Consider the following 72089-nt stretch of genomic DNA (forward strand, 5'->3'; position numbering starts at 1 on the left):
CTCAATTACCAAGCCACGCTGGGCTCTCCGGGCTCTTAGGAGCCATCTGCAGCTTCAAAGCATCACCAACCACCACTGCAGCACTGATCCTGTCCAAATGCATGCATAACGAACGTCGGGAAAACCCACCGGCATGCAGTAACGCAACACAAGCGTCTGAGAGTAGCGTGGTACTGGCAGAGGAAGAACTACAGATTGGGGCAGCAGCTCTGTGTTAGCACCTCAGACGGATGACCAAGTCCAGATGGAGACCTCATGCCCATTTTGAGAATCATGTGTACATAAGATCAAACAAACATACACTAGCAGCTCTCCCTCTTTCTCTGTCTGTCTTTTTCTCCCTCTGCCTCTGCACTATGTCATTTGTCCCCTCCATTTCTATGTTTGCTCATATGGTTTGTCACTTTGTGTCACATTCTCCCTCTCTCTAACACACACACACACACACATAGAGACCAACCCACACTCAGCCACAGCCACATACAAACCAGACCGAATGACCTCCTGATCTCCTGGTTGTCCATGCACGATTGTTGCTGTGTGTAATCTGAGTCATGTTGTGTTTAAGTGTCAGGGCAGAGCCCTGCAGATCTTGTTGGATGTAGTGTTGCTGAACAAACCTACCCAGGACTTCTGTGGGGTCTCTCGTACCACATTGGGTCCTTCTCCCACCCTCATCGACTTTCTAATCTGAATCTGGGGTTGATTATTATTTTGGTGGTGGGATATGTCAAATATTAAAGATGATTTATTATTTACGCTTGTTATGGATAATGATGATGATTATTATAGCCTACTGATGATGATAATGATGAAGATGATGATGATTGTGTCGTTGACAGCCGCTTTGCACCCATCATTGCATAAACACTCTCTAGTTGGTGTCTGCCGGCTAGAGATTTCATGAGAAATGTGTTAATGTATGAATAAATGATGATGAAACCAACACACCTCACATGTCTTCTGATCATTTTGAAACTTCCAAAAAAGAAAACTGAAACTCATAACTTCAATCGTGGCATTGAACAAGTGATGTGTGTATGAAAACAAAGAAATGTGTGCATACAGAGAATATTTCCATGTATCTCCCTCAAAGACTTTTTAGTTCCCAGTGTAGTTAACCATTAGCCTGGGAATACCCATACGACCTTTCGGCAAATTTGGGATTTGCTCTGCACTTCCGTCTGGCCCAGGGACCGTTTCCAATGTCCATAAAGCACGGGCACGCAAATACTATTGCTAATCCGGCATGGACGTGTATTTCTTTGGAATTGAGTACATAACAGCATTTAAATCCTTGGTTTAATGTACCAATTTAAGTTTAATTTCACTGCTACGCCCCTGCTGGAAGTCGTAAGTTAATTAAGCTTTTCCAGACCCACTCGCAATTGTGTAGTTGTGGTCTCTGGGTGTTCCCAGGTTAACCAGCAGGAAAAGATTGAATCAAGTCAAAAGAATAAATCCAGGGTTGATGGACAAGCCACTTTGGCCACTGCTATGTCCTCTCTAAGAATGGACATAGCAGGATGCTGTATAAGTCTCACCTCTCTAAACCTTGACGAGTGCTTTCGATATGAGGCGCATAATCATTAGTCTTGCATTTTTAATTGCAATATTCCATCGTCTTCTTCAAAGGCCGCACCGCTCAAGATTTGTGACAGGCTTTTTGGGCACTTATCGGGCATCTATTTCGGCAGAAATGCGCGTGCGCAAGGCTTCACGACACAATCTTGCTCTAGCTATGGAGGATTCTATGGAGGATTTTTGAGTACTGTGTCTCCTAATTAAAAAAAATGTCAGTGCCAGACTGCCAGTTCACTTTAAAATCAAATCGTATTCATGTCCCCTTAATTAATGGATGGTTAAATCCCGAATCGATCCTTAAATTACGTCCCTCATTACACGCGTTTCACCTCCATCCCGTGGCAAGCATTTGACACGCCGCCCCAGAGGCCCCGTTATCTAACCTCCCTGCCGCCCGTCTATTGCACGCGCACTTGATTGGTTTCTTTCTGCGTCGCGTAGGGTAATGGAGCTAACTGCTCCCCGGGAGAGCGAGGAGCCGCTCGGACGGATCTGATTCCTAAGGCTCGACGTGTCCTTTTGAAATGAAATCCCAGCACAGTGCTATCACGGGCCGCACCTGGCTCGGGTTGCTTGGGTGAAGCGAGGAGGCGTTTTGCCTGGTAGCAGCTCTCTGTCTCTCGGCAGACAGTGATGTGACAAGGATTGTGACGGTTGCATTCTTGCTCTCCCCCCCCCTCCGCTCACTTTTCTCTTTCTGTAAATTTCGTACAACTCTTGCAGTGCTGCCAACTAGACTGTGCTTTCAACGCCTGCAGTTTGCCTCCTATAGTCATGTCCTTCCATGACACTCTCTAGCCAGCTTGAAAACAAACCAGTCAAGTAAGCCTCACTTGGTCTGAATCAACCTTACCGATTCTGTACATTGTACAGGATTTACATTGATCTCCTGTGGCTCAGTTGGTAAAGAACAGAGCCAGGCACGTCAAGGTCATGGTTTCATTGTGGGTGTGATGATCACAGATGTGTTGTGTTGCTTTGATGAAGCTGATGAAGGAGTGCGGTGAGTGATGAAATGGAATGTAAAAGATTCCCTCAGCCATGATGGCAGGCAGCCGTGTGTCACCTTGGAGGGGTGGTGGAGGTGCAATAGCATAGGCCTGGCCATGCACACATGAAGAAATCAGCGCTCTCTCTCTCTCTCATACACACAACACATGCTCTCACACACACTCAGACACTCTCTCTCATACACACACACATGCTCTCTGTCTCTCCTCTCTCTCTCTCTTACACACACACACACACTTTCTCATTCCCTCTCTCTCACACAAACACTCACACTCATTCCAACAAAGACACACAGTATCTTCTCCATAAAAGCACACCCCAAAGGGCATTCTCTCTTGTGGTGATGTTTTTTTCCCTCTCTTTTATGGTTACTTTCTCCTCCCTGACAGGGGACATCCCTGCAGGACTGCTAGTATACACAAGCATGTCGCACAGAAAGCAAATACCACAAGCAGATGCGCTCTGCACAAACATCCCTGGGCTCTGGATGGCATTCCCACATTCACAATGTTAGAGAGGGCACCCTTGGAGGCCAAATATAAGTCCCAAACTCGCTCATTTTAGCGTATCCTCATTACATAAGAGTCTACCATCTGGACTTGGGTTCTTTTTGTTGCTTGTTGAGATGTGCTGGGAATATGATGAATAGGCCCTATTGTTTTCTGGACATTCCGATGCTCTTTCTTGTCGTGCCTTCCTGTCAACCCTGTCTATTTTTAACGTGGAGATGTGCTGATGTTCTGATGAAGGACACTTTTCCCCAGCTGCTGTTGAAGCATAACACAGAGTAGGCTGAATAGAGTGAGTTGTTGGGGGGGGGGACGGGGGGGCTGTACTTTAATGCTTTTTACTGAACTTTTTTAATTCACTGGGATAACGAGTCTACAAAAGCCAGTTACTAAAAAAGAGCACGTTCATCGTTCATTCAAGTCAGGACAGGGGGAATACAAATTACTTTATTGTATCCTTTTTCTCCTTACTTGGTGACCTGCCTATTTGTCATTTTGGCAGGTGGATTCAGCCAAATGTTGCAGTCTTCCGTTGACACGCCTCATTTGCATCACCTGAACTCACTGATTTGGCAACCACAGTGCATGTTCTCTGGGTTGCTTGTCCTAGATTTACTATTAGTAAGTCACTAGACTTTTGCTGATGCATGAGCCAGAACAAGTCTGAGCACTCAGTTGGTGAAGAATCCATCTCCTGTCATTTCAATGCCCTCTGGCAGTCTTCAACAATTCCAAGGAATCTGAGCTGTGAGGAGGCTTATAGGTCACACACACACACACACACATACACACACACGCATCACAGAAACCCTCCCAGCCAGTTTGAATCCATTATCTAAAATAGCCCCTTTCGTTTGCCTCCCCAGCTCTTGTTTCAATGTATGTGAAACACCATATTCTTAGAGGTCCCAGAATCATTTGCTATTGTGTGTGTCAGGGCTGAGTAGCTAGAGGCTGCCCTCCGGTGGTGAAATGCGTCTCTGCCGTTCAACCCACATCAAATACCAACCTGTGGTGTTGGAGGAGTTTAAACATGCTCACATAACTTAGAGCAACTATTTTGTTAACTTGTGAGAACATGACTGCATGTTTTCCCCATTTTGTCTTAAGGCCTTTGAAGGTTTCGCTGCTTTGGTTATGAAACCCTGTGACACTATTCGCAGCACCTACTTCTCTGTCCTGCTCGGATCAGAACTAACGTTAGTATCTTCTCTTCTTTCCTCCTTCTCTTCCCCCCTTTGGCCATCATGAATGCCAGCACTCATCCCTCTGCTATGCAGCCACGTCGAGATGTCCCCTCTGGCACATACACTGAAAAGGGAACTTTAGCCGGTCATGGTTAAAACTACCTCAGCTATTCCATCTCAAGGTGGACTAAGTTGGCTGCTGAGTTGCTTTCTCAGTGATGAGACATCTTTGATAACTTTGACTCGAACTTTATGTTTCGTGAACATAAAAAAATTTGCAATGCATGTACGACACTGAGAAGATTTGAAAAGGGTTAAGGAGAGATGGGTACAAATAACATGCAACTAAAACTTTTCAGTTTTATTTCCAAAATCAACAAAGCTGCATGAATGCTGCTCTGCAGTCATGAAGTCAAACATTTCACATAGATCATGGTTTAACAGAAAACATAAACTGGATGTAAACAACTGATCGCTAATATCATGGTGATGCTTATTCAAAACATCTTTTATTGGCTTCAACCATAAACCCTTATCTCTGTTACTCCCAACACCACATGTATGAGAGGCATATTTACTCCCCAGTAGTGGGGACAGACCAGCTGTATTCATTCACACATTCATTTCAAATCACACACAGACACACACACACTACTCTGTTTGACATTCACACACACACACACACACACTGCTCTCTCTAACATGAACAAACACATAGACAAACTTCTGTTGACATTAAGGGGCAGTCACTGCTGTCTCTTACATACATACTCAATCAATACATAGCTCTTTTTTTACATCAGCACACAAACACACACACTCATGACCCCGTACACTCTGTCCTTGTTGACTCGGTGTGTTTGTCATGTGGCGGGGTCTGCCCAAGGACTTTCAGCCCAAACAAAACCAGAGTCTCTGTGTGTCGTATGATTAAGACACTGAAGCCCAGAGCCATGGGGAAGAAGCAGATAAAGATCCCCCACACTAGCGCCGCTATCAGCAGGCCTCTCGGGCTGGGGGATCCCCCCTGGAAAGCCCTTGTCTGGCAGCAGCGTCGGGGGCACCACTGCAGCTGCAACTGCTGAGGGTCAGTCCTTGTCCTGCCACTGTCTGACTGTGCCGCTGTACACGTGAAGCACATATTCTCTGCCGTGGCTCTGCTTTGACGCAGTGGGTGCTGTCCGTGCGTCGGCAGTTGTTTGTCTTGCATTTGCCTAACCACCTTCTCGGCTTCAGTTGGAGACCCGCAACTGTCAGGTACTGACACAAAGCCCGGAGATGAAAGGTGGCACTTTCCATGAGGATAGGGCGGTTGCCGTCGCTCAGTGCTGAGAACACGGCACCTGTCGATTGTTGTTTCTGTGTCAACAGTGAGGCGATTTGTCCAGCCGCCACCTGAGGGATTAACGGGCGCACGGGAAACATGTCGTGTTTGCATTTGCACTCGGACATCCGCGTTCGTCGTGGGCTCCCGCTCCCTCTTCCACTCCAGAGAAAGCTCTGCGCTCATTGGGCCCATTCTGGCTGTTTGCGCTTGCTCCAGGACATCCGTGTTTGAGTGTTTTCTTTCGTCCTTTTCGTCCACTGGTGAACCCTCAGCCCTCTCTGGGCAAACGCATTCAGCGTCCGGCCTTAGGCTGAGGAGACTTAGGGTCCAATAGAGCCCCAGGAGGACCACAGCTGCAAGAAGGCCCCAGAAGGGCTCACTGACATCTGGCCAGGCCACAGAGAGCAGGCTGGGGAGACAGCGCCAGAGAGAGCTGATGCCGCCGCCACCACCACCACCAGTGTCTCCCATCAGGCAGAGCTTGACGGCGTGTATGTCCAGGTTCCAGCGGCGCTCGGCGCGGAGCCCAGAGATGCACCACGCCAATAGGCAGCTCAAGACACAGGCGATGTGGGCCAGAACAGCCGCAGAGGAACTGTCCCCCTCTGACCGCTCTGCTCTCTCTGGGGCGGCCTGACTGACCGCCTTTCCGTTGTCCATCTCCCCTCGCTCAGAATACAGAGGAGTGCGCCACTCTTCTCCCCTTGTCTGTAAATCCTTCCCTCCATCCCCCTCTCCCTCCATCCCTCTGAGGTGGGGCCAGCGGAGATGGAAGGCCATCTCCATGGCGACCAGAGGGGTGGAGAGCAGCATCACGCCCCAGTAGGTGTGAGTGAGGAAGAGGAGAAAGCGGAGAGCAATGATGTCGGCAGAAACAGGAAAGGCCACCAGCCAGGGGTGAGCTAGCCGAAGGAACGCCAGGAACACTGTAACAGCAACAACACAAGGAGAATCACAACCCGGTCAAATGCTCTACACCAACACATCACTTAGCCCACAACCATGGAGGAAGGAGACATTCACTAGCAGTAAAGATACTGATCAGATATTGATTACTGATACAGGAGATTCCTGTTTGAAAACACACTTAAAACCAAATGTGAATGGATGATGGCACACATTAATACACAGTTCACACTCAACCTTTCGCTACCTTAAAGACACCACACTTAAAAGAAACATCTAAGGGGCCGTGCACACAACGCCGGTTTTTGTGAAACCGGTGAAGTTTTGTTAACGGTTACGCCTTGCATGTACACAACGCCGGCAGTTTAGGAGACTGAAACCGATTGGCCAGCTTTTGAAACCGGCTTCCGAAGTGGGAACTTTTGAAACCGCCGGCTAACTTTCGCCGTGTAGACGCCTGTACACCCTTTCATCAATAAAAACAAAAACAATGCTTGAATGTTCTATTTGGGCCCCAATCTACTTCCTCTGCATTAAGATAACATATGGAATGTTAAAAAGGAAGTCTTGTGGGGCCAACTATGATGCTGATAATGGAACTCTCTTGAAAGGCTCCATAGGTGCGAAGCCGGCAACTTTATGACGACATAGCCCCACCTCTCAACTCAGCCACGGCACTCGACCTGACATGTTGCTTGTCAAAACAAAACAAACCATTTATTTATCATATTAAAATGTTTTTCTTTCCCCTGTCATGATTTATGTGCACAATGTAGCCTATCAGCCTTTAGTGGCTAAGTTAGAAGCACACGTTAGCTTAACTTAGTTAAACATTAGCTTACTGCATGTTAGTGTTTTCTCCAGTGGTGCTCAGACCTAATGCAATGCGTAGGCTAAGCATTTGAAATTTCACATAGCAGTCACATACCTTGAAAATGAACTTTATTAGTTTAACAGTTGAATTGAAACCCGAATTGTCTGTAGTCTCCTTATTTCATGTGACTGCTTAACCAGAGCACTTATTAGACATTCTCTGGCTTAACAAACTGTTTCAACAATGTTTTTCTTCTACGCCGATTCACGCTAAATTATCGTGGAAGCTTCTGCACAGCGGCCCATCGACTGGTCTGGCATATGCACTACAGCACATTTAGCCGGTTACACCTCTGTGTGTACACGCGAGGTTTTTTCTTGCCGGAGTCGTTAAAGGTGTGAAAGCGGTAAGAGAAAATCCACCCGGCGGTGTCGTGTAAACGGCCTCTAAAATGCTAGCTGCTATTGAGCAGGACCCTCCCAGTGGGAGAGCTGCAGCTCATTTCTACAGTATTTAGAGTCTGCATTTCACTGGTTACTTTATGAGTCCTATAGCAGACTTCATCTGCAGAGAAACCTTTTATTTATTTATTTACTTTTTGACTGGCACATTCTGTGTTTTTTTTTTTTTTTGGTTCCGAGAACGTGCACACAACCCTATTCCTAACCCTAACCCACATACACACACACACACACACACACACACACACACACACACACACAACCAGAGAAGCCTGCCTGCCTGCCTGCCTGTGAGTGTGTGTGAGCTAAGAATAGCAGGAGACTGGTAGCCAAGGCCGGTTGAGCTGAGCTCTGAGATACGCAAGTGGAGATAAGACTGAGAGGCAGAGGGCTGCTCACGCGTGATAGCGAGGTCGGTGAGGAGCAGGAGGCAGCCGCAGCACAGCCCCACCGAGCTCAGGGATCCTCCTCGGACCATGCGGAGCCAGAGGATGCTAAGGCCCACTTTGCACAGGCACGCTGCGAGGGCAGCCTCCAGCAGTCCCGCCATCGCTCCACCTGTGAACCAGAAGTGGCACAACACAACTTAGTCAAGTATTAGTGTCACCAAATATGAATGTGTAGGTGTGCCTGTAGGGCAACAAGCTGCACTATGTGCACAGAGTGGAAGGTTGGTGCAAGCAAATATAAACATATCTGTGTAATAGCAGATAGCAGGTGAACAAGGTGTTCATTCAAACAGCTGATTCATAAGAAAGATAAATTACTTTGGTATTGTGTTTGCTTGAAAATAAATGCTAAGCATTTTAGAAATGTGCTCACTGCACTGCATATTCTGTGAAAACAACAGTAATTGTGTTAATGGTATGGTCCACAATAGATGAATGTTTTGATAACTTTGATAAGAGTTTGGGAAATGTCACTATAGAATATTAATTTGGAAAAAGTTACATTTTTGTTAATAACTAACATTTTAACGTTTTATAACTGTCTATGTGATTTCAAAAAAAGTCAAATAGGATATATTCCACAGATGTTACAGGAACAAATTGTAGGTTATAAATATGCAGCAGAAAAGCCAGGCTTCATGTGCCTCTAACATCTCCCACCATTATACACACACATGGACAAATACTGACAAATTCATGGCTTACCTTTTGGGATTACCTTTGTAACTTTTTTTAAATAATAAAATCAATAAAATCTAATTATCTAAAATAATCAGATCACGGTCAGTGGAAATTAGTTTAAAATGGCAACAAAATGCAATTTAATTTGATGTCACCTAACCTGCACTCTCTTTATTTACTATCCCCCCCCCCCTACACACACACACACACACACACACACAGTTCCTCAACAGACCTGTAGAACCAGTCTCAAACACTTTGAATTGCAAAATGGAACATTTTCATTTTCAAGTTGATACTCCTGTTGCACTGAGACACACACGGACCACCACTTCACAGATATTTACACACTGTCTGCACTGTTGCACGGCATGGCTGAAGGATTTGAGCTCTTGCAGCGACTCATTCTCTAGAGCGGGCTGCGGCAGGTAAGGCCGACAGCCGATAGGAAAGCTAGAGAGAGGAAGGGAGAAGCAAGACAAAAGAAAGGAGCTGAGAGCTTGGTGCCTTACCTGTGGTCCACTGCCAGTGCTCTGCTTTGAGGTGCTACTAGAGCTGAACGTCTCTTAGTGCTTATCTCGCCTCCCTCACCACCCCCCAAAACCACCCACTCTGGGACATGTCCAAACCAAACGCTCTCCACTCACCTGTGTGTGTGTGTGTGTGTGTGTCAGCACGTGTCTGACAAGAGGGTGTGCCTCCTGTGTTTGCTGAAGATCACACACAAACCGGTCCAACTGCTTTTTTTCTCCATGGAAAAGGCCATCATCATGACTACATGTATGTTCTTCCAACGTGTTTTTTTGTTTCTTTCTCTCTCTCTCTCCACCCCTTTGAGACACGCCATGCACTTTAGACATTTATTTTTCTTCTCTTGTTTTTCTATTTATTTACTTATTTACTTAGACATTGCACAGACATGGGGACAAAGCATTTCACTACATACACTCTGTATAATTGTATGTGACTGACAAATAAATTTGAATTTGAGATTTGAGCTAGTATTGCTCACTCACTAAGTGACTACGCCATGTGTTTTACTCATCCTTCATTCTCTCTCTCTCTCTATGCCAATTAAAGGAAGTGAATGCATAGGCAATAGCCTTCCCCTAATCTCATAGTAAAATCCATAAAAAATGTTGATAAAATAAAAGAATTAGCTTGTGGGATTTGTCCATTTCTCCATGGTCTTTCTCAAGTAGCCTAGTTATTAGAATTCAGACAGTACATTTTGCCTTACGAAAATGCTGCAAACTTTAAGCTGAATGTTTATTTTTAACGGTTATCCAACTCTAGGCTGTGATAGGCATTGTTAGTCTGCGTTTTCTCATTTTCACCCCAACCATGCACTCGTCTACACTGCACGGTGCCCCTACTAGAGAAAAGGCATGCACAAGTATCCTCTTTCAGTTGCTGCCCTCTAGTGGCAATCTGAGAAAAACACAGAAACACAGCGACTGCTCTGGCCAGATGTGTGGTTTTGTGTAGTGGTGATGGACTGAGTAGTTTAACTATATTTATGAGCCTAAACTCTAAAGAGTGTATTGGGCTTATTGGTGAGAGATCATTCATAGCAGGTGTTCTTTACAAAAGAACAACAATGTGTCTAAGTCACCAACAGTAGCCCAAATAAGCTTATGTAAAACTGTAGGCTGCAGCCTCTTCTTGCTCTTGCCACTTGATCGTATTTTGAAAGGTGCCATCAGACCCAGTGAAAGCTAATTTAACCACAAAACTCACGAACTGCCATATAACCCAAGTGTTGGCTTGAGAGTTTTTGAGGAACATGGCGCGTTTTCTCATTATTTAGACCTAGACAAATGGTGCCAAAAAGTGGTAGTGATGCCATGGGCAGTGTCAGTGAGCGAAATATTTATTGTCTTTATGCATTGTTTTATGATCAGTCAATGCAGCGCTACTCGGCTAATACCATATTGATACGTGCTTACCCTGACAATTGTAATATTTAGTGCAAAATGCTACAGATTTTAGGTTACCCCGCTGTTTCAAATGTCCAACAGTCTAGCTTGTATTATATATTTTTAGTATTTCGCTTGATATTTTCAGAACCCTCTCATTTTGCCTGCAGCACCCAGAAGTGAACAGTAGGCGACCCGGAAGGTCTGAACTCCGATTGAAAGCAGGCAGAAAGAACATCTTAACCTTTTATAAAATAACAAAATCTGCCATCGAGTTGCTGGGTATGTATGCATTCCTTTATTTATTCTCTTAATTGCGGTTTTAATAAAGCGCGCAGACTGTTTCGTTATTCGGTTAGAGTTGTCTCCTATTCCACTCGCCGAAAAGTTCGAATAAAAAAAAAATCTAAAGCGCATGTTTGGAAAAAGATAGAATTTTTAAGGGAACTGTAACAAAATCATGCTAAACGTAACACATCTAGAGGAGCGTCAGATTTTCCCTGTTATCACAGCTGGAATTTGCAATGCGACGTAACCTATCTAGCCTATTGCAATGCCATTTTGCAAGGCATGATTGTTGTAGGAAGTGTCTAGTTTTTTTTCTCTCCTCCGAGCCGGGCTATTCAAACCTGCAAATCTAAGTAAACAATCATTCGAGCACTTAATGCAAATAAACGGGTGGCATATTTGCATGGATTATGACCGACTCATTTTCGGTAGAGATTTTGTCTGCAAATGTGGGGTCTGCAGAATATGGCGTCCTGTCCTTATAAAAATAAGACGGGCTGCCATTTTTGTTTTCCTTTTGTCTGAAATTTTTAATAAAACTGTCTGAGAATGTGGGAGAGGCTACAGAGGGTAGAAATGGAGCCGAGTTTCTTAGACGTCTGAATGTTCGCCTATGTCTATCGCAATCCTTTATTTTTCAAAAAGAAAATAGAGAAATTGGAAATATCGCCGTGATACCGATAGAGCAAAAGCTGAAAAGTTAAGTAACTTTTATCAGTTTTTGGGAATGCATCGATTTAGTACTTCGACAGAAGGCTACAAACAATGCAATGTGTTTTGAGAATCGTGTAAATGTTACTGGTTAACTGCATGAACATGTAGACTGTTCGTAGTGAAGTTTAATTTCAGAGAAAAAATGTTGCTACATCGTCTGTTGTCTCCGCATCGACTAGCTAAACTGCTGAAGAAAATATAAATGTTGGTAAAATACAGGATTACACCTAGCCTTCTTGTCCATCGCTCTACACAAAATATTTTGGGAGATGTGATTTGGGTGATCTAGCCTAGCCGAATGCTAAAACAGGTATTACCTCAATTCTACGGATGGCCTGATTTGGGTAGGCTACAATTTCATGAAAATGTCCAGTCCCTTAATTTAAACGCTATGTTCAGTCGAAGTTGTCTCATGCTGGGCATCCTGAAGCAGTCCAACACCTCTAGGAGCTTCCCACAACACCTTGCGTGCTGAGCACTTTGTAATCCATTAATCTCGCTCATTGACATTTATAATTACCCATGCTAGATCCGAAAGATGTATGCATGCAGTGTATTGCATTGTACTGTACTAGGACGTGTTTAGATAAGTGGATTAGCATACCTACACTGTATGACAGCCGGGAAGTGTAGGCCAAGTGTTTACTCCATGGTAGTAGGTTGATTGATTGATCAGGTAAACATAATTTAAACCAGTACATCATAGTACTATTATTGTAAAATGCCAGAGAGCAAGGATTTGAGGTATGTTTACACAGCTGTACAGCATTCAACACAGAGAGCAATGCAGTTTAGTTTGGAATTATAGCCTAGATCTTCCTAGATTTTTGCTTAATTCATGGATTTATTGAAGAGTAATGTTGAACATTTAGTTGGACTTTTGTTTTGTTGGACTAGACACAGGACAATAATGCCCTCCAGTTTAGGTAAACGAGCACTGTTGAATCTTGTTGTGATTGGTCTTTTTAATTCATTCTTGCCCTGTTCTTGCAGCAGTCTGCAAAATGTTCATTTCCACAGGTCTAATCTAGAAATCTTTGTTATTTCTAACCCAAGTCTGACTTGAAGAAATAGTTTGCTCTCATGCATAATGAATTCCTTTCTATGACATTGTGCATTGCATGTTTTGGCAGCATTCACTGTTCACTGAAGGTTCCGAAGTCTGTTTGAATAGTGGGGCTGCATAGCACAGTTCATTTGCATCAGCCAAAAAAAATAAAGATGATATGTCCAGGCCTATGAACCTAAAACCCACAAAATATTTCCCTAATGATGCCATAGGGTGTATGTTTCACTTCCTGGAGGTAGTGTGGATTTTATTTTTTGGAGAACAAGACAAAACTTAATTTAATCTCAAACCCGATGGTGCATCTCCATTCTCAATTCTTTTTTTTTTCCTGTATATTTTTGCACATAAGTTCTCTGCTTTAATTCCCCTGTCTCTAAAAAGATCACATTTTATAATGGGTCCATTGGTCTTTGATGGCCAAAATGTTTGTAATGGCTGTCATTCTGATTGCTCATCTAATACCACCAGACATTTGTTATTTTGTTTGGCCTGTTATATTCCATCAGCTGTTGGTATGACTATATCAACACACGTATGTTGGCTTTGAAGTGATCTATAGAGCATTTTGCAATAAGCTATTCATGTGCAACAGTGTTCAAATGCTGTTCTCAACTTTATAGTGGCAATTACTTTATGCCCAGCTCACCCTCTGCTGGTGACGTGTAGGTCAGATCGCCAGCATGTGATCGTAAGCTTACCTTATATTACCTAACCGCAATGATTCTTTGTATGGACAAACCAAGGAATAGCTGAAGTTGTTTTGGTGAAGATTATTTCATATCAAACTCCTTTGAAGCCCAGGAACACTGATTTGCAATATTAGACACCTCTGTATGTTATAGCTAGTGATGAAGTGGGCTCTCTATAAAAATACAAACCTGATCTCTGTGACTATTGTAGGCCATCCAAGGCTATCAGGAATGTAGATATTCTTTACTCATTGTCAGTCAACCAGAAGAGTTCTCCTTTGTGTAATTGTGCTAAATGCATGTCTATCACTGGAAATTGTAGGATAAGTGTGTATTGAATACTGGAGAGCTATAGGAACGGATCTATAAGGGGAAAGGGATGGGTTCTTGGTCATCTCTTTTTCAAGTGTTCTGCGGTTGGCATTTAGAGGATAGGTGTGTGTGTATGGGAAATTAATTAAGAGTGGTCTGTGATCAAGATGGTTTTTAATTAGTCTCAAATCTGAGGCTAATGAGTGTGAACTTTGCTTAAGGAGCGTTGCACAGCGTCCTGTGGCTTGTTGGCCTTGTTTGGGAATTCCATACTGTTTCTGCTAGTTCTGTACAGTTAGTGGCCCTTTTCTCCGATACAGTGCTGTGTGCAGAATCGTAAAGCAAGTCAGGCCAACATAATGTCTTTATAAACATGTAGATGTTATGTTAGTTTGGAGAGGGATAGTTCTTAATACAAAAAATGGATTTATATGTTATTGATTAGAACTGTAGCCTACATGTTCTCCACAACCAGCCAGGTGTTGACTAATTATACAGTGCCTATAAAAATCACTCACCCCCCTTGGATATTTTCAGCTTTTATTGCTTTTATAAATGGAATCATGGTCGATATTTGGATTTTTTGACAAGAATTTGCAAAAAAAAGCTCTTTAATGTGTAATAACATTTTTACAAAGTAATGTTGATTAATTACAAATATATAATGTAAAATAAGCAATTGTATATATTCACCCCCTTCAATTTAATTAGTAACCTTTGGCCATAATCACACAAAGTCTGTGTGGATAGGTCTCAACTAGGCTTGCACATCTGGATAATTGTACCCACCATTTTTCCTTACAAAACTGCTGAAACTCTGTCGGGTTGCTTGAGGATTGGTCGTGAACAACCCTTTTCAAGTCCTGCCACAAATTAGCATAGGTCTTGGGCACTCAAGAACATTAACCGTGTTGTCTTTAAACCATTTCTGTGTAGTTTTTGCTGTTTGCTTCGGGTTATTGTCTTGCTGGAAAATAAATCTTCTCCCAAGACTTAATTCTCTTGCAGACTGAATTAGATTCTCCTCCAGAATTTCCATATTTTTGGCTGCATTCATTTTACCCTTTACTTTTACAAGCCGTCCAGGGCCTGCTGCCACGAAGCATCCCCATAGCGTGATGCTACCACCATCATGCTTCACAGTAGGCATGGTGTGTTTGTGGTGATGTGCAGTGTTTGGTGTCCGCCAAACATAGCATCTAGTCTGATGACCAAAAAGCTCAAGTTTGGTCTCATCAGACCACAGAACCTTCTTCCATTTGACCTTGGAGTCTCCCACGTGTCTTTGGGCGAACTGAAGTCGAGATTTAATATGAGCTTTGCCACTCTCCCATAAAGCTTTGCCTGGTGAAGAACCCGGACAGTAGTTGTTGTATACAGTCTCTCCCATCTCAGCTGCTGCGGCTTTTAACTCCTTCAGAGTTGTCATAGGTGCCTTGGTGGCCTCCTCCTTCTTACTGCAAAGTCTCTCAGTTTGTGGGGACAGCCTGTTCTAGGTAGATTTATACATTTGCCATATTCCTTGTGTTCCTTAATGATGGATTTCACTGAACAGAAGATGTTCAGTTACAATTTTTTTTGTATCCATCCCCTGACTTACAGCGGGGAAAATAAGTATTGAACACGTCAACATTTTTTTCAGTAAGTATACTTCCAGTGAGGCTATTCGCATGAAATTTTCACCGAACATTAGTATTAACTTAGGTAATCCACACATATATAAAAATCCAAACATTAATGTCTAAAAGTAGTGTTATGAGTAAAAAAGTGGAATGGCACAGGGGAAAAGTATTGAACACGCTAAGATAAAGCAGTACACAAATGCAAGGAATGGCAAGGAACAAACTGGAATCTATAAGTAGTTAAAGAAATTATCCCTCCTATCTGTGCAAATTAATAGAAGCTGGGTTAGTACATACTGGTGAGCTATAAAAAGTTTTTTTGTTAGCAAGGTGTCACACAAGAAACATTTCATGATGGGTAAAAGCAAAGAGCTCTCCCAAGATCTTTGCAACCTTATTGTTGCCAAACATATTAATGGAACTGGTTACAGATGCACTTCAAAACTTCAGAATCATCCAGCAAGCAGTATTGGAGTCATTATTTGCAAGTGGAAGGAACATCACTACATCATCAACTGACCATGCACAGGATCTCCTTGCATGATTTCTGACCAGGAAGTCAGAAGGATAGTCAGAAGAGTAGCCCAAGAGCCAAGGACCACTCTGAGAAAGCTCCAGAAAGATTTGGAGGCAGCAGGTACAATTGTTACAGAGTAAATCATAGGTAATGCACTCCACCGCCATGGCCTCTATGCACGCTCATCCAGCATGATTCTATTGCTGAAGAAAAACATGTCGAAGCTCGTTGAAAGTTTGTTACACAACATTTGAACAATCCTATGAAATACTGAGAGAATGTATTCTGGCTAAAAATGTAACTTTTCGGATGTCATACTACACACCATATTTGGAGGAGAAATGGCACTGTGCATTACCCTAAAAATACCCTACCAACAGTGAGATTTGGAGGTGGTGGCATCATAGTGTGGGCTGTTTTTCATCTCATGGTACTAGCAGACTTCATGCAGTTAAAGGAATGATGAATGGAGTCAGTTTGTTCTGGGAGAATCTTTACATCCACCAGGATGATGAGGATGAGACATGGCTAGACCTTCCAGCAGGACAATGATCCAAACCATTCAGCAAAGGAAACTCTCAATTGGTTTCAGAGAAAGGAAATCAAGGCCCTGACTTCAATTCAATTGAACAGTTTTGGAAGTTAACTAAAGATCAGGATTCACGAGAGGGACCCCTGAAATCTTCAATATTAAAGGACTATCTGTTTAAAAGAATGGGCTAAACTCACACCAGAATACTGTTACTGATTAGTTTCATCATACAGGAAATACCTTGAAGCTGTCATTACGAATAAAGGCTTTTCCACAAAGTATTTAAGAAATTTCAGCAGGCGTGTTCAATACTTTTTTCCTTTGTCATTCCACTTTATTGCACATAACTCTACCTATAGACTTTAATGTTTGGATTTTTTTTATATGGGTGGATTATCTGAGTTAATACTAATGTCTGGTGAAAATTTCATGCAAATAGCCTCATTGGAAGTATACTTACTAAAAAAAATGTTGACGTGTTCAATACTTATTTTCTGTATGCTTTTCAATAACCTTTTTTTTCGGGGTTGCTTAGAGTGTTTTTTTGTCGTCATGGTGGAATTGTAGCCAGGAATACTGACCAGACTGGACCTTCCAGACACTTTATACTACAATACACATTCACTGCACTCAGATGATCTCCATTTCTCTAATTGTGAGACTACTAGCACCAATTTGGTTGGACTGCTGTTAGATTAGGTCAGTCACTAAGGGGGGTGAATATTTATGCAACCACTTATTCTACATTATATGTATTTTAATTAAGTAACATTATTATGTAGAAATCTGCTTTCACTTTGACATTAGATTAGATTCAACTTTATTGTTATTTAGCAGAGTACAGGTACAGAGCCAGTGAAATGCAGTTGACATGCAAAGCTGAAATGCAGTTGGGGCAGCCGTAGCCTACTGGTTAGTGCTTCAGACTTGTAACCGGAGGGGTTGCCGGTTCGAACCCCAGTAGGCACGGCTGAAGTGCCCTTGAGCAAGGCACCTAACCCCTCATTGCTCCCCGAGCGCCGCTGTTGTTGCAGGCAGCTCACTGCGCCGGGATAAGTTTGTGCTTCACCTCACTGTGTGTTCACTGTGTGCTGAGTGTGTTTCACTAATTCACGGATTGGGGTAAATGCAGAGACCAAATTTCCCTCACGGGATCAAAAGAGTATATACTTACTATACTTATACATCAAACCAGAAGTGTAAAGAAGCATTAAATACCAAAGTGCAGGTTGAGTATAGTATTCTGTGCAGTTACGTAGACATAAGATAAGATAAACTTTATTGTCCCTCATGGGGAAATTGGTCTTGGACAGTAAAGTGCTTTCACTGTGAACACCAATCACATACATGCAGGACAACAATCACATACAAGCAGGACAACAATCACATACAAGCAGGACAACAATCACATACATGCAGGACAACAATCACATACAAGCAGGACAACAATCACATACATGCAGGACATGACCCTGATAAAATAGCCCTTAAAATTTAAAAGTAGCATGTATAAGGGTGTTATTTTCGCAGACAGGTTAGACAATCATGCATGCAACAAATAAAAACAAACAAACGACAAGGTTTACAGTGTCGGTACTCACATCCGGGTCGCCAGCAGAGCAGCGCCACTGGAAGTGTGATGTGTAATGTGTGTTTGTGATACACAATAGACATTAATTATGTACAGTGTGTAGTTGGATAAATACAGGTTTTTCAGATGACATGTCTACAGTGAAAGATAAGGAGTATAGAGGGTTATGTACAGAGTATAAATAGGCATTCTAACTAGTGTGTGTGTGTATATATATATATATATATATATATATATATATATATCAGAACAAACATATTGGTCAAGAGAAAATCAACATTGCATCAATATTTGCCAGGGGTATGAATAATTTTGTTCTTAACTGTATGTATATACACATACACATGTAATATATATATATTATTATTATATATATATATATATACATACACACACACACACACACACACACACACACACACACACACAGTATATTGCACAGGTTTATGGGCAGGTTATGGAATATAAAAAAATAAATACAAATATAATGTGTAGTATTGGGTGTTAACAGTGCAAGGGCATTGATGAAACAGTGCAGGAGTAAATGTAAACAGGTAAACAGTGCAGTGCAGTCAAGGTAAACAGTAAAAGAGAGATTTTTTGTAAAAAAAAACAATCTTGTCAAAAAAAGCCAAATCATATTGACATAATTGCATTTATAAAGACAATAAAAGGTGAAAATATCCAAGGAGATGAATACTTTTTATAGGCACTGTACTGTATGCCTCAGTATGACAATATGTTATTCAACATATCTTGCCGACCTCTGAACCGAAGCAAGTGACAAATATGTTAAACTGCTTGATGTTTCAAACTTGTTTTCTCAAGATGTATGCATTGAAATGATTCATAATGAACTTTGGCTTACCATGGACAGGTTCTCTTTACCACCACAATGCATAGGGGTTGGTTTGAACAACTCTTTAAGGATTGGCCGATGAATGAGGAAGACTAAACAAAGACTCTTGGGGTTTTTCCGTCCCTGTGGGACATTGTGATTCAGAAGTTTCTCTTTAAAGAAATCTTGTTGAATCTTGTCCAACACCCTCCCCCCCTTCAAAACGTCTGCCTTCGCTCCGCTTGTCCTTAGTGTTCCTCCGACTCTCTAAAAGCCAGACATGGAGAAACAAGCCGGTGTGGAGACACTGAGCTGCTTTTTGCTTTGAACATTTTCAACTGTGACTGACAAACTGCTTCTGATTATGCCGTTGAATTATGAATGAAAGCGCATAGTCTAACTGATGCTCCTGCCATTTGTGAGTGCGTGGAGAGGCCCACTTTCACTGTCTTCTAGACCAGAGTATGGATACTGAACTGTTTTTTTGTAGTTCAGGTAGTTTAGTTCACTTCAAGAAACAATTGTCCCTGTTCCTGATGCAGCAAAAAAACAAGTACTGACTGTGCTTTGGTGAAGCTGAGACTGTTATTCAATCAGTGGTATCAAAACTATATACTGTAACAGTGAGACTCTAGGCTATAAGTCACTGCCCCAACTAATGCCAACACCAACAAACCCCAATATCCCAACTTCAATATCTGCTGGATATTGTTAAAATCAGGGAGTCCCACCCATTTGTGTGGTGAAGATGACATTTAATTTCTACCACATCCAACTACCAATTACATTTATTAGAATATTGCAGGTTGCTATAGGTCTGTGTAGAGAAGTTTAGTTACGTAATATGTTATATAATAATGTAGCAACACTTATCACAATACAATACTCTAGCTTCATGACAACAACATGACACACACCACAAATGTAACTGAGTACAATAATCATTGGTCCCTCATGTGATTCTTTTAGGAATGGCGGAGCCTCGGTTTAATAACCCATATTTCTGGCCTCCACCTCCTGCCATGCCTGGGCAGGTAAGGTCGTCCACAGTTTCTTTCACCTTTTCAACAGGCAATCAAGCAAAGCATTCTGTGTCTGATTGGGATGTGACTCGGTCACTTTTGCTGAACTATCAGCTTTTTGTTGATTACCAAAACTGTACATCTTGCTACTAGGAGAGGAAGTTCAAATTCAAGAAAACTAACCCAAAATGATATTTATTCTCTCCATGAAGTCACTCCCTCAACACATGTCCAGTGCACAATTAACCATTTTCTTCTTATTTTGGTTATTTTGTGTAGCAGTAAGGGAAGATATGAAAAGTACTATGCTAAATAGGCTGCCCAGAATTTCGCACACCTACCAGTAGACAGCTTTGAGCGAACATACACACAGATATAACATTTTCCTGGAACAAAAGCTCAGTGTATGATTATCTCACTCACCGACTTGACGGGTAGTGCCTTTATTATAAAATCCTTCTGTCAGGCTTGAGTCAAGAATGGGAAGCCAGTCCGCAGTATGAAGAGGACTGAAAATTCTCTGACAGTGAGACAAGACAGGTCGCTTACAGGCAGGCCATTTGAAGAAGTCAAAGCTTCAGCTGAAGTAAACCTTATCGGTGTCATGCAATGCAAAAGGACCTCTGGACTCACAAGGTCTTCTAGACCTCTGGACTCACAACTTGTTCTAGATCTTAATTTGGCCTTGTTTAGGAACTATGTGTAACACTATGATAATATTATCATTTTTGTAAATGACCTTGGTGGTTGTGTTTTAGTGAATCAGAGAATATGTAGTTGATGTGGATGTCTCATGTTGCTCCATTCTGCCTAGTCTGTTATAATGGAACTTCCTGTGTTGCTCCACAAACCAAACCAAACAAAAATCCTTATCACCTCAAAATATGCTTTTTATTTTGCCTAGCTGTTGTTGAAACCGTGTCCTCTGATATTGCCTATCAAAGGATGCCTAATTTGGAACCAGGGTCTCAGGATTTCTCCATGTTTGTGGTGGCCACTCCTTAATTTAATTTAATCCATGCATAACTCTACTTAATGCCCCATTCACAGTGTCCCATTAACATATGGGTCTATGTTTAACTGTGTTTAGCCATTATCTGGTTTGTGGTTGACAGTGGATCTTTGCCTAGTCTTGTGGTTATTCTGGGGGATTGAATTTCACATGGCTGATAAATAGTTTTTTTGGTCTTTTGTATATGTGGAACTCTTAAGTTACAACTGCCAAAGGATGAATTTGCTTTAATTGTCCACAATAAATATGAAATAATCGGCACCACAGATGTAAATGCATGTCAGGGCTAAGTTGGCTTACTGTCGTGACAGCAGAGATTGTTTATTTATCTACATCTCCACTCATTCACAGTGCTTAGTCTTCAGTTCATTTTTGTATTGGTAACGCTCTTTAAAGCAGCAGCACCCAGAGCCTCACTGGCACTGCTAGAAGTTTGCTAACATGCTAAATGGTGTCTTCATTCTTTTATTTTGCTGGTGTGTTCCTGCAAAACGTAGAACTGCATAGTGCTTATCCTGGATGGCTGGTTGGAATGACACAACAACTGTCCTTCATATAACCATATACCATAGAAACTAGTTATCAGATAGAAGCAACCCTCAAAAAGTGTCAATAGTGTTGCTTTATATAGTGTTGCTTTAACTTTACATGGTGATAATGTTGATAATCTGTGAAAGATTTGAGATGAGAAGCTGTATGCAAATTGACTCAGAGAATTGGTACTCTGCAAGTGACAGCTTCTGTATATGATCATTTTCAAAGAGATGGGAGACGGGTTATTTTAGCAACAAGAGCACACAGAGAAGATCAGGCCCCCCTCTTTGGTTTCACTGCTGTCGGAGGAGTATAGTTGTTACAACTTGATTTCTAGCATAACAAAACTTCAGATAAAAATCCAGATAGTGTTGGGAAATGGAGGCATCAGATAGGCCTTTTTTTGGTGCTTTGTATTCAGAAGCCTAATTTTGGGAGAAAATGTCACACTTAGCCTATGCAGTCAATTAATGAAATGTGTACCAAAGTGTACTTGCACTGTGTGGCCACTGGAGGGGGCTCTAATATTGATGGCTAACTTTCATTGTGCTCCAGGCTTCTGTTTTCCCTTGTCACTGTGTGTATGCTCATTTGGCAGCTGGACAACCTGGTGCTCATCAACAAGATCAAAGAGCAGCTAATGGCAGAGAAGATCAGACCTCCACACCTGCCGGCCACCACCGGTGCTTCCCAGCAGCCCTTGCTGGTGCAGCCCACATCGACGGAAGGTGGGCAGCATGCGATGACAGTGCCCAAACTTCAGCAGATGCCCGGCCTTCACACCCACAGTCCCTCACAGCCAGATGTGGCGCTTCACGCCCGACCAGCCTCCAGCACTGTGGCAGGTACCAGCAAAATATTCATGTAGAAAAGAGTTTTGTGGAAAGGCCTTAATGATCAATCATCAAACAATAGGGACTGTGGAGTTTTAAATCTAACAGACAGGCTACATCAGGCATGTAACTGAAGCATTCTGGTCACAGAGCATATGCTGCAAAAGCTAGTCATTACAACATTAACAACAGCAACATTAGCTTGTCCACTATAATAAATGGAACTGGCTACACCAGACATGATAGTGGTGCATACGTTTGATAAAATTAGACGAGTCTTCTAATAAAACAATTTTTACGCTCAAGGTACAGAACGCTTGAATTGCACACCCGGTGTAGCCTGTTTGTAATTCCTCTTCAAATTGCTCCTCAAAGTCCTGTTACTGTACGTCAGTGTATGCTTAAAGGTGCCATGTGTAATGTCTGCCAAAAAATCAATTCATACTTCACATTCCATAAAAGATGGGGGCAGTATACCCAAAGTACGCCCACAAGCCGTTATGTTGCCCGCATACCACCTCCCATGGCCGAAACTGGTATTATGACACCTGTCGGGCTGTTGCTAGTAATTTAGCATGCTAATACAGGTTGATATCTCTGCAGCACTATACCTTGTCATTTTTTTAATGACATCATCGCCCTTATTTCTTCTCATTCTTTTGATGCGTGTAGCTCATTTTTTTGGATATTTTTACCTCAATTCTTACACATGGCACCTTTAAAACATCTCTGGTATATAAACAACTTTCACCAGAATCCTGACCTGTGCCTTTAAAGGTGATTTGTACCTTTTAAAAGATTAATCAATCTTGACAATACAGAGAAACGCCTTAAACTAAAGGGTCCTTCTGTCTAGGATAACTGTGTGGAGTTGTGATTGTAGTCAAGTATACTTGGCCTATAAACCTGGTACGGGGAAGAACGCAGTTCCGCCACCTCAGATAAATGAATAATAAATATATTCTTTCATACCAACGATATAGCGCGATGATATTGTTAAAATAAATGGTGAGTTAATTTTTCGCGTGTACAGAGGTGACCAAGAAGCTAGTAATTCTTGTCCAAAAAGTATTGCTACACCACGATACTCAATATGTTGTCCAATGGTGAGTCATTTTTCCCCGTTGCACCGACACTGGATTTAGGTTCCCCAACCTGCCAAATCAATTAGGCTACTCATAATGGCATATTCAAATGATTGCGAAAAGCTACGCACAACAGTTCACAAGAATTCTACCCACGATAGTGCCTCAATTCTGAGACAGGAAATAATTAAACACGCCATCCACCCAGTTCCTGCATAAGACAGACTGAGGGTGCTTCAGGGCTCAAACAGAGGGCCATGAATATATTGGTTCAGTTCATCATGATTAGAAAAATGTTCTCCTTTAAAGAGCCAAGGATATATCCGTAAATGTTACACTTTCCATAATTTACATGTTCAAAGAACCTGTAAATGTACAGTATTGTTTTACTCAACTTAAGATTTAACTGTACCACCCACCCATGGCTAGTTTCTTTATTGACTTAGACTTCATAAATTGATTAAACGGTTTTGTGCAGCCATTTTCTTTTGAATATTTATGACTAAACGGTGAATTGTATAGCTTGTTATACAGCAGAAATGGATTCAGCACCTCCTAAAAATCATAGAAACAACCCATGTAGTACTTTTCCTCAAAAATGCCTACAGTACCACATTTTTTCCAGGGCTATTTCTAAAATTTCGGTCTTGACTAAGAGCTCTGAATAGTCTACACGACCTTTGCTAAATCTGAAGGCTGTAGTCAAACCACATGCTATCACCTCTAATAACTGAAAAGATTACAGTGAAAATATTCATACTAACATGTTTTATAACAGGAAAACATTGAAGCATTACTTTGGAAAACACAATGTTAACCTCATGGCGGTGTCTTACAATATGAAGCTGCTTTGTTTTGAGATAGCTTCCCTAGTTTTGGAGGAATTAATCCTTACTTACTCTTTTGACAACTTACACCCCAAATATATACCCATATTTTGAAGTTTGATGGATCTTTGCTACAAGTCTGTCAATTCTGGTATCATTTTTGTGGGTATTTTGTTGGGTAAGGAGTTTGAGTTTGCAGTTTCTCTCAAACAGGTCGAATTCTTGGTGATGTAAACTTGAATCTGGATGACAAAACGGCTCTGAAAGCCAGAGGACTATGGGAAGACTGGCATTTGCGTCAGATTATTGACCAACCAAGGACAAACCACCTGTCAGGTAATATAATGTCCTTTAAACTACAGATGCATACACATGCATATGTTTGTTTGGGTGTGTATTCCAGGGATATGGAAGGTGTATGTGCATTAGTTAAAAGTGGATGCGTGATAAGTTAGGACACCTTTTGTAAACACGGCTTTATGTGCAGCCCTGCCCCATATTTTAACTAGGTGCGGCCAGGGAAACAATGAATATAATATGGCACTTAATATTGTGTTTACAAATGTGACCTAACTTATCTTCCCAAGCCTCCTTGCCTGTGCCTGTTGAGGTCGACAATCATGGAAACCTTGATATGGAGACATTTTGCCCCTCAATATTTCATTTATATTACTGTAAACCATACCACCTTCTTAACTGTATACTATACGCTGCACTATATTTCTGTTTATGCAACACCTGCCTATACTTTGTTTATCTCATTGCACTGCCTATACTTTGTTTATCTCATTACTTGTACTCTGCACAAAGACAATAAAGTTGAATCTAATCTAATTTAATCTAAGTACAATGAGGTAAAAGTACAATAAAAGTGCATCAATCAGTTGCTCAAGTAATTCACTACTTTTTGGGGGTCACATTTTACAGATAAGGTGGAAATAAATTTGTGTACCTTGTATGAGTTTCGGTTGTTTGGGAAACAGTAGTCATACTTCTTGCCGGAAAGTAATTTTCTTAAGCTCCGCTTCTGACTAATGTGTTTACTTAGTCTTCTCACATGTACCTTACAGAGGAACCTTCATGTGAGAACAGTGCAGATGGACAGGACATAACCCTATTTATTTTATTTTATTTTATTTTTTCATAAATGGACATGTTAGCATGACTATACTGATGTGAAAAACGTAGAAACTTAAACCTGTTCAGAAAACAGATGAAAGTTTGACGTAAGGAAGCTTTGGGGTCGTGATTCACACATTTCACACACTCATACAAATGAGTTTGTATTTATTTTTCAATCGTTTGACAATTTTGCACTATAACTACAGATTCAGTGTGCATTGCACCCAGCATATTGAAATGCGCCACTTATTTAAGATTGACTGTATTGTCGTTTTCGGGTCTTTTTTTTTTTTTACATTGTCAAGGTCAAGTCATAGAATGTGCCTACATAGGCAGGTGAAAAAGCCAGCTTTGGTGTAACCTTTCTGTTATGTAGATCTGTTCCCTTGCGTTCACTTGGCAAATCCATCATGATAGAGATGGGCCAAGTTACAAGCTTGCCTGGCTTTCAGATAGGAGATAGATGGGAGATGGTCGTCTCTGCATGTTATGCTCACAACCCCCGCCTCCACCCTAGACTTTCACTATGGCTTTAAGCCATGCAGTGTGATCATTGAAATAGAGCCGCAAAACTATTTAGATGACTACTTTCTAAATGGACTGTTTTGAGTGCTTTGCATCTTGATGTTAATCGCATGAAAGCACAGATGTAATGTTTCTCCTAAATGTTCATTTGAGGTATGATAATTGAATACACAACAAAAATGCAAGTCTCTGCATGTCTTATAAATTTGTTGAACACACGTTTTCTATAGGTTTGGCTTTGGCCTCTCGCTCATCCAATCATGCATCTTCAGAGGCGGTCACCCCGACTACTCCCACTTCAAGCAGCCAGAGCCGACTGGGTGGCACACCATCCCACAATGTCATCTCAGGATTGGCCAGCAGTGCTGGAATGGAGCCAATCAAAAGTGGCGGGAGTCTGGCTGGGTTATTGGGACCACCCCCTAAAATGGAACGAGGCCGGAAAAAGATTAAGGCTGAGAACCCGTCGGGCCCTCTATTTGTGGTACCTTATCCAATCCTAGCATCAGGAACAGATCAGCCTGTCACAATCACTGCCAAAGAAGGGAAGACATACAGGTAACAACCTGTGTGATGAAGTAAGACAAAACAAATTTGCTAGTACATTTACATGCTATTGATAGTGAAATATTGCCATGTAAAATAAGTATAAGTATATATACTCTTTTGATCCCGTGAGGGGAAATTTGGTCTCTGCATTTATCCCAATCCGTGAATTAGTGAAACACACACAGCACACACACAGTGAGGTGAAGCACACACTAATCCCGGCGCAGTGAGCTGCCTGCATCAACAGCAGCGCTCGGGGAGCGGTGAGGGGTTAGGTGCCTTGCTCAAAGGTACTTCAGCCATGCCTACTGGTCGGGGTTCGAACCGGCAACCCTCCGGTTACAGGTCCGAAGTGCTAACCAGTAGGCCACGGCTGCCCAAATATCAGTCATATGAAGTATAACATCATGATAACATGCACAGCAGAGTTGAGCTTTACATTTTCTCCCGTTATCCAATATGTGCATGTCATACTGATTTCATCAAAATGTGTGTGTGTGTGTCTCCATGTCCATCTCTTTTGCAGGTGTAAAGTTTGCCCGCTGACGTTCCTCTCTAAGTCAGACATGCAGATCCACTCCAAGTCCCATACAGAGGCGAAGCCTCATAAATGTCCCCATTGCACAAAGTCCTTTGCCAATGCTTCTTATCTGGCTCAGCATCTCCGCATTCACTTGGGCATAAAGCCTTACCACTGCTCTTACTGTGAGAAATCCTTCCGCCAACTCTCCCATTTACAGCAGCACACCAGGTGAGAAAAGCCATACACCTGGACATGGCACTGAGTGGGCAACTACAACCCCAAAACAGAAAAATTTGGGACGTTGTGTAAAATGCAAATAAAAACAGAATGTGATAATATACAAGTCTCGTAAACCCATATTTAGCAGCAAAATGGACACAGACAACATCATGGAAATATATGTTAATTTTGAATTTAATGCAACATGTTTCAAAATAAGTTGGGACGGGAGCATGTTTACCACTGTGCTGCTTCACCTCTTCATTTAACAAAATTCTGTAAATGTTTATGAACTGAGGAGACCATTTGCTACAGTTTTGAGAATGAAATTTTGTCCCATTAATCCCCAATATAGGATTTCAGTTGCTCAACAGTACGGGGTATTCTTAGTCATGTTTTTCATTCCATTATGCACCTAATTTGACAAATCTGGACGGCAGACAGGCCATCTTAGCACCTGGACTCTTCCTCTATGGAGAAATACTATTTAAATATGTGCAGAATTCATTTTGGCATTGCTTTCCTGAAATATTCAAGGTCGTCCCTGGAAAAGACATTGCCTGGATAGCAATATATGTTGCTCAAAACCTGTATACATCATTCAGAATTGATTGTACTTTGCCAAATGTGCAAGATGCCCATGCTGTAGGCACTTAGGCTCCTCCACACCATCATAGATGTTGGGTTTCGAACTGAGCACTAAAACAAGTTGGATAGGTTGGATACTTGGATAGGCCCTCTCCTCTTTAGCCTAGATGAGTCCATGATTTCCAAAAAGAATGGCAAACTTTGATTGGTCTAACCACAGGACCTTTTTCCACATTACCTCAGTCAATTTTAAACAAGCTCAGGCCCAGATAAGAGGGTGGTATTTTCTGTATCATGTCTCAATACAATTTTAGCTGTTACAATGTTGGCTGCAGTTTTTGAATTGATATTAAACTGTGCACATAGACAATGATTATCAGAGGTTTTCCTGAGCCCATACAATGACAGGTCTGGAAACAGGTCTGGTATTGATGCAATGCCATCTGAGGTCCAAAAGACCACGGCCATCCAATGTGTTTTTCAGCTCTTTCCCTTGTTTGCAAAGATTTCTCTGGATTCTCTTAATGTTTTAATAATATTATGTCCTGTAGATGATTAACCCCAAATACTTCACAATTTCATGTTAAGAAGCATTAAAATGTCATTGTTTCATCATTTGTGCACATACGTTTACGCAGAGTAATAAATACCCCTACATCTTTACTTCTAAGAGTCCCTGTCTCTCTGGGATGCTCTTTTTCATACCCAGTCGTGTTGCCACTTACACTAATTAGTTGCAAAACATTCTTCCCTTTGTTTTCTTTATCATTACACAACTTTTCCAGCATTTTATTACCCCGTCCCAACTTTTTTTGAAACATGTAGCTGGTATCAAATTCAAAATTAGTATATTTTCCACAAAATAGTCAAATTTGTCATTTTCAACATTTGATATGTTGTCTGTGTCCTTTTTGCAACTAAATATGAGTTTAAGATATTTGCAGATTATTACATTCTGTTTTTATGCACGTTTTACACAATGTCCCAACTTTTTCTGTTTTGGGGTTGTACATGTGAATGTTTTCTGTGGGTTTAGATTTGGCATTACTGGTACTGGTACAATGCACTTATGCACACCCTTTCTCTCGACAGATCAGTCAGAGCCATAGCAGATAAGATGTCTGCCAGCTATGTCTGACTCATTACAAAACATGCAACTTACCTTTTTCTTAACAATATTCCATGTCTTTTTTCATGTTAGTTCAGCTTGTAGAAAACGTTGAATAGTTTGAAATGATTGTGAAGTGATTGACATCCAAATGTGTTGAAAACTCATGTAGCATGTAAAGATCCAACTGACCTTTTTGTAGTCCTGTTTCACTTTAAGGCCGTATCTACTGATCATTAAAGCGTAACATGCGGCAAAATGCAACCTAGGGTCTTTTTGTGAATGTACCGAGTCAAACTTTCGTTTAAAAGCATAATTAGGAAGCGGCACATTTAAGATTGACCGTATTGTCGTTTTCGGGTCAAATTACTTTTTGAATGGGAGTGCTAGGGGCACTACTATTTTGATGCGGTCATACTATAATTGTGTCGAAATCGCTATTTTTAAAACTCTAAGAAGGCTCGACACAACATGAAACTTTGCTCGAAGTATCACCAGGGTCTTTAGACATGAACTCGAGCATTGAAAACATTGTTTGTGTACACAGAGCTTACTAAAAAGATCAACTCACTTTAGCTGTCCGCTCGCTGCCATCTTGCCAAAACCTTTCTTTTTAGTAAACTCTGTGTATACAAACAATGTTCTCAATGCTTTAAGTGCCCAAAGCGTCTGAAATATGTGCAATATAAAAATATGAATCGCTAATGTGTGTTGTTTGTGTACGCATTTATGTGTATATGTGCAGAATCCACACTGGTGATCGCCCATACAAGTGTGCACATCCAGGCTGTGAAAAAGCCTTCACCCAACTCTCCAACCTACAAGTAAGACCTGCTATTACTCTCAGCCAGGAGACAATCTTGTTGTAAAATACTGTACTCACTGCAGAACTACAAGCTGGATACTACAGGTAGGAGAGGAGGGTGCAGGTGAGGAGAAAAAAAAAAAAGCATTCACTTAAGCTGTGTGCTTTGCTATCAGTTCCTTCCTAGTGTACACTGGGCTGTGTCCTTAACTACGCAGGTGCAATCATTATGGACTTCTCTGTCAAGGTTAACACTGTGTGTTTGAGTTTCTTTAATCAACCTGATAAGAGTTTAAATATTTTAACCTGACCTGGTGGTGATATGTTACCTATAAATGGTGGCAATACATTTCCTAGTTTATTAGGTTAGAGTTGTTAAATCTGGAGGAGTTAAAGAAAAAGGGATGATGCTGTGTCTCCTGTTCACAGTCCCATCAGCGACAGCACAACAAAGACAAGCCCTACAAATGCCCCAACTGCTTCCGTGCCTACTCCGACTCTGCCTCTCTTCAGATCCACTTGTCCGCACACGCCATCAAAAACGCCAAGGCCTACTCCTGCAGCATGTGTGGCAGGGCGTACACCTCAGTAAGTAATACAGACACGGATATGCCCCAGACTGACTGTCTAAAGCCCTATTTAGACCAGGACATCGGTCCTGACTGCGCATGTAGACTTTAACAACAGTCAGTCAACATCAGACGCTATTCTTCTGTCTGCATAAAATAAAGGGGAGTTGCTTAATAGTTAAAGACTGCAGTGAAATTTAAATTGATACACGCTTTCAGACATTCCAGTAGCAGACAGGAAGGTAATGTTTTGCCTTGCACTGAGAGAAAGATGTTACATGGACTAAATCAACATGTGACATTTACCTTTTTTGTGTGTGTGAAATTTACAGAAGATTTGAATGTTAACATTTGGTTATGGTTATTGTTATTGTGTTTAGCAAACACTTTTGTCTATAGCGACTCCAAGAATATGAACATTTCAATAGTTAGAATTAACAGTAAACAGTTTCAAAAAAGTTGGTAAGCCTACATTAAGCAAAATAGTAACTAGATGTACCGCAGAGCGGTACAAAATATGACCGCCGCCCAGTCCAGCACATGTTTTCCACAAAAATAAGTCAAGCTGAAAGGCATCTGGTATCTGCTAGACAACAAGTACCAAAACATGATTAGTTCATAGATTTCACATGTAATATACATTTTATACAACCCCAACCCCATCTTGCCTGTTCATAATTCTGAGAAATTCTTGAATTGTGTGCATGTGTGCGTGTACATGTTTATGTTTATGTGTGTGTGGGTGGGTGTGTGTGCGTGCATGTGCTTGTGTGTTTGCCTGTTTATGTGCCTGTGTGTGTGCATGTGCATGCATGCGTATCTATGTCTACTGTGTGAGTATGTGTCATACGTAGGATTACTATGAATGTATGTGTGTGCGTGTGTATCTGTTTATGCACATGTGTGCATATGCAATGGGTTTACATGACCCCTGGAGGCAAACATACGCAAAAAAATTGGTCATCTTAGGCCCCTCACGGTTCTCAAGATATTCACAGAAAACTGTGTCTGCCCTACCCTCCTTTCGGGGGTCCAGTCCAGCGGGGGCTACAGATCAAAACAGCGATGGTTTCATGCTATCCATGTGGGGTTACATGCCCACCAAGTTTAGATGTACCCGGTCTTTCAGTGTCCCGGGAATCCTTGTTGGTGTCACGGTCACTAAATGTACACATAAATTATTTTATTGTAAGGCCCCCATGAACGAAAGTCCACGAAAACTTGGCATGCATTCGGAGGGTGTCATAATGATCCTACACTTTCAATTTCGTGCAGTTTTGACCATGTCAGCCAGAGATATTGTGATGAAAACACCTAATGTTTTGCTTTTTAATTTTAACTAGGTGGCTATACATGAAATAAGTGGTAATGGGATAGGTTGACATGCCCCTTAAGACCAACATACAAAAAAGGTGGCCCTCCCTAGGCCCTACGGTTCTTGAGATATTCACAGAAAACTGTCTCCGCCACCTACAGGCCAGTTGGTGTATAGTAACATAAATTAATTTATTGTGTGGCCCCCATGAACGAATTCCACGAAACTTGGCGTGCATTCAGAGGGTGTCATAATGATCCTACACTTCCAATTTCGTGCAGTTTTGACTATGTTAGGTCACAGATACCTGCGATTACAACACCTCATTTTTACTTTTTTGTGTTTAACTAGGTGGCACTATACATGAAATGAGTGGTTATGGAATGGTTTGACATGGCCCTTTGAGATCAACATACAAAAAAAAATGGTCCTCCTAAACCCTACGGTTCTCGAGATATTCACAGAAAACTGTGTCTGCCCTACCCTCCTTTCGGGGGGTCCAGTCCAGCGGGGGGGCTACAGATCAAAACGAAAACAGGAGGTTCATGCTATCCATGTGGGGTTACATGCCCACCAAGTTTCGTGTACCCCGGTCTTACAGTGTCCCGGAAATCCTTGACGGAAATTTGGACATGCGAAAAAGAAAAAAGAAAAAAAAAATCTGACTAAACCTATATGACCGCCGCTTCGCTGCGCGGTGGTCATAATAATAACAATAATATCAATACAATATTAAATGGGCTGCAATGATTAATCGATTAGTTGTTGATTATTAAATTAATCATCAACTATTTAGATAATTGATTAATCAGTTTGTGTCATTCTTTAAAGAAAATACATTTAAATTCTCTGATTGAAGCTTCTTAAACTTAAATATTTCCAGCTTTACTTACTCCTCTATGATAGTGAACTAAATATTTAGAACAAAGCATTTGAAGACAATCTTAGGCTTTGGAAAACAATGATTGAGATTGTTTCACCATTTTCTGGCATTTTATCAATTAATCGACTACGAAAAATAATCGTTAGTTGCAGCCCTAATACAATCTATCTATCTATCTATCTATCTATCTATCTATCTATCTCTGGATATCTGCATCTATCTGCAGTGGGTTCCCTATAGATTAAACATAACTAGGAAGATCTTTCTTAATCCCAGGTGTTTAAGAACCAGAAAAAAGTACTCCCATCCTACCCTGTCAAATGCCTTATCCACATCCAATGATGGGGTAGGAGCATGCCTATCTGACTGATTAGTTTTGTCAGTTTCAAATTATTTGAAAAGAAAATGTAGGGTTTTTGCCTCTATCGCCAGAAGAGGACGGTTGGCACTGGCAATGGCTGCACTGATTCCGTTTTAAACTACACAGGCATGTATTTTCTGTTAAACGGAGTAAACAATTGCATGTAACTAAATATCTCTCAGAGCCATTGTCCTCTTGTGCTCTTTTTCCCCACAGGAGACGTACCTCATGAAGCACATGTCCAAGCACACGGTCGTAGAACACCTGGTGAGCCACCACTCTCCTCAGAGGTCAGAATCGCCTGGTATTCCCATACGGATCTCTCTCATCTGAGTTGCCACACCTGAGTTCTGGTTCTTTCTCATCGGAGTTCCAGTTCTCCCTCATCTGACCTCTGGTTCTCCCTTTTCAGCGGTTCCCTGACTTCAGCTCTACCCTCCAATTCCATAACACGGAGGGGCCTCTTTTGAAGGTCCACCTGTTATCACCCAACTCTTCACATCGCTAATTTTGTTTCTTTCAGTCTGCCTTCTTTACTTTAACTGCTTGTTTATTTTGACATTGTGTTTTGTTTGATTTGTTTGTCAGTTTGTTTGTTATTGTCTTTCTGTCCAACCACAGGTTGTCTAAACATGTTCTAGCACTCTGTCTTAAAATAGAGGACAATGTAAAAAAGTACTTTCCTTTCTCCAAACTTATTGAAAGGGGGCAATTAGATGGTCATCCAAAGATGGTTCAGCAGCACTTTCAAGCCAATCACATTGGCTGTTTTGTTTGTTTTTCTTTAATGTGTTAAAACACAAGGACAACTGGCAGACTACACTTGACTTGACTCTGGCAGCTACACTCTAACCACATGTATTACATGACAATTTAGAGATTTTAGAGAGTTTTAGTTCCAATTCTAATAACACACTTAAATGAATGTTTCCATTTCTCCTCTTTATATATCAAAGTTAATTAAGCTTTAATCAATATCAAGTTGACTTTTACTTAGACCATTTTTAAAATACATAGACATTTTTGAGCGCTTGAGTGTGAAGGTGCACATCATAGACTTATTTTTATTTTCATTTGTTATTAAATATTTAAATCATGAAACATAATAGTTATTAATTATTAGCTACCAACATGCAGGTTGACTGCCAACAGAGAAAAATGCAACCTTCTACACATTACCTGTTATGCTACAAGAGAAGCCAAACATTATCCATGTTCACTGACATGCAGTGTAACTACAGTAGGCTTCTTGAGTGTTGGCCCAAACATGCTACTCAACCACTTGTGTTTCTGTGAATTTTATAGTGTTATCGTGGAAATACGGATATCAATTAAGTATTTTCACCGACTGTGTTAGAAATCCGACCCCCCCACCCCCAAATAAATAAATAAGTAAAAACAATACTTAAAATAAAAACACACATACACACACAAAACACTTTCCAATGCTTAGTTTATTTGGCAATATGAACTATAGTCAACCCAACTGAGCTGATTGTGTAACTCCCTAGCAATAGTGATTTGTATCAGTGACAAAAACAGTAGCTAGATACTTAATACAGGAGATGTGGCAGATATGTGATAACTAGCAACACAGGAGTAATCAGTATATATAATCTCTTAGCCTACAGCTTTGAAGCTGCTTGAAAAATACCAAATATTTACTTTCATAGACAGCCAAATGTATCACTATCAAGTTTTAAATTTGGCCTCAGAGAGTGTCCTCTTAAAGAAGGACAAGCAACAATCTGGGACAGATACTGTCTGACAGATGCTGTTATGGTCACCTGGGTTTATTCCACAAACATAAGCTGCCTCCTCCATTTGGCATTGTTTTTATAATCAAGTTCAAATATGCATGTTTGCTTTACACCTACAAAGAAATTACATTTCAGGTTTGGGTGTCCCATTTAATCTGTATAGATATCTTTTATGTACAAAACCTGTTTTGTCCCATATTTTGTTTAACCATGTCTATATATATATATATATATATATATATATATATATATATATATATATATATATATATATATATATATATATATATATATATATATATATATATATATATATATATATATATATAAATAAATAATTAACATTGTTATTTTTATACACATTTAAGCCTTAACTATAATATAATTTTATGTTATTCATTGCATTTTATATCAAAGTGTACCATATTGGTGTTTTCTCCACTCAGTACTGTATGCTTTTTGTATTTGATAGCATGACATATACTGTAAATAAACTATAAAATACTTAACTGTTAACCTGTTTTCTATAAGAAGTGATTATATAACTAGCTATATGAATACATTCCCATTGTGTTGCATATTGATAACCTATGAAGTTGACTTTGACTGGTGCACAACATATACAGTCAGGGTTAAAGGCAAGTACAGTCATTGTGTAAAAATTAACAATGCTAAAATTAAAAGTACACAAATATGGCCCTTGCCTTGTGTGATCTCTCTTTTTCAGCAACAGGAAATTTTGTTGAGTGTCCTTTGTATTCCTTCATCGTTCACCGGCATTTTGTTTTTCTTCAACGTTAATGAAACATTCTCTAACATCTTAACTTATCTCAGCTTAATCTTATCTCTCATCATATCAAAACTTTTGTATTCATTGATTGTGTCTGGCTGGTAACACTTTAAGGGACACAAAACTAGACTGCATTTCTGCAAGCAAAGTGTTCTGACTCAGCAGTTGCTTTAGGTGATATGGGACAACTTTTTTGAGCCCTGCAATATTGCTCAAAAAGTTGCCCCATATACCACCTAAAGCAACATGAAAAATTCCATCAGCCATATATATAGAGAGAGTTTGGCCAACTAGGGAATCGAATGGGCGCCATATTGACAAATGTTGATGATAACATTTATAAGCCTGTTATAAAGGTGAAAATAAGCAATTTATTTCAATATAGTATATACGCGCCATATGGTTACGCTGTAGACTCATCTGATGTTGGGCGGAGTTGGCCAAACTCTCTCTTTATATACGGCTCTGACGCTGCTATGTGGCATATATAGGCTATTAGTCCATGGGCCAGACCAGATGTTGGTACCACTCAAGGTGGCAACTGGCAAAGGTTACTATGTCTGTAGATAACATTTTGGTATGATAACCCCTCCTGAGTACCAGCTAAATGAGTGTTTTCAGCTGTTAATGTTACCCTCCCCCTTTGAAAATTTTTAATTTTAGATACTCGTGCATATCTTGGTATTGGCTCATTTTCAGGACATATTTCATTGTTTATATTATTGTGTTTGGTATCATTTTTAAGGGGTCATTGTCTAATGGCTTGCTGGTTAAGCCAGCTATCTACCAATGAGATAGTGTCTATGGAAGCATAACGTAACATTCATAATGCTACAGACCCTAGGGCTAAATCCCATTTCTCATTCTTCCCCTTCCCTTGTCCCTCGAAATAGAGTGAGGTGAGAATATTCCCCTTGGATATGGGACACCTCTAGCCTATAAGGGACAGCTGTGACGATTAAAACACTTTTTAATTAAACGTAATTTACAAATGTATCGTACCGTGTAACGTGAAAGTTAATTATTTTGTCACTAGCAATAACCTACTACACCTGTCTTTTGTCAAATATAGTTCCATTTTCAGCTCTGAACAAAACAGTGGGTGTCTGACAAAGTGTAGCGCAGCTCTTCCAGGTACAAACAGGATACCATATCATTCAACCATATCTTAAAACAAGGTGGGGACGCTGATTTTCATTCTCTTAAAATAACCCTTTTGGCTATGACCATACCAAACATAAGGGCCTGCTGTAGGTCAATGGAGAGAGTCACTGAATAAAGGGAGCAACCCAGTATTGCAAAGAGGCCGTCAGGTCTTAATGGGATTTTATATATGACACTGTACACTGAGAAATATCATCCCAAAAACCTATGAGCTTGGGGCATGCCCAAAAAAGATGACTCAGAGTCCCATCACTGGACTTGCATTTATCACAGGTGGCAGAGACAGAGGGGAAAATCCTATTCAGTTTAGTTTTTGAGAAGTGCAGTCGGTGAATGACTTTAAACTGAATAAGCTGAAGTCTGGCATTGATAGAACATGCTTTGATTCTCTCTAATGCCATTAACCATAGCCCATCTGAAATCTCCTCTCCGGTCTCTTTAACCAAAGCTTCTTTAATGTGAAGAGGGCTACAAACTGTGAAATCAAACCTTTAGACGTGGGGTTACAAGTCAGAAGTTGGTAAAATTTGTGTTGTGTGGGCACTGACTCCCTTACAAAGTTTCTAATTTAAAGATAACGAAAAAAAATGGGTAGATGGTAGCACGTATTTCTCCTTAAGTTGAGCGAAAGATGCAAAACAGTTATTAATATAAAGATCGCTAATAGTAGCAAGCCCCTTCTCAGACCAGTGCGTAAACACTGAATCCATTAGACCTGGCTTGAAAGAAGGGTTATGACATATGGGAGCATAAAAGGAAAGCTCAGGGAGATTCAGCACACCCTTAATTTGCCTAAGAATCTTCAAGGAGTTTGATAAAATAAATTCACCCTTTAGTTGTTTAATGGATCTATTTGGATTTGAAAATAAAACAGCACTGAGGGAAGCTCCAACAGTCTTTGACCTGTGGGACTCGATCACAGGCCAATTTGGGCAGAGGTTACCCTCATCATCAGTGACTGAGGCATGATTCCAGAATACCCATGCTCTGGCATTACAGGCCCAGTAATAATGACGCAAAATAGGCAGGCCCAAACCACCTTCATTTGTAGGCTTCTGCAGGTGTACTTTATAGATGCTCTAAAGGCTTATTGGCCCATACAAAGGGCAAATTGATAGTCTAAAGACTTAAAGAAGGCAGCTGTAAGAAAAATAGGTACATTTTGAAAAAGATAAATACATTTTGGAAGTACAATCATCTTGATAATATTCACACGCCCTATTAAGGAAAGAGGGAGAAGTTTCCATTTGTCTATCATAGTTTTAAGTTTGTCTGTCAAATCATTATAGTTACATTTAAAGAGAAGTTTGGGGGTTTTGGTGATATTGATTCCCAAATATCTGAACTGATCAGTGGAAATTTTAAATGGTAGATCCTCAAGATATTTAGAGTCTAGGCCATCGGATAGGGGCATGTATATACTTTTGTCCAGTTAATAGTAAATCCAGAAAATTGACCAAATGTTCTTATCAAATCAAGCAAGGGGGGCAGGGATGTCCTAACATCTGACAGGGTCAAGATCACATCATCTGCATATAAGCCTATAGTACACTCAGATGTGCCACAAATTATCCCACGGATTTGGGGGCTGGCTCTAATAGCTATTGCCAGGGGCTCAAGAGCTAAGGCAAAAAGCATAGGGGAAAGTCAGCACCCCTGCCTGGTGCCACGGCCCAGCAGGAATGGGGCGGACCTGTCATAATTAGTCAATATGGAGGATTTTGGACATACATATAGCATTCTTAACATTTTCATAAATCTACCACCAAAGCCAAATTTTTCAAGAGCGGCAAACATGTATCTCCATTCAACTTGGTCAAAGGCCTGCTGGGCATCTAACGATATAACAGCAGCATGGGGTAACTTATTAGAGTACATTGTATTTAACAGGCGGCGAGTGTTAGAGAAGGAGAATCTATCTGGAATGAAACCTGTTTGGTCCAGGTGGATTAGGGCACTGATATAAAAAAGTGATATGAAAGTGATATGAAAACTTTGCAAAAAAAGTCAGGGCAGTCGAAGTTGGGGGCATAAATATTCAAAAGGACTAATGGAACAGAGTTAACTGTACCTGTGACGAGAAGATATTTCCCACCTGGGTCGGTAGTCATGGATTTGAATATAAATGGAATTGTTTTACGAATAAGAATGGCGACCCCCCTAGCTTTAGAAGAGAAGGTGGATTGGTAAACTTGAGACAGCCATACAGCTCTCAGTCTCCTCTGTTCAGTTGGGCGAATGTGGGTCTCTTGTAAAAAAATAATATCAGATGACAGGGTCTTTAAATGTGAAAAAAAATTTCCCCGCTTAAGGGCTTTGCCAAGACCTTTACAGTTCCAGGAGGTAAAAGTAATAGGACTCTCTCCCGACCTACTTGAGTAATTATCCTGCATTAAAATAAAAGTATGACAGAGAATTTGGACTGACACATGAAAAATCTGGCAGTTTAACAAACAACACATAAACAAACCCCACAACAACCCCAAAGCCGCAACGGAGAACTAAGCGGCACATCCCAAATCCTGATAGGAGACTGCCGGGTAACAGAGCCAACTGAACAGCCGATTAAAGGCCAAACTAAACCGACAGCTCCGCGCTCTCCTCTATTGTAATATACATTGTGTACTGCAATAAAAAGAAAAACAAAACAAAAAAAAAGTGAAGGACTCAATAGTTTGATAGGTGGGCTCAACTTCACACTGAGCAGCACAGAGAATTACTATCTATTGCAATTGAAAATAATTTACAATATGAAAATGTGACAGAGAGTCAAAAACATCGCTTCAGTGCAAACAGGCACACATATGGCGCAACAAAATACTAACGCAAATCGGTCACACATCACGTAAGTGTAATACCATGGATAATGTAAGATACACAGACAGCTAATCTGCCTCTTTGTCAGTTATAATAGAGTTGGCAAACCGTTATGCAGCTGCTGGTGAGTTAAAGATGTTCACAGTTTTGTTGTAGGTCACTTGAAGTTTAGCTGGATAGCGCATGGTGCACTTGGCTCCGGCATCAGCCAGCCGGACACTATTGAAGGATTGACGTTGTGCTACCACATCTGCAGTGTAGTCGGGGAATATCGATACTTTCTTTTCCTTGTAACTGAGCGGTGCACGTTGTCGGCTTAGTCGTAGGATATTTCTCACGTCTTTGTCGTTGTGAAGTTTGGCGATGATGACCCTTGGCGGCTCCTCTCCAGTTGGCTTTGGCTTTAGGCTGCGATGTGCTCTGTCTATTTTGACCGGTTTGCTGAAGTTTTCTTGACCAAGTATCTCTGAAATCAGCTGAGACACAAACTCAGTTGGACGACCATTTTCTTCTCCCTCTTTGATACCAACAATCCTAATGTTGAGCCTTCGGGAGCGCCCTTCTAGGTCATTTAGCTTGGCACGGAGACGGCCGTTGGCTACTTGAAGCTCCTTACGTGTAGTATCTAGTGCTGTGATGCGGTGGTCGGCATCTGTAAGAGCCACGTCCATGCTATCTATGTGACGTTCCACTTCGTGATGTTTGCGCTGAAGTGTGGCCAAGTTTGCATCGATTGAATCAAGACGTCCCTCCATTGACTTTTTCAGATCATCGACTAGCTTTGAGACCTTAGCTCAGGGGTGGGCAAACTGCGGCCCGCGGGCCAGATCCGGCCCGCCAAGCACTTTCATCCGGCCCGCTGAGCATTTCATTTGGTTATCAGGCTGCTCGCTATCTCGCTGCCTGCGATAGAGACGACGTTGGTTAGCTTTACTGCAAACTGCTTTTCACTCTCCTTAGAGAATGTTTACAATGTCAATGTCAAAACATCATGTTAAATAGAGATAACATCATGTTAAACTAAGTTAACTCTTAGTTATCTCCTTTGCAGCAGATCTAACGTGAACATGCGATCCATTTAATTGAGAACGCGCCTGCACTCACGAGAGGGAGAGAGAGCCGCAGGTTCCAGCTGGCTTGTCATTGTTGATAATTGATATCTCCTTCTTATAAGAAACTTTTAAAAGGAAATCATGAAGGCAGCAGTAGTTCCCACTACTGACCATTTAAAAAGTGTAAGAGGGCCATACCGTAGCAGGCAGAAGATCATTGAGAAATAAACGTGAATTAAAGCGACAGTGCACAATTTATACATTTGTTAAACAGCATAAAATTAGCAGTATTTTTAAGCAATTAATATTTGAAAAGAAATATTTTGTCATACTAAATTATAGGCTATAAAAAAATGTATTTTTCGTGTGGGGGTGGGGGTGGGGGTTGTTGTGCGGCCCGCAGGCCAATTTTCAAAACCCAGTGTGGCCCTTGAGCCAAAAAGTTTGCCCACCCCTGCCTTAGCTAGTTACTCTTCTCCTTGCTTAGTGATAGCAGCTAGTATTGCTTCGTTGCTAGCCTCAGCAGAGAGTGCGTTTTTCTTTGTTTTGAGCTTTGTTCCTTTGCATTTTCGACGCTAAACTGAGCCCACTAGATTAAAGTACAACTTAAATTACAAATTATGACGTAAAAAACGATGGATGCAGTATATTTTCAATAAAATAAGAGGAAATTGCACGGAGCTCCACAAAAGCGTGACCTACTCCATTACTGCACATTAGCGCCCCCCCTGTAGTAGCCTATTCGATGAGTGTTTATAGTGAGTGAGCTTGAGCACCTAGGGTGGCCAATCGAATCTCAAGGGTGGCCTGTGCCACCTGAAGCCATCCCTTTGGCTCCGCCCCTGCTTAAGTGGTACCGACATCTGGTCTGGCCCATGGACTAGTTTGTTTCTAGTCAGTGGTCTCTAAAACCAAAAGGCATAAAAGGATGTGTGCAAGCAGCAAGGATATAATGTGAAAATAACCCTTTTGTAAACAGAATTATTACTGTTAAGTTATGGTGACGTTATAAACTTAATGCGCAATAACTTTTTAAGATTGATAAGGAAATGAAAAACACATTCTGCACACATAATGACTAATTAACAGCTTCCTCATTAGCATGTTATAGGAATTAATTTCCCAAGAGTAGGCTATTAATTGAACAAGACAATTTGACAAAGACTGGTAATAAGCACAATCTAGTCGTATTAAGTTCAGATGTTACTCTGCACTATTTCAGTTTATCCAGCAATACAGTGTTTTTTTATAAAAGTAACCTATCTTACTATGTGAAGTTAGGTCTTAGGCTACCAATAATACCAACAAGATAAATAGTTTCCCATTAGGGTTGACTCATTTTTTACTTTCATTTGAATCCTTAAAAAACGGTATGCTTAAATAGATTCCCTTTCATTGTGCAATGGAAGCCTAAAGGTAGGAATGGAGTCACCTTACTCAGCTCAAGATTATTCTGTTCAAAAGATATAGACCATCAAATACGTCTTGTGCACTTGTGACAACCAACCCCATCATGGAGTTGGTTGTCAGTATGTTATTTTAATAAGGGGGAAAAAATTAGGCATTCTTAAAAATAAATGTAAAAGGATTCAATGTAAAAATTTCATTGAATGCAGCAACCTAGCATCGCATGATCTGAGACAACCTTCACAGGCAAAATCAAGTGCAGTTCATCCTTGTGTAATATAGGCCTAATATTGATATAATAATATATAATCCCCTAGTAAATCTATGCATATATTCTTAAAAAACAATCTGGTTGTGTGGTGGAGCAGCAGTGCCACTGATGCCTGAGAAATACTGGGCCTGGGTTTGAAACCGTATTGCTTTGCATATAAGCTTTTCCTAAATGATACTCTATTTAATCTATGTTGTAATAATATTACCTGTGACAACCAACCCCCGAAGACAGTGTGACAAGCAACCCCAAATGAGATTTTTTTTTTGTTAAAGTTAAGAATAACAACCACATGTTGTACTGTAGCTAAGAAAATATGTATCTGAATCATAGCTCTCCCTTCATACTTGGTAAGCATGCATGGTTTTGTTAGGCCTAAACCCACTGTGTAAAAAACTAGAAGACAATTACCAGAGTGCTTGATATTTACATTTTCACATTTCAAAAAACAGTTCAGTCCTCTCATATCAATGTTATGCCTCCTACTCCTGAAATATCCTTGTAGGTGAACTCTTACCCCAATTCTGTACAATTTCTGCATCAATGGTTTCTAAAAGCAGCCTTTAGTTGGTAAAATCTGATGAGTGTGACAACCAACCCCGGTCTACTAATAAAACAATAACACTCCAACCTAATTTGTGTTGCAGTGTTGGGTGTGTTTTCTTGGTCTACATGAGTCAAGCCCTTATTTTAACTCCTTTCGATATATTTTCGCTTAAAACATGGAAGGAAATGCATGGATTATTGTAGTTATTATGATTGTAGCAAGTTAACACGGCTGATCATGGTATCTGGCTACCTGGTTATCTTGCTATAGTCGCCCAAGCCATTTAGTAGGCCTTCAAGGTATCATGGTTACGTTTTACAAATGTTTCACTGACTGCTGGGGTTAGGATCTGGCCGCCTCTACCTGAAGTGTCTGTAGCAGATCACAACTGACCACTACATTGGTTGAATTTCAGGGTTGCCTAATTTTGTATCCTCTAGTCCAACCTATCCTTTTTAGTATTCATTCATCAAACACAGGCATTGAAACGCACACTGCAACGGGTAGGAGAAGTCTATAACATGTCCATATTGTACACAAACTTTGCATACATAGAGTCAAAACTCAATAGATACACTAGACTAGGCTATTAATTTTCGTGTTGCTGACGTGTTAAAATGGGTTTGATGTTTCTTTTTTATATATAGGCTAGTTTATTTCTAATGACACTAGCTGGTAGGCTACTTCTTTTGTGGCATAACAGGTTAATGCTTAGCCTGGTCCTTACCACCTGTGGCTACGTTTCTCTTCGTCATACAGTCTGGAACAAAGTAATAATAATCTGTCTCCATAATGGGCGGATGCTTATTTCGAGGTTTAAAATCATTGGAGTTCCCTTAACCAATCTGCAACGTTTGGTAATGACGTATGCTGTGCGCCAGAGTTCAGGCTCTTACGCTTACCACTTCCGCTTCAGGCTCTGCTCCCCACTTCTGCTCTCAGTGTAGGCTACCTGACCGCCAGGGCAGTCTCTTTGTAGTGGATATATCCCTAACTTGCGCCAGCCACAGACCGAGAGTTGTATACCAAAAGCGTCATGTCACCGAGATTATATCAGCTCTTGTCACACGCCAGTTTTCCTCTTATCTCTTCTCGCCGCTTATCAGACGATTGTTGTTCTACGCAGCCCGGTGACTTCATCGGAGCTACAGAGCTTACTTCGTCCTACACGGGCTGTTCAGACTTCACTCTCGGATAAGTTGGATTGTACTGACGACCTACGTGTTATTTAAAGGAACCATATGTAAGATTGTGGCCAAAACTGGTACTGCAATCACTTTCAAATTACTGTAGAGTGGTGGATGCCCTCCCCCTCCCCCTGACTCGAGGTTGCCAACCCGGATGCCAAAACACTACTGACTTCGTGATTAGTAGATAGGTAGAGGGTGGCGCATCAGGCCAAAACACAACATGACATGACAAAACACAACATCAACATCAGTTGAGGGCTGCAACTTCACTTTTTAAATGGCAATATCCTGGCCAGACTACTGTTGTCAGTGATAGTAGTATTTGAAATGAACATGATTTCTTAATGTCTAGTGACATATCAGGGCCATTTTATGATTAATTGAAACACATTTCTTACATATGGTTCCTTTAACCTGGAGCTTGCTCAGTTAAACTAACTGTTGTTCGGTATAAAACAGCGCAGCCTCACCTTGAGCCATGCTCGGTGACTGGCTAACGTTACTGTCCACAAGCACGGTAGCCTCGCCTGGAGCCCAGCTCAGCCACAGGCTAGCCTTTGTCAAACACAAACACGGAGCGGTTTACCTTGAGCCCAGCTCGGTAACCGCTAGTCCCAGTCAAGCATAATCACAGCAGCCTTGCCTTGAGCCCCGCTCGGTAACCGGCTAGCTCACGTCAAGACACACTGCCTCGCCTTGAGCCCTGCTCGGTAGGCTAGCTAGTAGCTAACATTCCATTCCTTAAGTAGGCCTATGCCGCATTGATTTTGTAAAGGTAATTTGAGAGTAGGGGGGAGAATAACGAGCAGCAAACGTTTATTTGAAAACATGAAAAGTAGTGATGCGTGTAGTACACTTGTGCGTTTAGGTTTAGTTTAGTTATCACCATCTGATAAATCAAACTTTTCCCAAAGCCAGTTGGAAGGAGAGCTACAACATCCTTGCCATTTATAAAATTGACAAAACAAGCCTCTTGCTCCTGCTTTAATTGCATGATGCCCTCGAGAGTTGCGACAACTTAGCGGATAGCTTCTAGCGTCTCTTCCTCCGTTGCCATTGTTGCTGTTGTTGAACTACAAGCTTCGCTGGACTACAAGCAACTCAACTGTTCGCTGATTGGCGCGGTCGTACGCGAGCCGCACACTGTGGGTTGGGCCAGACTACGTGCGAGGCTGAAATCAAAATTTGGCCGGAAGTACGTAGGATGGTAACACCAGGCTAGTTAATGCTAGCCCTGGAAGCAAATGTAATTTGCTGCAGCTAGGGTGCGTCTAGATTTCTAGGCTAGGTTAATGCCGTTTCACTGCTATTTTACGCTGGTCTACATCTGGGTTCAATCCTATCCAATTTTTTTTATTTTTAGACCAGCAACACTTCAATTTACAGATAGACTAGGTGGCCACATGCAGCCTGACCAGCAGTCATTGAAACGTTTGTAAAACTTAAAGATACTTTGAAGGCCTACTAAAATCTGTGTTCACTTTGACAGCATTGTAATATCAGGTGATTTCAACCTCTATGTTGACAACCCTGAAAACACTCATGCAAGAGATTTCCTTGCACTAATAGACACTTTCAACCTGACACAACACGTACAGGGCCCTACTCATTCTCAGGGCCACACACTCGATCTTGTCATCACAAAAGGTGTAACGGTCTTTACATCTATTGTGGACTTAGCTTTATCTGACCACTGTTGTATTTTCTCTGATGTCTGTATGTCCCCTTACAATCAGAATAGCTCTATGATGGATTAGAAAGAGAGCTATAAATGACAACACTTGTGTTCATTTTGAGCAAGCACTCTTACAGTCCACAAGCCCATTGCCACAAACGGTTCATGACCTCCTAGACGACTTCAATTTAAGAATGATACATATAATGGATGACGTTGCACCATCAAAACTAAAAAAATCCTCTGGCAAACAGAAGGCTCCATGGACCAACTACACATTGGTTAAACTACATAAAAAAAAGAATGTAGAAGAACAGAAAGGAAATGGCGCAAATCCAAACTCCACGCAGAAGAAACAATATCCCCTTAAACCTGACGCAGAAGCGGGGATAAAACCTGTGATGGCAGAAATGATTAAAGCTAGGGTTATTGTGCCATGCCCTAATCAAATCCATAAAGAGACGCTATAATTCAGTAATTTGTAAAGCAAGGCAATCCTATTTCCTACGGGCATGAGTAAGTGCAGTGCCAAATTTGACGTTGTTTGAATAAGAAATGCAAAAGATATAATAAATATATCGGTAAAAGAATCACACACTGGCTTTCGCCGCTAGCCACTCCCCCTCCAAGCTACCAGCAGACTTGGAATTTCACCATTTTAGGGGCAAGGCCACTTGGCCTTCAGTTGGGCATATTTGGCGGGGGGCACAAAGGCCACACGTAAGGGTATCAAGGCCAAAGTTAAATACAGTGCCTAAATAGTATATATGTATATGCCGATGATGTCTTTTAAAAAACTGCAGAAGGAAACACACACCACTTCAAATCAATAGACACATTTATTATTATAGTTATTAGGCTATCATTATTATTATTAGGCCTTTTATTGAAATACTTTAACAAATGACTGAAGAGATTATTATGAAAAGCGAAGAAAAAAATGAATCACTTCTCTTCACCTCAACGCTTCTAACACCAAAATTTCATCAACAAATGATGTAGTCTGCACATCACAACACAGCTAATTCATTATATAAACATATCAAACCACTTTCTGAATTAAGTGTAAAAATGGCTAATCAAAGTCTTCATCAGAGGATGTGGAAGGAGAGTCAGAGGGAGATACAGCACTTGAATATCTGGGCCCATAAGGTCTGGTGTGCGGTCTTTTAGCTTTCAGCCCTGCATCCCACCACCTTGCCACAGATGGCCTTGAATCAAAATCAGCTGGCAGACATGTTTGAGATCTGATCAAGAGGAGGTCCTCAAGAGTCTCTGTTTTAAGGCATAAACGCCAGTCCTCCTGCATCCGCTTCAAAGTGGAAAACTGGCGCTCTACTTGTGAGGTTGTAGAGGAATTATTATTATCATTGTATAAAACACTTGTGTAAGCAGATATATAAATCACCTCTGTAAGCAAAATTATTATGCTGAGTTTCAAGGACACAGAATTCGAGTTGGGACGCACAGGAAGAGGCCCCCGCCTCTGTGTGCATCTGTGCGTGGGTTTTTGAGGAAATCAAGCTGAAGGAGATAGATGTCTGGCATCCTGTTTTTCTGTGTGCATCTGTACAATAAAAGATAGCTTTTTGGGCTGCAGGTTCAGAGACCGATGGTGAGGGGTTTCAAACCTTTCACTAGCACTCTCTCCTCGTGGCGCCAAGAGTCTGTGAGCAAACCAATACTACGTGTTGTGGTTCTTGTGTCTAATATGTCGAGGTAAATTCCATGACATTACTTGGTCCTTCGAGCCGGATCCCAAGACACCCAAGTTCCTGGGACTGATCGTCGGAAGTTGAAGACTGTGCACAGCCCGCGGTCCGGGACCGTGGAAAGCCCAGTACGGTGAATTCCGTGCTGGCCAACCGGCGGCGACCAGGCCCTGGACTGGATTGACGGGATCCGAATAGCAACAGAGCAGAACCATAACAGCGTGAGTAAAAACTAGTCTGGGACTATGTTTGAAAGGGAAAGATTGCATTAAGTTGCTCTTTTCTGTATACAGTACTGTTAAAATAGGCCTAACGATAAACTAAGTAGCTACTACAGGGGGGTTCGAGTCCCACCTGAGTTTATCGGGAGAGTACTACAGGGGGTTCGAGTCCCGCCTAAAAGTCTCTCCAAGAAAGGGAAAGTTTTGAATGTGTTTGAATGTGAGTGAATGAGGGGATTATCTGTAAGTTAAAACGAACAACAGAATCTGTGGAAAACACCCAGAAGAAAGCCGGACCCTAGGTTAACGCCTTGGGCCTAGAAGCTTGCTTTCTAGATTTGTTGTTTGCCCATTTGAGGACGATACAGTATAACCCCCTATTTGTAAAAATGGGTAATACCCAAGACAAAGAAAATGCTTTGAAAGGCGATGCCAAATTTATGTCCAAAATTCACCCAGGAATTGAAAATTGGCTAACACGATGGAAAGATAAGTTCGAATTTGAAGGCAAATTAACAGTTCCTGGCTGTTCGAAATTGTTACGCGACATAATGATGCACCACTCGAAAAAGAAAAATGGTATAAAAACACAGCACCAAAAAGAAATTGATGCAGCTAAATTATGGTTGGAGGAAGCAAGAAAGCGCGAAAATAAAATAAAAGAACGGAAAAAATGTACCGTAGCGTATGTAAAAGAAGAAGACAATATGCCTTGCACCTCACCACCTCCTTACAACGGACCACAACCACAAGCAGCTGTGGGTAATGCCTCCGTGGCCGCACCGTCGCCCGCTGTGACTCCACAGCCCCTGTATCCCTCGCTGAGACGAGGACGGTCTCTAGATAGAGAAGCCCCCAAAACACGGTCACGGCGCACTAAAGACAACCCGATGTGGGATTGGTCCCCTAGGATGGACGGAGGGGTGGGAAAAGTATTAAGTGAAGAAAAAACACCAGCCGCTGCACATACACATCTGTATGACGATGACGTTGATGATTTTGATTATGATGACAAAACGCCAAGCTGGCCTCCACAGCCGCCTAAAATAAACGCGTTCCCAATGGTAGAATTACCTAATCCAACATTTAGGCCAGGCGAACAAGAAAGTGCTGACAACCGTCGAATAATGCATGTCTACAGGACATGGACCCAAGAGGACGTGAAGAAGGCAATTGAGGGAGTAGCCTCTCACAAAGCACAGATCGACGAATTCTGCGACGAAATGAAAAATATAATACTTGTGTACCACCTGAATGGTTTCGAGGTCGAAAGGATGTTCCGCTGTAAAATGGGCTCCGATTGGAGCCGCGTGAAAGACAGTTTTGTAGCCCATACAGGTGGTACAGCATATGCCCCCGGTTCCATGGAATTAAATCAACAAGTTCAGAACTTAGAGGATAAATGTAGACTAGTGTTCAAAAAACATTGCGATTACACCAAAATATATGCCACAATACAAAAAGATAATGAGGACGTTTGGGAGTTTAGAGACAGATTTGAAAAAGTGTTTAAAGCCTATAGTGGTTTAAAAACAGATACTGAAGACAATAAGAAAATTTATGTACAACAATTAAAACAAGCATTACTCCAGAGTTTCAGGCCAGAGATAAAAGGTTGGATAGAAAAACATTTTGTCTCCTTTAGGACAGCAGCTATGCCAGAGTTTATGGAACAAGCTAAACACGCAGAGAAGACAGCACAAAACAAGAAGAAAGAGAAGGAAAAGAAAGAATCAGGGAAATTGGTAGAAGCATTTGTAACGGCAGTGCAAGGAACAGGAGGACAAACAGGCAGAGGCCGAGGCAGAGGCCGAGGCAATAGCAGAGGAAGAGGAGGACAGGGTGAAAATAAGCCAGGACGTAGAGATTATGAGAATGAGGGTGATGATAGTAACAAGTGTTACAAGTGTGGGGGTCGAGGGCATTGGGCCCGTGAGGATAAGAAAGGACAAAAATATGATCAGGATCAATATGACAATTGACTAGGAAATGGAGAAGGGGAAGAGCTAGAAATATGTGAAGAATTTCTAGACTTAGCTGATGTGTGTTTATATGAAAAACCAGAGAAAGTGATACATATTAATGGCAAACCTGTAATCTTTTTATGTGATACTGGAGCATGCAGAACTGTAATGAAAGACATAGATGGCCTGCAAAAAACAGATCAAGCTATTCTCGTAAAATCAGCCAACAGTCATGTGCAAAAACAGTATGTCAGTAAGCCTGTGGCTGTCAAGCTGACAGAAACAGGAAGCACTGTTTTCGCCCCTGTAGTCATGGCCCCTGGCTGTCCCTACAACCTGTTAGGACGAGATTTAATGGTAAAATTAAAATTAGCCATCTATCCAAATCTACAGGGGGGTATGGAGGCTAGGACATGTGATGAAATTGACATACACTTAGTCGAGGGGAAAAATACGCCGTATTACGTCTGGGCCCTAGAACCTTCGCACCAGGACCCAGGAAAAACAATAGAGACGATAGTACAAAAGGTTAAGGAAAGAATTAACCCACTGGCTAGTCTGATACCCCCTGACGAATTAAGAATTGACCTAAGACGCAAACCTACACCTGGGCCAGACCCAGAGTATGACAAACTAGTGCATAAACTAGGACCCACTAGGGTGACTTTGACTTATTTGTGTTGGTTGGACAGAGAATCTTTTTGTCAAGCAGTTCTGCCACCGCCTGCGCAGAAACTGATGAGTTGGGAACTGAAACCCCACATGCAGCTGTCCACTAGCCCAAGTGAAAAACAGTCACGTCTGGACAAACATGGGAACTTTGTAACACAAATACAAGATTGGGGAACTGAAACTCAAGATGTTGAAAAAAGCCCCACCACTGGTTGGAGGCGCACCAGTCTAAATTATGTGGTGACTTTTACACCAACAGTAATACTACATGACAAAACAGAGACATGATTGATGGTTTTGACAGAGGCTGAGGATCAAGCGCTAAAAATAATTCCGTCAAGCTTATGGTCAAAAGGACCTACGGACGTGGGTCTGATTAAAGACATAGAGCCTGTGCGAATTAGAGCAAAAACAGGTTATTATCCATGCCAAAAACAATATCCCCTTAAACCTGACACAGAAGCGGGGATAAAACCTGTGATGGCAGAAATGATTAAAGCTAGGGTTATTGTGCCATGCCCTAAGTCACCGTGTAATACGCCAATATTTCCTGTCAAGAAAGCTGCCCCATCTACTGGTTGGCGCATGGTACAAGACCTCCGAGCCGTAAACAATGCAGTAATAGCCCGCGCTCCAAATGTGCCTGATCCCCATACTCTGTTGAACCAATTAAATCCAGAAGCTAAAATATTTTCAGTATTAGATCTTTCAAACGCGTTTTACTCAATCCCCGTCCATAAAGACAGTCAACATTGGTTCGCATTCACATTTGAAGGGAAACGTTACACATTTACACGCCTGAGCCAAGGGTATTGTGAGTCGCCTACAATATTTTCCGAAGCAATACATAACTGCTTGGCAAAGTTTATCCCGCCCTGCGGAAGTCAGATTTTGGCTTATGTTGATGATTTGCTCATAGCTGGAATTAACGAAGAAAAATGCAAAATTGATACACTGGCACTTCTAAAATATTTGCACAAAACCGGACATAAAGTGAGCAAAGACAAATTGCAATTGTGGCGATCTGAAGTAAAGTATTTGGGAGACACACTGACAAAGGATGGCAGACATGTGTATTCTAGCCGTAAAAAAGCAATATTAGAAGCACCAAAACCGATGACAAAGAAACAAATGATGTCATTTTTAGGGCTCTGTAACTATTGTCGAATGTGGGTCCCAAGCTATGCCGAAAAGACGCGCCCCTTACAAGCATTAATCTTTGACGAACCTATGGCTGCGCACAATAAACTAAAATGGACTAAGGAGGCTGAAACTGCGTTTGAAAACATAAAACAATTAATTGCTGGATCCACTGTTTTAGCGCTGCCTGATTACACTAAGCCATTCACACAAATGGTCGATACAAAAAATGGTTTCATGACCTCTGTTTTGACACAGCAGTGGGGAGCAAAAATTAGACCAGTGGCATTTTACAGTTCACGACTGGATCCGGTGGCGAGAGCAACCCCCGTGTGTGTGCAGGCTGTACTCGCCACAGCAATGGCAGTACAAGTGTCAGCTGAAGTCATGCTTTTTCACCCACTGACTGTGAAAGTTCCACATGCTGTCTCTCTACTGCTGTTACAAACCAACATGTCATCCTTATCTCCCGCAAGACACCTCTCGTGCATGACAGTGTTGTTATCGCAACCACACATCACTATCGAGCGCTGCACTGTGCTAAACCCATCCACTCTGTTGCCAACAGCTGAGGACGGGGTGGAGCATAAGTGTTTGGAGATAACACAAACGAACATGAAACCTAGAGCTGATTTAACTGATCAACCGCTAAAAAAAAGGTGAAATAATTTTCGTCGACGGATCAGCCGTAAAAGATAAATGTGGTGTAAATAAAGCAGCCTATGCAGTGACTACCCTAACTACAAAAATAGAGGCAAAACGTTTGCCCACTTCATACTCTGCACAAGCAGCTGAATTGACAGCCCTAACCAGAGCATGTGAGCTTTTTGCAAAAAAGGAAGTAACAATTTACACAGACAGTCAATATGCTTTTGCTGCGTCTCACATTTTTTGTGTACATTGGAAAAGACGTGGCTACAAAACCTCTACTGGAAAACCAGTAAAACATAGAAGAAGACTTACTTCTGAAATTATATGACGCTCTTCAATTACCAAAAAAGCTTGCCATTTGTAAATGTGAAGCGCATACTAACAAAACTGATACTGTTTCAAGAGGAAATGCCCTGGCAGATGAATGTGCAAAGGAAGCCACAGGCGTGTTCCTCTTGCAAACGGAAACTGACGAAATCCTACAAACACGACAGCAACAAGCGTCTGAGAGAGACCTATGGAAGAAACAAGCGTCTGAGAGAGACCTATGGAAGAAACATGGGTGCTACCTAAAAGACAATATCTACGTGTGGCAAACCAGTATTACCTAAATCTATGTATAAATGGGCAGCTTTAGTGACACATGGCCGTTGCCACGTGTCATCGGGTGGAATGTGTACAGTTTTACGTGAATTTTATACTACATTTGGTTTTACTACCTACTCAAAAAACTTTTGCCACCAGTGCATAATCTGCATTAAACATAATTCACAGGGACATGCGAGACCAAAGAGAGGACAATTCCCTTCACCCCCACATCCGTTTCATACAATACACATGGATTTCATCCAGTTGAACAAAGTTCATAACCTAGAATATGTGTTGGTGGTGATAGATGTGTTCTCTAAGTGGGTCGAGTTATTCCCATGTCGCACGCCTGATGCTGCTGCCGTAGCCAAAGCACTCTGTAGGCGGATTATCCCAAGCCATGGAGTGCCCAGACTCATTCAAGTGATAACGAACACATTTTGTTAATGAGGTAATTGACAAAATTGGTGAACATTTTGGTATTGACCTAAAAAGACACTCTGCTTATCACCCGGAATCTGCGGGTTTAGTGGAACGAAATAACGGGACGATTAAATCGAAACTAAGAAAAACAATGGCTGAGACGGGATGGCAGTGGCCAGATTGTCTAGACATTGTACAATTAAGTATGAGAACAACACCTAATGTTGCCACACAGCTATCCCCGTTTGAAATGCTGTATGGCAGACCTTACACCATTCCTGATTTCTCTTGTAGTAAATCTATGCCTGATGATGATGAAGGAGTAGTGGGACAATTGATCAAGACTCTGTCGTCTAAAAAATGTGTAGACACGAATACTGTTCCCTCTCTCTCTCTCTCTCCACAGGACCCTAAAGTGAAACCAGGAGACTGGGTGTTCATCAAAGTCATAAAGCGAAATCTTGGGAACCTCGTGGCAGGGCCACACCAGGTTGTTCTAGCCACTCCTACTGCAGTGAAGGTGCGCGGCCGAATCTCTTGGACACACATCTCGCATTGTAAGGTACGGGACATTCCAGCTGCAGAGTCAACCGCTGTGGAGAGGAAATCTGACTACAAAGGGGTCTAGAGGTATAGAATCTAGTCGTCTCAACGTCAGTGTTTTTACAGAGCCTCCACGGTTTAGTGACGATGCCTGGGGGTCACGGGCCTTTGATGTGGAGGTAGGTCCTCGGAGGGGTTTTTGCCCTCACCTTACTGAGACTGTTGCTACAAGGACTGAACAATGACTTTTTCGTGAGAGACAAAGGAAGCCAATACAGAAGATGGAAAAGATGGGTTTTGTCTGAAGATCTGCATACCTACAACATAACACATGTGTATCATTTGAATTCATGGTATCGCTATGCTCAAATGTTAGCTGATTTGAATAATGTGTCTGACTGTTATGTATGTTCTATGATGCCAATATCTGCTTCTCATCCCCATTTAACAGTCGCCAAAATCCCTCATAAACAGAGTGCGTGTGTAGGTGAACGGACGTCTATCGAACAAGATGTTTTTAGCATTTATAATACATCCCACATGACAATGGCACTACTTCTATCAGTAAACCCTGTGCGGTGACATACCCTTTGAAGTACATAAAGTCTAACGTAACATTGACCCCTTATGCCATTGTTAGACCTAGAACAATATTCCCGCTGTGTTTCTTCAGAAATGGTTCAGTGCCTGTGGGGAGTTTGCCTCTCTACAGGTGTCGTCAGACAGCGGTTCCTATGGAAATGTGCGTGATGCAAGGTCAAAAGAAAAGTAGAAGTTTTGATGAAGGTGGTGATATCTGTCCATGGCCCAACCCTAGAAATAAGACCAGGTGCAGGTGTTGGAGTGACTATGTTTTGCCTAGTCCTGATGGTACGACCCCATTAGACGGTATCTATTGGATGTGTGGCCACAAAGTCTACCTAAATCTTCCATCCAAGTGGGTAGGAATTTGTGCTCCAGTGCGTCTGACTGACCACACTTACATTATAACTCAGACTACCCACCACCGTCGTAGCCGCAGATTTGTAGCAGATGTGAAACCACATGATCCTATTTGGGGAAAGGATGTCCATGATGAACATAAGTTGTGGTCTGCTAGTCATAAAATAAGGTTAAGTCTGTTCCCCTGGGTAGGGGTTGGGAAGTTACTGTTAAGAATGGAAACACAAGAATACAGAATTGGATTGTTTGTAAATTCATCTATTAAGGTAGATGAGAAACAAAATGTTGAAATATCTGCTATGCGTTTAATGTTGATACAAAATAGATTGGTGCTTGACCTAATGGCAGCTGCAGAAGGAGGTGTTTGTGCAATGCTGAATGATACATGCTGTACATACATTCCGGATGAGGCGAACAGTCATGATGTTACTGAAGCTTTGCACCAAATGAAAAATGTACAACAAGCAATGATTACTGATTCGGTTAACCAAGGATGGGATCCTCTTTCATGGTTTAGGTCCGGTACCTGGCTGCAGATAGTCTTAAAAATATGTGCTCCTATACTTGCTGTATTAATCTTGTTCTGTGTATTCACAACATGTGTATTACCTTGTTTTTGCCAGCTTATAACCAAGACTGTAACTGCTAAAATGAATGTTTTGTTTTTGCAAGAAGAGGCATGTAAGCTCCTCGCTGAGGACAACAGTGACGTGAAATGATTAATTGACATGATCAGCAATGAAGTTGTTACAGAAAACCTGTATTGGAGATGTTACAATGGAACAGATGATTGTGAAAGTTACCAATGATAAACAGGGGGAAATGTAGAGGAATTATTATTATCATTGTATAAAACACTTGTGTAAGCAGATATATAAATCACCTCTGTAAGCAAAAATATTATGCTTAGTTTCAAGGACACAGAATTCGAGTTGGGACGCACAGGAAGAGGCCCCCGCCTCTGTGTGCATCTGTGCGTGGGTTTTTGAGGAAATCAAGCTGAAGGAGATAGATGTCTGGCATCCTGTTTTTCTGTGTGCATCTGTACAATAAAAGATAGCTTTTTGGGCTGCAGGTTCAGAGACTGATGGTGAGGGGTTTCAAACCTTTCACTAGCACTCTCTCCTCATGGCGCCAAGAGTCTGTGAGCAAACCAATACTACGTGTTGTGGTTCTTGTGTCTAATATGTCGAGGTAAATTCCATGACAGAGGTGGAAATTGGAAAGACCAAAATAATTTGCACGAGATGCAGCAGGTTGGGGTAGGTGGCATGCTTCTCCTTGAGAAAAAAAGTCCACAGGGCAAGGAAACTTCGTCTTTGTGGTGCCTCTGGATCTCCATCTTTGCCATAAGCCACTCCCTCTCAATCTCTTCTGTAATGCAGCCATTATGCAGAAGGAGTGGCCTAAAATGCTCAGTGAGAACAGACAGCTCAGCATCCCCAAACTCCTGGAGGTCGCTGGGGAAATTGGAAGTTAAAAACTTCAGAAGCAAGAAGGATTGGGTCAGTGGAAAAGCTGGTGAACCTCTGGCCAATGCATGCAATTATGCTATCAACAATCCTGCTCCTCTGCTTCTCAAAGGCCTCAGCGGACATACCAGCTGCATTTGCCATTTCTCCCTTGTATTGAAAAGCTGAGGTGGTAAAAGCTGCCAAGAGAGGGCGGAGATAGGGTCCTGTTTTTCCAGTGCAGCCTGGGCTGCCATGACCCTTGTCCTTACAGAGGAGAGTGGCATGTGGTCACTTTGGCAGTCCAGAGACAGGGCAGACAAGTTGACAAGCAAGTCTTGATATAGACCCAGATGTAAGATGAACTTAAAGGAGGTCAGCTGCTTAATCATTGCTTTCATTTTGTCCCTCTCTGGGTATACTAAGTATAAGTATATATACTTTTTGATCCCGTGAGGGAAATTTGGTCTCTGCATTTAACCCAATCGGTGAATTAGTGAAACACACATAGCACACAGTGAACACACAGTGAGGTGAAGCACACACTAATCCCGGCGCAGTGAGCTGCCTGCTTCAACAGCGGCGCTCGGGGAGCAGTGAGGGGTTAGGTGCCTTGCTCACTGGTCGGGGCTCGAACCGGCAACCCTCCGGTTACAAGTCCAGAGTGCTAACCAGTGGGCCACGGCTGCCATAAGATGATGATGGTTTCATCCAGGGTCTCACTGATGGCTTTCAGCTCCCTCCACCTTTTAGGGGACTGGTGGTAGAGGGAGTACATCCGCATGAGGAGGTCATCAATCTGGTGGAAAGATTAACAACAAAAAATATTAATTACACATTTTATTATTTTAATTGATATATGAATTACACATTTTCTTGTTATTTAACTCAAAAACAGTAACACCAAGGACAAGGACACCGTTGGTTTTCCCAAAGTTTACAGCTGCCCCATCTGCCACTGTTGCAGTTGAACAGCCGGTCAGGTCAAGGTTCATGTCACTGCATTTGTCCATGATGGCCTGGTATATGCCATCTGCATTCGTTGCATTTGGCTCTGTAATACTGAGTAAAGAAAAATACAAATAAATGTTCTATCCAAGCTTAAAGTTCAGTTACATGTTCCCCAGTGGCATGGCATCATATGGGCATACATAGAGATATGCAAATATTCCATACTTTTACCCAAGAAATTGGATCCTGGGGTAGCCAGATTCAATAAACTTCATGCTTATAACCTCATTCTCTGATGTGCTCTTATCAGTACTGCCATCAAAGAGGAGGGAGCAGTAGAAAGGCTGACTTGAAACTATAGATTTCAGGTTGTCATGTATGTTTCCGGCTATGTGTCCAATAAAGGTGCGACATGACTTTCTGTTATGGTATGTCACTCCAAGTTCCAGGGAGACCAGTGTTATGTACATGCTAAAGGGCTGTTCTGAATAAGCTATGGTGTATGCAATGTCAAATAGTTTGACCATTTTTGTCTCTGTGCTTTCATTTATTTTCTGTAGTTGTGTGAGTGTAATATTTGTGTTTGAATTAAGTGTTTCTTTTTTGTGACATGCTGTAATGTGGTTTTTTGAAAGACAATGTGTTTTGGCTGTGTCTTTCTTTACATTTGTGGTGCCTGTAATGTAAGTGTCAGTGCATATGATGTTTTGGAAGACCACTTTTGTAGAGGTCTCTGCAGACAGAGCACCAAACTTTTGTAACATAGCCTTCATCTTCTTCAAACCCAAGCCAGTTGTACCCCCAAGACTCAAGTGTTGTGGTTGTGGTTCTCCTCCTTTTATCTGTTTGTTTTCCCCCCGTGTCTTGTCCTGATGAATCCTTCTTTCCTTCTTCTTCACTTCCTTCATTGTTAACTCTCGGATTTCTCAACCTCTCATCTCCTTGACCATTTTCTCCTTCATTTCCTTCCTGAGCTCCCTCATCATCATGTATATGTCCTCTATTTGTTCCTTGATGCTCTCCTTCTGTCTCTCCCTGTAATCTCTGTTGTTTTGTTTGGGGCTCTCCAGCAGTTTCTATACCTCTGTCTTCCTTGCACTGACTAAAGAGTATAACACATAAATAGCCTAATAACTAATTCAAGACAGTATTGTGATACAAAAAATATATTAACATGAACTTCAAATGATCTAATCATTAGACTCATTTTCTGATCTGACAGCACAAACCTTTGAAAGAAGATGTCCAGTGTTGTGCAGCTTTTTGCAACATCTTGAAGCACCCGTTTCAAGTCCTTTTCCCTCCTGTCCTTCCGTGGCATGTTCTCTTCAAAAAAGAGAATAAACCACTAAATCTACCTGTATTTGTTTAAAACCATCATAAACGATATGCTGAGGAACATGTTAATAAAACATATTGCTATGTTACTTAGGCTACATGATTTCAAGAAAAGGTCTAACATTATCATTTTAACATGGCAGTCTATGGAGATTGCCATTCTGACTACCGTTTCAGTGGTAAGCAGGCCTAGATATAATATTTAGGCTATGTCAGGCCATGGTATTGGTGATAAATGAATCCCTCCTCAGGTTAACGTGAGAGAATTAACGTTAACTTCAGTCAACACACGTTATCAAGTCACCGAAAATATAGCATTAGTTCACTACCGCCGACAAAAACTATTGCTTTACAAAGCTGCTTAATATGATCTAACGTTAAATGTCTTACCTTGTTTCTTTTTGCTGAAAGTTGGACCTGCCGCACGTCACCTTTTCCACCGCATAAAAATCACAGCTGAGTTGAGGTGCAGGGCAAGAGCGGAGTGGAGATTTGATCATTCTTCCGCCAAAAAATATATTCCCCTATTAGAATGATTGTCAAGCAACGTCGATACACAGCAACTTTGTAACTTTTGTTGTGGCGCAGTAATATGGAACGAAATGCGGTCAATAATGGCATCGAACGCAATTCAACCATAGGCTAATTAAGGACCGGAACTATCCGTTTTTAGAACTTTTTTGACAGGAGAAAAATGTCGGATACTAAGCAGGGAATGGGGCAGGGGGCAGCGCGGCCACTGTGGCCTTTGAACCTCCGATTTTCAAAGGGGCTTCACGGCCAACGCAAGGGGCAACGACGGCCATGGCCTTCGTGGCCGCCGTAAAATTCCTTCCCTGGCTACCAGTGAGGATAAAAGCAGGGCTTTGGCAGAACTGGATCAGTGTAGGTTACACGGGTAAAAGGTTAAGCGAGTGCAAGATGTGTTAACATGTCTGACAACAATAAAGACCCCATGTATGCGGTTTGCTTGCATAAAAAAAGGACTGCGGTTTATGCAACAACACGCCAACACACACAGGTATGCAGTGGCTCTTCAAAATGACGTAAAAAATGATGTGCAATAAACAGACACTTCCAATAGCCCAGCTGCTACTTTGAACTGTCTTTAGACTTCGAATAAGCAAACGACAATTCCAACTGCAAGGTCCTAAATTGAAATGAGCAATAATGGTCCCGAATTGAAGAACGTCTAAGAATGCCACACATGCAAAGCATAACCAGCGACAAGCAACGATTGGCAGACAGAGTGTGATGTCACTTATAGGCCACCAGAGACTGTTTTTGTTTTTGTTCACACCGTTGCAAATTTCATATGATGATGCATCATTACAAAAAATGATTTGTTTTCTCTATCATCAAGCAATGGGCTAAGCATATAGCCTTGACTCAAAACAGCTGTTCGGATTATGCAATTTTGATTTGTAAAAAATGTCACATGCAGCCATGCTTAAATTCTGCTCACTTCATGTATGTATTATATTATTATATTATCTGTATTCATTATTGAATGCTTACCTGAAATGATGTTTTTCCCTATCATCCTATTTTTAAAGCAGGCCTACCTGCAGGCATGTAATTGGGATACAGGAATAGCATGTTTGAACGGGCACTGCACTAGTGCGTTATTCTCCACCACTGAGAAGCTAACAAATCCCTCCCCTCATCTGGCAACTGAGCTACACTTAGTTGATAAATGCAATGAATTTGTATCTTTCTTCAGAAGCAAAGTAGAGAACATTAGACATCAGATATCATCCATATCGCATAGGACTACACACATTGAACCGCCAATTACTCTGAGTAATAAGCTCAGCACTATGTCCAAACTCAGCCCTATTGACTTTGACACTCTTAAAAAAAATATTCGAAACCTCAGTTCTTCTACGTCCGAGCTGGACATTCTACCACCAACTTTTCCAAATCCGTTCTCCTCCTATAGCAACTGATGTGCTTATGATAATCAGCACTCATTACAGACGGCATATTTCCAAGTCCCTAAAAGTGGCTGTTGTAAAGCACTTACTTAAAAAGAACAATCTGGATGCACCTGTCCTCAACAACTACAGGCCGATCTCAAATTTACCTTTTATTGGTAAAACTATTGAAAGAATTGTCTTTAATTAAGTGTCTGCTTTCTTGACATCAACTTGCTGCTTTGATTTCTATCAATCAGGTTCTAGAGAATATCATAGCACTGAAACAGCTCTTAAAAAAGTAGTAAATGATATTCGGCTAAACAATGATTCTGGCAAAACTACAGTCCTGATGCTTTTGGATCTCAGCGCAGCTTTCAACACTGTTGACCACAGCATATTATTACATAGACTTGAACATTGGTTGGGTCTCTCTGGCACTGTCATCAGCTGGCTGAGGTCCTACTTAGAGCATAGAAGTTTTTGTGTCGATTGAAAATTTTATCTCAACACCAACGTCATTAACCTGCGGTGTCCCTCAGGGATCGATCTTCGGGCCGCTCTTGTTTAATCTGTATGCTCCCACTTGGCCAAATCATTAAGAATCACTCCATCTGCTATAGCTATGCCGATGACACACAGATATACCTAGCTGTCTCCAAATGATGTTCCCCCCTAGAATCTCTCTATCAATGTCTTAGTCAAGTTAAAAACTGGATGTCACAGAACCTCCTTAAATTGAACACCGAAGTTATAATGAAGTTATATTTTTGGAAAAAAGGAGCAACGACTTAAGACTGCTGCTCTACTGGGCACAAGAGGTTTTAAGACAGCAGCAGACACAGTGAAAAATCATCAGCAGACAGACATCAGTGAAAAATCATCATTGACAGTGGCCTAAGTTTCAGCAAAAAATAGTTAGGAATATCCGCACACAAGCTCCCCTTCTTTTTGTTTATTAAAGTTACACCAAAACTAACGTTTCGAGCCTTAAGCTCTTCATCAGACTTGTGAATTTCCAGACCATCGTCATATTTAAATAGTTCATGAAGTCACATAACATATCATTCAGAGTAAGACAGTATAAAAAATATCTAGATACTAATAATTATACACATGCACATACACCCTATAAAGGTACAAACCATTCTAATAAGTACAATGTACAAAAATATATTTATAAGATAGAGAAAATATATACATGTATTGTGAACAAATATCTCGATATTTGTATATTCAGTGACTCAGGCCTCAAATAGCCGTCATATTTGCAAGCGCACTATACAATCAAGGCGTTTTTCCAGTCAAATGGTGTTTACTTCTACATGGAAACTACAGTGTAAATGTAAATTAGGTTTCTAGGCCAAGTGTACTTGCGTATACAAGGAATTTGGTCTCTGCATTTATCCCATCCGTGAATTAGTGAACACACAGAGCACACAGTGAACATACAGTGAGGTGAAGCACACACTAACCCGGAACAGTGAGCTGCCTTGCTACAGCAGCGCTCGGGGAGCAGTGAGGGGTTAGGTCCCTTGATCAAGGGCACTTCAGCCGATCCCCCTGGTCGGGGATCAAACCGACAACCCTTCGGTTCCAAGGCCGAAGCCCAAACCAGTAGGCCATATCTGCACCTTACATCACATGCAAGATACATTCAGTATTGAGACACATTCCAGTATGATTACGAATAGCACATCTATGTTATGTTATTCTAGTCTTAAATTCTCTTGTGGTTTTACCCACATATGCTAGACCACAGGGGCATTTCAGTAGATATATTACATTTTTGGTATGACAGGAGATGACACCCTTAACCTTTTATTTCCATCCTGAATGTCGGTGATTAAATGTGTGTGTCTTACAGGTCAAGTTGCATTGTTGGCAACTTCCACATTTATAGTTGCCCGATGGGATATTACGGAGGAAATGTGTAGGGGAGGGCGGAGGTAAATCTGCCTTGACCAGCATATTCCTAAGGTTTGGCTGTCTCTTGTAGACAACACAAGGTGATTTTTGGAAAACCTTTTTCAGTGTCAATAATATATGTCTTTTTATAATCTTTTCAATTTCCTTTGCAATAGGTGAGTGCATTGGTGAGTGGGGGTATTACAGGCCACAAAATGGTTCCTGGACATCCAGATCAGAGGTCATTTGGTGATTTGGTATTTGTATGATATTTTTTCCATATGGAGTGGATATGAGACCCAATTGAAAGCAATCAACATCTAAGAGTCACTGTTGGTGGACGTCTCGAAAATGAACTTCCTAGACATTTTAGTGATCAGGGAAGGAAATATCCTGAAAACTGATTTTGAAAAGATTATAAAAAGACATATATTAATGACACAGACATGACACTGAAAAAGATTTTCCAAAAAACACCTTGTGTTGTCTAGAGACAGCCCCCCACACATTTCCTCAGTAATATCCCGGGCAACTACAAATGTGAAAGTTGCCAACAGTGCAACTTTACCTATAAGGCACACATTTAATCACCCACATTCAGGAAGGAAATACAAGGTTAAGGGTGTCATCTCCTGTCATACCAAAATGTAATATATCTATTGAAATGCCCCTGTGCATATGTGGGTAAAACCACAAAAGCACTTAAGACTAGAATAACGGAACATACTGTAGATGTGCTATTTGTAATCAGGATTGAAAAAGCTCAGTGGCTGTCCATTTTATAGAAGCCCCACACAATGTGTCTTCTCTAAGGGCGTTTTGACACCGACAGCCTTTAGTTCGTTTTAATTGAACTTGAGTGCGTTTGAGCCCTTGTTTTGGTTCGTTTGTGTTGGTCGGAATGCAACAATCGCACTCAGGTGCGCACCAAATTGATCGGTCCGAGATCTCCAAAAAGAGGTGGTCTCGGTCCGCACTATTTAACAAACTCTGGTGCTGTCCTGTTGGTGAGAAAGCAAACCTGAAACAAAAATGTCTAATGGTCTAATTGTAATGAATTATGGGAGTTAAGATCACTGGATCATTAGTAAAATTAGGTACATTTAATTTCCTATTTACTTCCTAAATAAATGGCATGCGCAATTGGTCCTATAACGTGAAACATGGACAAATGTCGATGCGTGAGGAGATACAAACAATGTTTCATACATGTATGGTTGGCTGAGTAGCCTACATGTCAGCGCAAATCAGATTATTTTCTAGCTGCAGTCTAGCCTGACGTAGCCATACTCAATTCTAGTCAGAATATGAGTCTGATACTGCTCCATTGGGACGTAATTATGGGACGTGTTTCAACCGATACAGTGGAAAAATACCTCTGCACTCAATTGGATAGACCTAACCAATCAGAGCAACAACATAACTTACCGTGAGATGTAGGAAGAACACACAAACCATCCTTCTTCTCCACAAATGCCTTAACATTGTTTTCTGGTCTTTTGTAAAAGTTATTGTGCCGTCAATATCTCCTACAACACTCATTAGTGAAATCTAAGAGATACGAAGTAGGGTAGGCTATTAGGAAAAAACTGATAGACTATATCCCCTCCATTTTTAAAAATAATTCTGTTGAACACTGATATGCTACAAACATGTTATAAACAGCTGGAAAACGCTGTCGCAAATCCCTCAAACAGGTTGTCAATCAGAGATTTCAAACGAACGAGGGAACAACATGTCACAATGCAACATGCTGTTTTCCCTTGATGAAAGTGAAACCATGAGTTTTCCCACATGTCAACTTTGGCCAAAGTTTTCAGTAACAAAATCCTCATTGAAATAATATGCATTTTCCTATGGGGTCTTAGAAGCCATCTTGTAGTGCTGGACATTTCTGCAGCAGTCTATCGCGTTGTCACAGTCACCAAAGTGGTTAACTAGTTAGCACTTAGTGGCTAATATTCACGGGAGAAAAAGACCACCATCCTCTTTTTGGTCTAGGAACTCATACACGCAGACCGTTTATTCTGCGCATGTTCACAATAACATCCCAGTGCACGCAGGCATGCACGTCACTGCGTAGGCTACTTTAACATGGCTTTGCCACTTATATTATCAAATATGCTTAACACTCCCACTCAAAGACATGTTTATATCATTCTACAGTGGTAAACAAAAACCAACAATACATCATAACTCCAAAATAAAACATTCGGCATACTGACAGTACTCTAAAAACCTTCAAAAACATTTACATCTGCCAGTTCACATTATTCTCCAAACAAATATCCCTTGAAGTTCTCAAATTTAGCCTTTGTCACAGGCTTGGTAAGGACATCAGCTACCATGTCTGCAGTAGGGCAGTATTCTATAGATATTTTCCCCTCTGTGTGTGCAGACCGTACAAAGTGATATTTTATATCTACGTGTTTACTCCTGTGTCTGCATACTGGGTTCTTAGACAAAGCTATCGCCCCCTGGTTGTCCTCATATATCTTGACATGCTTGTTACAACTATCTATTCCTTTAAGTAGTTGTACAAGGTACATACTCTCTTGAGTAGTGGCTGCTAGTGCCATATACTCAGCTTCACAGGTGGATAATGCCACCGTTGGCTGTTTCCTACTCTTCCACGATATAACTGGACCTTTCTCAGTTAAGCTGAAACAGTGTCCAGTTGTGCTCCTCCTATCATTTTTATCGGCTGCCCAATCAGCATCACTGTATCCCTCAAGCTGTAGGCCTTCCTCACATTTCCGGTAGTGTAGCTCTTGATCTATAGTACCCTTTAAGTACCTCAGTAGGTGTTTTGCTGTAGCCCAATGCTGTTGCTAGGTGTTGTGATAATTTACTAACAACCCAGCTCAGGTCAGGTCGAGTATATGTATATCAAGCTACCTACTATCTCTATATCCTGTTGAGTCAATAACTTCACCCTCATTGTCAAAGTTTAACTTTTGCTCACATGGGGTGGATCTCGGTTTGCATTCAGACATTCCAAATTTCGCTAACATCTTCTGTATGTGTCTCTTTTGAGTCTTTTTGATCTCTCCCTCACTCTGTCTAAAGTCAATACCCAGGAAGTGTTTAAAGGTGCCATGTGTAATGTCCACCAAAAAATCAATTCATACTCTACATTCCATAAAAGATGGGGGCAGTATACCTCCAGAAAGTGAGTTGGTCTACCCTAGAGTAACAACCAAGAAACGTGTATTGCAGTTTGGCTGGCAGTTATGTTGCCCGCAAACCGCCTCCCATGGACGAAACTGGTATTATGACACCTGTCGGGCTGTGGCTAGTAATTTAGCATGCTAATTCAGGTTGATATCTCTGCAGCACTATACCTTATATCATTGCCCTTATTTCTTCTCATTCTTTTGATGCGTGTAGCTCATTTTTTGGATATTTTTACCTCAATTCTTACACATGGCACCTTTAAGTGGACCCATATCTTTCATCTTAAACCTTCTCTTCAACATTTCTTTTACATCACTGAGTAGGGTGTTGTTACTCGCCACTATGATTAAGTCATCTACCCATACTAACAAAATCACTTTCTCATTCTCAGATTCTCTACTGTAGACACAATGATCAGCATCATTTTGTACAAAACCATTCTCTGTAAGGTGATCATGCAGTAACATGTTCCAGTTACGCCCGAACTGTTTTAAACCATACAATGACTTATTGAGTTTACACACTAAGTGTTGTCCTGTTTTAGACTTGATCTCAAAACCTTCCGGTTGCTCCATATATACCTCACAGTCCATTGGAGCATAGAGGTAAGCCGTTTTTACATCCATTTGGTGTAGGGTAAGATCCTCCTGTACAGCCACCTGCATCAATGCTCGGACAGAGGTCATGTTGGCTGTCGGTGAAAAGGTCTCTATATAGTCAATTCCTTCCACTTGACCATACCCCTTTGCAACATATCTGGCTTTACAAGTCTCAGATCCATCTGGGCTTTCTTTCACTGCATATACCCAGCGACCTCCCACTGCTTGTTTGCCTCTTGGCAGTGGTGTCAGAGTGAAAGTCTCATTCTCTGTCAAAGAGTTCATCTCCTCTTTCATTGCTTCAGTCCACATTTTTGACTTCTTAGAGTCCATAGCCTCTTTAAATGTTTTAGGTACACCATAAGCCACTCTGTAGAAAAAAATCTATATTTTCACTTTCATCATTATTACACTCGGCTTTACACTGGTACTCCTTAAAGTATTCTGGAGTATTTCTCTGTCTTGTAGGATACCTTCTTTCTCCCTGTTCACTCTCAGTACTATCTGTCTGGGTTGGGTATTCCTCAACAGTCTCCTCAACATTGGACTCTTTACTTTCCTTAGGCTGTCCCTGACTCTGGTTGACTATCTTTGGTGGTGTATCTCCATAACTCTCAATGTTATCCCCTATATGTCACAATCTGTCTGAGTCTGGCTATCTGCGCTACCTTTGGTGATGAATTTTACCAGCCTATGTTTTAGGACTTTTCCTGTCTAAGGAAACACACATTATATGCTGGACTATATTTATCATAGCCTACGAAGATCCCCTTTTCACATCTAGAATCCAGCTTCTTCTTATCCTGCTTATATACATAGCATTCAGAGCCAAATATCTTCATGTTAGATAGGTTAGGTGTTTTTCCTGTGAAAACACGGTAAGGTGTCTGCTCTAGCCGCTTACTGTAACACCTGTTCCGGATTTGAGCTGCTGTCTGTACAGCATATGTCCATAATTGCTTTGGGAGGTTACTCTCCAATAGCATGCATCGTGACATCTCAAATAAGGTTCTCCAACCTCTTTCGGCAGTTCCGTTCTGATGAGGTGAGTAGGGCGCACTAGTCTCGTGCCTTATCCCGTTACTCCTAAGTAGAGACTGGAACTCCTGCCCGGTAAATTCTGTTCCGTTATCAGATCTTATGCACTTTATCTTTCCATATGGAGCTACGTCTGCAATGAATTTTTCTGTAGCTTTTGTCGTGTCACTCTTTGCTTTGATAAAGTATGGAAAAATCATCCCACTGTAATCATCAGTAAATGCTATTGCATACCTGTATCCATCTTTATCTGCCTGGTTCTATAGGGCCGCATAGATCTGTGTGTACTAGCTCTATACGGTTGTAGCTTTAGTGTCTGCCTGTCTATTTCTGCTTTGTGTAAACTTTCCCTGTGTGCATATTTCACAGTTTTGATTGGACATGTTTTCATTTTATAGTCATCCCTTTAACCAGGGTGCGATTTGTAGGGGGGGGGGGAAGTGAGGATTTCCCCCCCTCTGGTTTTCCTATCCCTACCTCTGCTAAATTATTTTTTATCGTCGGGGGGGACAACATTTATCCCCCTCTGCCCCTCATTTTAATTAATGCTACTTCATAAAAGTAAAGCGCTGCAACGTGAGAATAGTCTAGTAGGCTAGCCTACATAATAATCTGACATCAGAAACGCACCGACACCGTCAGCACTGATGCTGCTGACACAGTGGCTGCGTGATAACTTAATTTGGCCTTGATCGTGCAGGACATTTCAGAATGTCGAGTGTGTAATCCATCATACATGGCTAGGTTCAATGGAAAAGTTAGCTAGACAAATGAACGAAAACGAGAAGGATTCAGTGAAGCATAATAATGTTTTAGAACCTTCATAATTAGAAAACTGATGCAACTGAGATGGAAGACAACTGCACGTAGAGTAGAGCGTGAGCCTATTGTCGAAGGAACTTACATTAAATGAGGAGATATTTGCTGAATGTCACAAAAGTGTTACAGAAATTGCTTGGCATCGCTTTATTCAATGGCTCTCTACCAAAACACCTGTAGTTTGCGGGAGGACGAGCGAGAAAGCACTTTCGTTTGATAAATCAGCCAGTAGTAGACAAATAACTTTTAGAAATAATCTGTACTGCAAAAACGAATGTTGGTGGGTATTTAAACTATCTAGCGGGTGTTTTAACAGCTGCAAGAAATAGAAGCTTCATGGTCTTTATGTTCTGGTTCGTAAATTATTTTCATAAAACTTCAAGTTGCCCTATAACTTTACTCTCCAAACTCTTCACTGCACTGTAGGCAATTAACTGACAGTATGATAGCCTATTTATTTTCTGTAGGCTACAATAAACACATTTTATTTTTTCAACTTTTGCAATATTACGCACTTGGCTACTGAACGCAAATCAGCAGGAGAATGCACGTAGCCCTACATGGCGTGTAGCGCAATGTGTAGGCTATTTGGTTACCAACTAACACTGTTAAGCCAATTCACTAACTTAAGACTTCAGTGCCATCATATACAACGTTTTTTACACAACAAATACAGAAAGGATGGAGGCAGCAAAAGAGAAGTCATTTCAGATGGGGCAAGAACAAGGTGAATTTGTATGCTTGTCAAAACGTAGTCCTACCCTGCATTAGAGGAGCTGATCATCATACCAAGCACACTCGCTGTTTAAAAAGTCATACACCACCGTAAACTAAAACTAAAATGTTACAAAGGTGGCAAAAATAATATAGGGTATTATTAGCCATGACATTACTAGGCCATGAATCGTTCGTTAATTTTTTTTTTTTTTTTTTTTGGGGGGGGGGGGGTAAACAAACTTATTCAAAATCATCCCCCCCTTTGGTTTTTACACAAATCGCACCCTGCCTTTAACCACCTTTTCTAATCTTGCAACATCCTCAAAATTACAATGACCAAGTATCCTATGCCACGTTTGAATGTCATGACAACCATACACTTCATCAACATTTTCATCTTCTACAGTGCTAAGGTAATACAGTCTACCATACACATCCATTTTGAACTTGGTACCGTCCTTGTTGACCAGCCAGTTATCACCGTCCATGAAGGGCATCTCGGCTCCGTTTGCTGTAGCTGATTTGACTGAAAAGATGTTTTGTGGAAACGATGGGATGTACAGTGCTTGCTTGAGCCTTGTTTTCACTTGTCGTCCCTCGCTGTCCAGCAAGTAGATTTCGGCATCTCCCCTCATCTTCGGCATCCCGCTCACCTTGGTTCCATCGGCAAGCTCGATCATGTGATCCTCAGGCCTGAAGCTCTTGTCAACTGTTTTGTATAATTGTAGCCACTACTCTGGCTACCTGTGTGTGTACAGAATTGATTTTAAAAGCTCTTCTGTTTGTTTTTAAATCACTTAAAGGCCAAGGACTTCTGTATTTAGCCGACATGCTCAAAAAACACAGAGCACTTAAATCGGCGGAACAACATCAAGCTTTCAGCTGCTATGTGGTCCGTCTATGTAACCACCTCCCTCAAAACCTCTCCCACCATCTCCATTTTCAAATCCAGATTAAAAACCAAAAACCAAACTATGTGCAGATGCCTAATCCACTTTTTCACCCGTGTTCCAGTATGTTAACTTTTATGCTTCTTACTTGTGTTCTGTATTTTGTATTTTAATACTTGCACTTGTTTTAATTGTACCTCCGTACTATGGAAGCGTATTAGGGCCACATGAAGATAAAATAGTTTTGAAAATTCCAAGATTAAAGTCAGAATTTTTGAGAAAAAAAAAGTCAACATTTTCGAGATAAAAGTCAAACGTTTTGAGATAAAAGTCGAAAATTTTGGAGAAACAAAGTCAGAAATAATTTTATCTCAGAATTTTCAATAATATTTTCTCTTCATTTGGCCCTAATTTTTAAATCTTTTTTATTATTGCCTTGTTTCATTGGGGGCCAAGCAGCGAAGCTGCGAGGCAACCCATAGTTATTCTACGTTTTCTTATTATTACAACGAAACGCTCATTTGCCATTGAACCATACAGTAAAAAGTTGGGAAATTTGGCACATTGATTCAGTACAGTAATATGATTAATTTCACTAAGTTTCATGTCAAGTGCTCTAGCGCCACCAATGTGTCAAATTTTGCATTACATCTATGCGATTAGCGTTTCAACCGTACACATTGAGGTATATTTGGAATCCTTGGATGAGGCCGAACTCAACGCACCCCATGACGTCAATATCCATCATGTTGGACCTTCCGCCATATTGGATTTCAGTTTTCACAGGTCTCAAAGTTTGTCCAATCTTCACAAATTAACGCAGATGATCGTCAGACCATGACTCACAAACACATTGCGTTTTGGAGCCATATTCAAAACCTGTCGCCAAACAGGAAGTGAAGTCATATCTCAGCAAAGCTTTCACGTATCAAAACCAAAACGGGTACATGGGGTCAGGACCCAATAAGGAGGAGGCTCAATAAATTTGATGACTTTTGACCCGTAGGTGGTGCTATAATTAGCAAAGGTGTGCAAGTGGTAAATGCAAAAAAGGGAGTGAAAAAAGAACAAACCTGATGAAGTGTGAGGTTGATGAGATTAGGTATGAGGAAGAGTATGACAGATCAGCATTCTGTTAGCTTGTGGATAGAAGCTGTATCTGTGTATAATGTTCTTGAATTTCCCCTGGGGATCAATAAAGGATCTATCTATCTATATATCTATCTATGTAACAACAATGCGTTGCTACAGGTATGACAACTTTTGCTCAACAGCTTGGCCCCCTGATTGCTGCTTGCAGGTATATTTTTAGTTATTTTAGTCATCTTAATATGTGCCATTTTTTCGTGATTTGTTAAGCACATTGGGTTACCGTTCTGTGTACCAAATGGGCTATATAAATAAAACTGGCCTTGCCTACTAAATGGCTTGGGCAACTGTAGCAAGATAACGTGGTAGCCAGAAAACATGATCAGCCGTGTTAACTTGATACAATCATAATAAGATTAGCTGACTTCTTTTAATCGTCAAATTTAGAAAAAAAAAACGTCAATTTCTCTACATGATGTCAGCTGGTATGTGGCGCAAGCAGGTAGACGCCTGGTTATCATGCAAGCAGTTCAATTTGTTAGTGGTTCAATACCCACATGGAGTTAATTTACGCTATTTAGGTGTTTTTTTGGGTGGCATATTCATGGTCCAGTGCATGTAGCGTACTACAGACAATTTCGATATTTAAACATGTCATGCATATTTGTATTTGTTCGTCTCTAGCTTATATCAGAAAGTGACAAATCTGCAAGCGAAGACTCGTCATCAATCGTGAAAAGTCATCAACACAGCCAGTTACCGGCCGTAAACTCGGAGGACCCAACTTTGAAAATTCCGACTTCCAAATAAAGTGTGTTCATGAGATCAGCTCGGAAAACAAATACAGGAAATGCATTTATAACTTATTAGAACTGCTTACTGTGGTTGAGCAAGAAAGAAAATGTCTCGAGCGAGTGTTTATCTGTAGTATTAATTTAGTGATAAATTACTTAATCAAAAATTAATTAATAAATCGACAAAAAGTACTGCAGCAGTCATACATCACATGTATAGAGACAGACACACACACACACATTCACTTGCCAGTGACGAAACAGAGTAGCGGGGTGCAAAAACCAGGGCCCAGTTCCCCGAAAGCATCTTAAGCCTAAAAGCGTCGTAAAGTCCCTCTTACGCACGTCTTAAGATTTGCCGACTGTTTCCCGAAACCATCGTAGCTTAAAGGAATACGCCACCCCTAGGTGAAATTGGGTCACTCCCCGCAGTCCCTAGAGTTGGATGAGTGAGCCAAAGCGTTTTATAGCCGACCCAGCCATTGTCCTTATCTAGAAACAGCCCGGTTAGCTTTATCTTAGCGTAGTCGCTGTAATCCGGCGATTCCAGCTAGCATGTCGTTGCAAAAGTGAATCAAATAATTCAAAAGATTTTTTATAATTATTTCTCGTAACCTGTACATTCACATCGAGTACAAATATCAATGCAAATTAACACGAAGGGATTTACTAGACCAATTTAGATTTGGAACTATTTTCGGCTGCCAGGCGCAAAGACATCACGCAACATCTGAAAACCCTCAACTTCCGGCAATACACCAGCGTGACTACCAAGATCTCTGCTACTAGGCTGACACTGACAGGTGGGCTTTCTCTAAGAGTTCTAATGGCGATGAATATGGAAGATTACACCAGTGTTTCTCAAACTTTTTTTCTGGGGACCCACTTTTTAAAAATGACAGACTATCGCGACCCAACTCGTGACTGTGGTAATTAACAAACTAGATCCTCATAGAAAGCTTTTAGCTTTCCT

At 41.2% G+C, this 72089-nt stretch overlaps 2 protein-coding genes across 5 annotated transcripts; one reads left to right on the top strand and one right to left on the bottom strand.

The window, feature by feature from the left end:
* Positions 1–4631: 4631 nt before the first annotated feature.
* LOC125301815 lies at positions 4632–20544 on the bottom strand. Its single transcript, XM_048254573.1, has 3 exons — positions 20466–20544; positions 8199–8357; positions 4632–6544 (listed from the first exon to the last, which is right to left on the bottom strand). Exons 2-3 carry the CDS (start codon positions 8347–8349, stop codon positions 5112–5114), a joined length of 1584 nt encoding a protein of 527 aa, XP_048110530.1. The 5' UTR covers positions 8350–8357; positions 20466–20544; the 3' UTR covers positions 4632–5111.
* znf362a (zinc finger protein 362a) lies at positions 10665–34350 on the top strand. 4 transcript variants are annotated; one of them, XM_048254568.1, is made up of 10 exons: positions 10665–11130; positions 19990–20054; positions 22187–22433; positions 24547–24669; positions 26211–26538; positions 27056–27280; positions 29713–29791; positions 30202–30360; positions 33117–33167; positions 33313–34350. In XM_048254568.1, exons 2-10 carry the CDS (start codon positions 19992–19994, stop codon positions 33406–33408), a joined length of 1371 nt encoding a protein of 456 aa, XP_048110525.1. In that variant the 5' UTR covers positions 10665–11130; positions 19990–19991; the 3' UTR covers positions 33409–34350. The 4 variants fall into 4 exon arrangements, with proteins under 4 accessions (XP_048110525.1, XP_048110528.1, XP_048110527.1 ...); XM_048254570.1 differs by having other exon boundaries at positions 10667–11130; positions 33117–33190; XM_048254569.1 differs by lacking the exon at positions 10665–11130 and adding an exon at positions 11184–11835.
* Positions 34351–72089: the final 37739 nt, after the last annotated feature.

This window comes from Alosa alosa, chromosome 10 (assembly GCF_017589495.1).
Source record: "Alosa alosa isolate M-15738 ecotype Scorff River chromosome 10, AALO_Geno_1.1, whole genome shotgun sequence".
Lineage (NCBI taxonomy): Eukaryota > Metazoa > Chordata > Actinopteri > Clupeiformes > Clupeidae > Alosa > Alosa alosa.

Bases quoted from the DNA above. Each gene is read 5' to 3' on its own strand.
- LOC125301815 (XM_048254573.1), bottom strand. From the start codon at position 8,349: ATGGCGGGACTGCTGGAGGCTGCCCTCGCAGCGTGCCTGTGCAAAGTG. The intron at 6,545-8,198 runs GTGAGCAGCCCT...TTGCTGTTACAG, and splicing joins CACCGACCTCGCTATCACGC to TGTTCCTGGCGTTCCTTCGG.
- znf362a (XM_048254568.1), top strand. From the start codon at position 19,992: ATGGCGGAGCCTCGGTTTAATAACCCATATTTCTGGCCTCCACCTCCT. The intron at 27,281-29,712 runs GTGAGAAAAGCC...GTATATGTGCAG, and splicing joins CATTTACAGCAGCACACCAG to AATCCACACTGGTGATCGCC. The intron at 30,361-33,116 runs GTAAGTAATACA...TTTTCCCCACAG, and splicing joins GTGGCAGGGCGTACACCTCA to GAGACGTACCTCATGAAGCA.